Source organism: Grammomys surdaster, unplaced genomic scaffold (assembly GCF_004785775.1).
Source record: "Grammomys surdaster isolate TR1022 unplaced genomic scaffold, NIH_TR_1.0 125793, whole genome shotgun sequence".
NCBI classification, from domain to species: domain Eukaryota; kingdom Metazoa; phylum Chordata; class Mammalia; order Rodentia; family Muridae; genus Grammomys; species Grammomys surdaster.
This window is the reverse complement of record NW_021620624.1, coordinates 1598152-1669904: the sequence shown is the minus strand read 5'-3', so window position 1 is coordinate 1669904 and position 71753 is coordinate 1598152. Positions and strand designations below refer to the sequence as shown.

The 71753-nt window shown below is 44.9% G+C and overlaps 1 protein-coding gene, 1 non-coding gene and 1 pseudogene across 2 annotated transcripts; 1 reads left to right on the top strand and 2 right to left on the bottom strand.

The window, feature by feature from the left end:
- Positions 1-5404: 5404 nt before the first annotated feature.
- Positions 5405-5540, bottom strand: LOC114640264. Its single transcript, XR_003714127.1, has one exon. It is a non-coding gene; the product is annotated as a small nucleolar RNA SNORA70 (small nucleolar RNA).
- Positions 5541-24795: 19255 nt separating this feature from the next.
- Positions 24796-28390, top strand: Sowahb (sosondowah ankyrin repeat domain family member B). The gene has a single exon (XM_028789174.1). It carries the CDS (start codon positions 24796-24798, stop codon positions 27094-27096), a length of 2301 nt encoding a protein of 766 aa, XP_028645007.1. The 3' UTR covers positions 27097-28390.
- A 22785-nt stretch (positions 28391-51175) lies between these two features.
- Positions 51176-52190, bottom strand: LOC114640256 (annotated as a pseudogene).
- Positions 52191-71753: the final 19563 nt, after the last annotated feature.

Genomic DNA, 71753 nt, shown 5'->3' with positions numbered 1-71753 from the left:
GAGAGAGAGAGAGAGAGAGAGAGAGAGAGATTGGCCATGACCACCGAGAGAGGGAGAGAGGGGAAGGGAAGGGGGGAGGGGCGAGGGGACAGACAGAACCTACAGGCAAGAGAACAGAGAGCAAGAGAGAGAGAGGAGGGGGCAAGCAGCCCCTTTCATAGTGGGCAGGCCTACCTGGCTGTTGCCAGGTAACTGTGGGGCGGAGCATACCTGGCTGTTGCCAGGTAACTGTAGAGGTGGAGTTTAGACAGAATACTAACACCCTTAGCCCAGTTAAAAAAAAAAAAAATGCTGGAGCTAAAATATAATATAAAACTAGTGGGGCACATAAGACAAATAGACAAGATGCATAGATCATAAACCTACTCTTACTTCCAAAATACATGCTTCTGGACATGTTAAGAAACAACAATGTCCTATTAGAAGCAATGTAAGACAATGTGTACTCTACGCCACCATTCCTTACAAAAGGGAGGAATCTTCTATAGAACACTGTCCATAAACTACACAAGAAGCTGGGAATTTTGCTTGCTCCAGTGAAGGAGCCACAAGCAGGTATGAGGCAACATACAGACACCTCAGTGCCTCAGCCATCTCTGTTCACCCAAAGGCACTTGGAAAACAGACCATTTTCTCCAGCAATGGCTCTGATGGGCTAACTACGATTCCAGTCTCTTGGTATTTCAAGAATGGCTGTATGACCTCGCTGGAGACTCGGTGGGCACACACCTGAGACTTAAGCAACACCCTGATCCCTGCCAGAGTCCTAGCCTGGAACATGTGCCATGCTTCTCACATAAGGAGAGATGACCTGTGGTCACATAGGCCCAGAGCAGAGCTCTCCATGATAGTGAAGTATCTAGAGGTAAGCTTCTCTTCCCAGACACTCCCCCCTACAAAGGGTATGTAATCTCAAGTTCACCCCGAGAAGTGGGTACAGTTGGGTATGTATCCATTTTCCACCATGAACAGTCAATAAACAGTTTAGAACCATGGACTCTTTCTTTCATCAAGATCCACCGTGTGGAGCCATGGAGAAGGCATTCGCCTACAGAGCTGTAGCTTAATTCTCCTATGGAAGGCCTCTCTGTACTTCTAACCACAAGCTCAACCAAGCTAAGGACAATCACCACGGAGACAACCCAGAGTTCCCCTTCCTCCCCACCTCCACCTCAGCCCCGGGCTAGACACTGTCCCCAAGCCCCCTCCCTCAACACCCCCACCCACTTCGTTCTTGGCTCTTCTGCAACTTGATGCATCACCTGGGTATCCAAGAATCTAAGAACCTCAGGGCTCCTGGAGAGGTGTCTCTGTGCTTCCCTACAGCTGGCGTGGGATAAGTGCAGTCAAACTTGCCAGTTTCACCTCCTGAGTGGCCATGCCCTGAGACGGGCAGAACAGGATCCACATAGCTCTACCCAGTAAAATGAGAGATTTGCTACCCACCCTGGGGTATGCTTTCATACTGTGACAGGTTCCAGAGAAGTCTTCTGTGGAATCCAACAAAGGAGGAGTGAAGCCCAGCTGTTCCGTTTTGCAAAACAAAACAACAACAACAACAAACCAGCTTTAGACTGGAGCCATACACTGGAGAGCAGAGAAGGGTGTTGGCCTCTGTGATATCATCAGCCTCCCAATGAACATCTCCCCTACCTTTAATAACTGAGTGCTCTTCCCTGTCACTCAAGGCAGGGCTAGGCCTCTGTCAGGGGTCGAGGTCCAGGAGTGGGATCTTCACCTTTCACATTATCGAGGTCTCTGCATTTTGAAATATATTTCAGTTTAGCTGGCCCTTGAGCTTCAGGATGGGTTTCTTGTTCCCACTCTCTCTTAGGGAATTCTGGGGTTACACATGTGCCTGCTGCATCCGGCTTTCTCTGAGAGTTCTGTGGATTAAGCTCAGGTTATCAGGATTCCACTGCAGATGCTTTTATCCAGTGACTCACCTCCCCAACCCTATTTTTCTTTCTATAATCCTGTGAATGTGTGCCAGTGGCTGAGTAGCTGGGGATAGATAATAGATAGATGATAGATAGATAGATAGATAGATAGATAGATAGATAGATAGATAGATAGATAGACAGATAGACAGACAGACATAAGTGTGCACTGTGTTTTGGCCACTGGAAAACAAAGACTATTCAGGGGTAAATTGCCTTTAATCTTAAAAAAAAATCTCAAAAGATATGGTTTCTAAAGAGACTTGTTTTTATTCAGACTCGGCCACCCGTCCTGTTTGATTTATCCATACAGAGTTAACATAGGTCGACCTATAAGAAGCCGGCTTTTATGTAGGTCAAAGAGATTAAATACCAGCAAATTCATAGTACAATGAACTAAGCAGGGGCCACTGCTGGGAGTGGAGGAAGCCCTGAATGCATGAGGTCCTGAGTTAATGTGTTGTTGACATGTGACTAGAAGGAACTGGAAAAGCCTTCCTCCTTGGCTCAGGTTCAGAGGAGATAGCAAATCCTTTCTCAGGGTCCAAATGTGGTTATTGATAGTGTACAGAAAATGTCCACTTTCTCCCTCCAGATATTATTGACAGCCTGAAGACTGCTCCCCCTACAGAGATTGTCCTGCTGAGACTAACTAAACCTGTGCCCTTGATCCAGCTGTATATAATAACCCTGTTCCTCATCTATCTGTATGTAATAACCCTGCCTTCTTACTCAGCTGTATATGATAGCCCTATGTAATAACCCCTTCTCCTCGGTCAGCTGCAGAAAACAGCCTCTGGTCTCTTCACCTCTATAAGATAAGCACTCTGCAGCTGCAGGGTGCTGTCAAGTCTCCATCAGAGGGCCCAGTGTGCCTGAATCCAGCTGCATCTGTGTCTCTGTGTGTTTATCTTTGTCTTTTCTTCATTCTCTCTTGCCCTGAGTCAGGTCAAGTCCCTAGAGCTATGCCAGGACTCAGTAGTCAGCATAACCATGTCTTCCCTCCCGGTGTCTTGAATAGCCAGGCCACTGATGTGCTTTTCCCTTGGGCTTTCTCCAAATACTATTTTATCACTTCTGCCCCAGGTCACAGAGGATTGACAAACACAGGAGCCCAATGTTCACATCACTATGCCCGCCATTTATTTGTAGTGTTGTGTGTGTATGGCATCATTCCATCCAGCAGCTACTCTATGCTTCCTTCTGACAATGAGCAAAAGCCCTGTACCTTCCCACCATGGGCATCCTTGAGTTCCTACATGTACAAATTGATACCTTTCTTTATAATCTTCAGCATCCCTCCTTCTTCCCAAAAACGTGGCCCTAAAACTCTGCCTTCTCACTTATGCTGGATTAGCAGCTAAAGAAAGCAAAACGATTATATATGTTTTAATATAGAATACTAGTCAACTATCGTTGCATAAAAAATCACTCCCAAAACGTAGTAGCTTAAAACACAGCGTGGGTGGGTCAGAAGTGGCTCATCCTGTGACTTGCTACATAAAGTTGGATTCTGAGTGCCCTCCAAGGCTCGCTGTTAATGTCTTGGGTCCCATTATCCACTGCTTGGAGATAGGAGAACTTTCGAAAGATGGAGCCTGGTGGGAACTCTTCTGGGAATATGAGATTGTGGGATCCCAGTCTCTTCCTTCTGATCCTTCTTTTGCTTTCTGGCACTGTGACAAGTGGCTCTGCCCCACCACATGTCCCAGTCATGGTGGCTGCTTCACCTCAGGCCCAGAGTCAATGGAGCAAGCCAACTCCAGCCTAAGACCTCCAAAACTCTGAACCAACATAAGAATCTGTTATGAATCCATGAGGTCAGGTTTTGGTTACAGTGCCTAGCACAAACACAGACAGCACCAATTTGCAAAAGTACGGCTTTCTTGGTCAGTAGAAAGCATGGCTTCTGGAGGTTAAAATGGCATACATTTCTACAATCAATTATATTATGCACATTTAATATTATAGTTTCAGCAAAGGAAAATTGTGCAAATAATAATTAAAGGTACTAGAAGAATGACTGACTGAATCAAATGGGCCCTCAAAGAAGGAGGTGGGGAAATGAACTGAGATTTCACTCACCAATCCTTTTAAGAATTAATCTCAGTAGTGGTGCCACACGCCTTTAATCCCAGCACTTGGGAGGTAGAGACAGGTGGATTTCTGAGTTTGAGGCCAGCCTGGTCTACAAAGTGAGTTCCAGGACAGCCAGGACTACACAGAGAAACCCTGTCTCGAAAAACAAAAAACAAACAAACAAACAAATTATCTCCACACTATATTCCAGAAATCTAATCTGCTCCTACATCTCTCCCCTCCCTCTCACTTCCCTCCCTCTCTCCTTCCTCCCTTCTCCGTCTGATATTTCTTTCATTATTTTTTCCAATCAGATCGAATACCTCAATCAGAAAGGGACTGAATTTAAGCATGTAGAGAACTCTGTCTCTGTTTACACAGCAGGGTTTATATTGCTCCTGCGCTTAAATTTGGTTTTGTTTCAATAAGTCACATGTGCATAAATGTTTACACATGCACACTTATTAATTTACAAAAATCTAAGAATCTAAACTAAAAAGCAAAGCACATATAAATAGGGGTCTATTTACTTCCAAATCAGTGAATATGTTTATAGAATTTTGGTGATACTAAAACTAGCACGTACTTATATTACTTTTATATTGTTGAAAATCTTTCAGAAGACTTTTAATTTTTAAATTTTTAGGTCAAGATGGAATATTGATTCATATATAGGATAGGCTAGAGGAGGACGCAGGATTAGGCATTATGGAAGACTTCAGAAGCATAGGACCTGCCATTAGAGGGAACCATGTTTTAGGAATATATTTGATGCAGTTCCATTCAGGATGAGCAGTTTCTTGGTGTTCTACCAAGGCAACTCTTATAAAAGGAATCATTTAATTGGGGCTGGCTTACAGTTTCAGAGATTTAGTCTGTTATCATCATGACAGGGATCATGGCGGCAGGCATGCTGTGGAGAAGGAGCTGAGAGCTTCAGCCTGAGCCACAGGCTGGAAGAAAAAAACAAAACAGTGGGCCAGGTGTGGGCTTTTGAAAACCTCAAGGCCTCCAACAAGGCCATACAGCCTAATCCTTCTAATGCTATGAAAGAGTTCTTCTACTCCCTAGTGACTAAACATTTGAATAAACTAGCCTATGGGTCCATTCTTATTAAACCACCACACTTGGTTACCACGTCTTCAAAGTCATGAGCATTACACTAGGTGAAGCCCACTCCTTTGCAATGGGATTCAGTCAACCAGGAAATTTAAAATTGACCAGTGCAGGGCTCCAATCACATACTCTTTGTTATGACTAGACCTGATGACCTGGCTGATATAAACCCTGGCCACTGTGCTTTGGGGCTTCCAAAGGCATCCCACCTACCTGTCTGGAGCCTAGAATGGGGAAAGTGTGAGATCAGAGACATGAGCATCCAACAGAAATGTTCTTCAAGGTTACTTAGGGGAACTCATACAAGCAACAGGCTGCATGCATTCCCAAGGAGTCTACTGCCTGCAGCCATTGCACACCAGGTCCCCCTGAGAAAAAGAACTAGATTAGCTTAACTGGCTGCAGAGGAACACTGCTTTTTAATAGTTAATTGATTATCAGGCTCTAGATTACAATGGAACTTTCTCAACACTAAAACAAATTCCCTTGCATTATACTCACTAATCTTCCATAAACACCCTACAACCACCAACTCTACAAACCCTGGAGTTCTGACTTCTCCAGGATGCTATGGAAATGGTCATTCCTTATATAGTCTTTCAGACTAACAGTATATGTGGCATTAAAAAAAAAATCTTTCAATAACTAACATAAGATAGAAGGTCAACCAGAAGGCTAAGAGAGTAAAGACACTTATGCAGCTAAATTCAACAATCTGAATTTAATCCCTAGGACCCACAAGGAGGATGGAGAGAACAGATCCATCTAAAATGTCTTCTGATCTCCACATGCATGTCATGGTGCACACATTCACATGTGTGCACACACAAAGAAAGAAAGAAAGAAAGAAAGAAAGAAAGAAAGAAAGAAAGAAAGAAAGAAAGAAAGAAATTTTTTCAGTTTTTAAAATTATTTTTATTAGATATTTTATTTCAGATGTCATCCCCTTTCCCCATTTCCCCTCCCTAGAACCCCCTGTCCCATCCCCCTCCTCCTTTATGCTTTTATACCATTTTGATTACATGCATGTATTAAGGTCAGTTCTAGGTTGAGAAACTAGCTATACAATAGATGCAAATAGTCAAGGAACAAGCAATACAATAAACACAAATAGTCAAAGAACAAGCAAAGAAAGCAATTGTAAGAGAAAAAAAAAGTTGCTGGAGAGATGACTCAGCAGTTAAGAACACTGAATTGCCCTTGCAGAGGACCGGGTTCCATTCCTAATATCCATAAGCTCATGACAACCTGTTAACTCCAGTTCCAGGGGATCCAATGCCGGATTCTGCCTTCTGAGGGTATACACATGATACATATACACATATGCAGGTAAAACACTCCTATATATAAAATAAAAATAAATAAACTCTTTTGTAAAAAAGAAAGGAAAGAAAGAAAGAGAGAGAGAGAGAGAGAGAGAGAGAGAGAGAGAGAGAGAGAGAGACAGCGAGAGAGAGACAGAATTAGGAATCCTTGGAGCTGGAGAGATGGCTCAGTGGTTAAGAGCACCAACTGCTCTTCCAAAGGTCCTGAGTTCAATTTCCCAGCAACCACATGGTGGCTCACAACCAATTGTAATGGGATCTGATGCTTTCTTCTGGTGTGTCTGAAGAGAGCAATGGCATACTCATATACGTAAAATAAATAAATAAATCTTTAAAAAAAAGAATCCTTAATTAGGGGCTGGAGAGATGGCTCAGCAGTTAAGAGCACTGACTGCTCTTCCAGAGGTTCAATTCCCAGCAACCATATAGTGGCTCACAACAATCTGTAATGAGGTCTGATGGCCTCTTCTGGCATGTCTGAAGACAGCTATGGTGTACTCATATACATAAAATAAATGATTTTTTTTTAAAAAATAGAATTCTTAATTATCAACTGACAAGGTGGCTTAGGCTTTGTGACTGGCAGCATTGAGTTTATTTATTTATTTATTTATTTATTTATTTTTCTGCTCCAATTTTTGAAGTTTGAGGTGGGGCTGGAGAGATGGCTCAGTCATTAAAGGCTAGACTTCCCACTGTAAAAGTTATTTTTAGTATTGATGCATGTAGTAATGTAATATAGTGGCTGTATTTCTTTATCCTAGCTAGCTAGTTCCCAATAATAACACAGAGAGACCAAGCTTCACCTCAATACCTGGGCAGTCTTTTTTTTTTTTAATATTACTTATTTAATATATATGAGTACATTTTAGCTGTCTTCAGACAGACACACACACACACACCAGAAGAGGGCATCAGATCCTATTACAAATAGTTGTGAGCCACCATGTGGTTGCTGGGAATTGAACTCAGGACCTCTGGAAGAGCAGACAGTGGTCTTAACTGCTGAGCCATCTCTCCAGCTCTGGGAACTCTATCTTAATCCCCTAAATGAACATGGCTACCTCCTACCCAAGACCACAGTAATACTTTCATTTATGGCCTTCCATTCTCCAACTGAACTCTATGATCTCCTCCCTCCTACCTCCTCATGGTAGATTTGAATGCCCCTTTCTCTATCTATCTATCTATCTATCTATCTATCTATCTATCTATCTATCTATCCATCTATCTACCTACCTCTCTATCTCTATCTCTCCTGGCTACCCAGCCATTGGGTGGTCAGCGTTTATAGACAAGGCAAAGAATAAATGGTAAGAATCATTTACATAAACTTGTCACAGGAGATTGTTGACATAACCATAACAATGTTGTGTCCAGATTGAAATAAGATGTGAAGGCCAATAAATCACCAATTGAAGAACACAAGGATAACCTTTACACAGTGCATTACACATTATGCCTATACCCAACAGACAGACAAGGCTTAAGGGGTTTTTGGTTGGTTGGCTGGTTGGTTTTTCTGAGATAGGGTCTCATGTAGCCAGAAGTCAACTTTCTTATTTTTTTTTTAATATGGAGATTTTTTTTCTTTTCGGTGTTTTACTCATTAATCTCTCACTCTCTCTTTTTTTCACTCAAATTTTTTATTCTAAATCTATTCTCTAGGAATAGCAGTAGCTGATTATGTATGTGATCTCCGGCAAACCAGACTTTCTTTTTTTTTTTTTAAGATTTATCTATTTTATTTATGAGTACACTGTAGCTGTCTTCAGACACACCAGAAGAGGGCATCGAATCTCATTATGGGTGGTTGTGAGCCGCCATGTGGTTGCTGGGATCTGAACTCAGGACCTCTGGAAGAGCAGTCAGTGCTCTTAACCGATGAGCCACCTCTCCAGCCCCCCAGAAGTCAACTTTCAACTCATGATCTTTCTTTTTCTACTTCCTAGTGTTAGAGTTACAGGCACATGCCACAGTGCCCAGCTGGGTTATAGTTTTTAAAATAGAACTTTATTTGACAATTATCAATATTTAAAATGTCTTCTGGAATCCTCTCTCTCTCTCTCTCTCTCTCTCTCTCTCTCTCTCCCCCCCCACTTTCTTTTTGGTGTGTGTGTGTGTGGGTGGTGGGGGTGCATGCATATATGTATTTATAGGTGAAGACCTGAAATTGACATCGAGTTTCTTCTGTAAGGGTTCAAAATCACTGAAGGATGACCTCAGACTCAGATAGTATGTAAAAAAAAAATAGCATTTATTTTGCAGAAACAACCAGCATACTAGGGTCCCCATTGTTTCAGAACGGCAACACAGACAAAGACACTTGAACCCCTTTTATAACAGAGCTGCTTAGTTGCTTCTGAGATAATAACAGACTTCTAAAACCTAGGGCACATTCCAAGCAGTTATAAGAACCATTAACCGAAAAAAGAAGGAGCTAAAGATGTACATCACAGGTGCAAAGATAAGAGATCGAAATATTGACTGGGTTTAACTATACAAAGCTTCAAGGACAGCTTAGTTATGGTTTTTAACTTTCTATGAACCTGTAAGCTAGTAACAAATGATGAATGTTTAGAAAGATAATTACTCCTAGTAGATATGCATATAGACATTCTCTGTTATAAACCTCTTATTCAATTTGTGACCTGAATTTATCTGAAAACTCATAGTGAACTTTTTACCATGTCATCATGAACTCCGAAAATTGTTCCAGTACTAAGAACAGAGAGAAGCCTCACTTCCCTTTCCTTCCTGAGACTTTAACTTAGAGCTGTGCAACTCCTTCAGAGATAGAACAAAAGGCTTCTTTACCTAGCCTCCTGTTGTTATTATTATGAGGTGCTAAACCAGAGACTGCAGCTTCTTAGCCTCAGAGCCACTCAGACAGGCAGATCGGCTGCAGAAGCAAAGTACCTTACTTAGGATGAACAACAAATGGTTTATGGCCTAGTTTCTGAGTGGAGACAAAATGGAATAAAAAGGACTCTTCGCTTCCTTAATTACTCTGTCTGTGTTGAAGAGGATCTCTTACTAAATTCAGAGCTCACCAGTTCCAGCTAGTCTAATTAGCCAGCTTGCCCTTGAAGCTCCCTGTCTCTGACTCTCAAGTACCAGGAATTCAGTGGCCACCATACATACCTCCTTTTTTTTGTTTTGTTTTTGTTTTTTTGTTTTTTGTTTTTTGTTTTTCGAGACAGGGTTTCTCTGTTTCTCTGTGTAGCTCTGGCTGTCCTGGAACTCACTCTGTAGACCAGGCTGGCCTCGAATCCGCCTGCCTCTGCCTCCCAAGTGCTGGGATTAAAGGCGTGTGCCACCACCGCCCAGCTCTTTCTTCATTTTTTTTATCTCTCTCCCTCCTCCTTCCCTTTCACCCCTCCTGTTATTGCATATGACCTAGTAAACATTTTACAGGAGCTGTCTCCCACAGCTGAAATAGGCTGAGGGGCTACAGAGAAGAGTGTCTTCTGCTAGCACATCATTAACCCTGAACTAAAGAACTTGAAATTCAGAAAGGTTACCTGGTTGGTACTCGGTAGACTTGGGCATCACCATACATGACCCTAGTCCATGTTCATCATCACATCGGAACACTCGAATGTCCTAGACACCCTGGAATATGCAAGTCATCATGGAAATTTAGAGCTGAACTCCACTAGACACAGCTGAGTTTATTCTTGAGACAGGAACTGTACCCCCAAAATACTAAGAATGAACTCAGCTGTGTGTATTACCCTGTACCTAATAAAATCTTTTTTTTTTTTACATGCATGGGCATTTTGCTTACATTGATGTCTGTGTATCAAGTGTATTCACCTGATGCCCAAGAAATCCACAGGAGAATGAATCCTTGAGGACTGGAGTTACAAATAGTTGTCAGCCACCATTACTGGAATTTGAACCCAGGTCCACTGGAAGAGCAGCCAGTGCTCTTGACTGCTGAGCTATCTCTCCAGCTCCTACCTAATGGAATTTTAAAGATTACTATATAGTTATTTTTTTTCTTCTTGCTGCCTATTGCTTTCTCCTGTGAAATCATTTCCTAAGAAAAATTGTTACTGCTGGAATTAAATTAGCAATTAAAAATAGATGAACTATTTACTATAGTAAAGAAACATTTTAGATGAGCTAAAGTGTTACTCAGTTAGCAGGCTAAAAAATTTCATAATTTTATTAATGTTCACAATTTTCTGACAGTGTTACAAACAGCTTTGTATAGTTTTAAAGTATTAGAAAGGTAGTACATGGTATTGCCTTTTCACAAAAGGAAGTCTATGAAGACTCATGATAAGACTGACTGTAAGCTTTTAATATGAAGGAAAAATGCCATTATGTCCTTCCAACTATGATTTGATGAAACAAACCAGTGAAATCATTAATATTCTCATGTGAAATAGCCATAAAACTATTGCTTGAATCCAGTGATAAAATAAGTCTTCTATTAGATGTTTAGGTCTGGGAATGTGGCTCAGAAGTAGAGACTTGGTAATGTGTGTACTAGATCTACGAAGCAAATATAACCCAAACACCTTAACTTGTGAGGTGTCTTTAACTCATTTAGTAAAATCAAATTCTACTGTAATAAGTATATTATGCCTCAAAAGGATGACTCAGTTCTCTCCCACCCGCCTGACCTTCCTATACCATAGCTACTCCCACTCACTCCTTTCCACTCTGTATTCCTGGCTGGTCTGAAACTCAGTATATACCAGGATGATCTTAAACCCACAGAAATCTGCCCACCTCTGCCTCCTGAGTACTGAGATTAAAGACGTGTGCCATCACACCTGGTTCAACTTCCTACAAACCTATCTCTAGGATGGAGCATCCATTAAGAGCAATGGCCACTCTTTCAGACATCCAGGTTCTAATCCCAGATCCTGGGATTCCAACTGTCAACCATCTGCAACCTCAGTTCCAGAGGTTCTAAACACCCAGTTCTGGCTTTCTCGGGTACCAACCATGCATGTGATACACAGACATGTGTGTACATAGAACACTCATACACCAAAAAAAAAAAAAAAAAAAAAAAAGTACTTTTAAAGCCTAATTGAAAATGGCCACTTTATAAATATTTAGTCCGTTTTGTGCCTCGTGAATTGGTTTGATGTTTTGTCCTTCTCCAATTCTAAAAGTGTTGTCCTTCCTCTGCCTGTTTGCACCCTAAGGGTAAGAGGTAATAGATAACCATTTTCCTATTTTCTCAGAGAGATGCAATTTCCTTGCAATAAACTGTTTGTTGTCTTTGTAGAGTCTTGAGTATCTCTGCCACTGTGCTATATTCATTGTCTGACTTTCCAATGTCCTTCCTATGTGAGCGTGAACGATATCTTAAAAGGAAAAAAATTAAACAGGCTTACAAATCTTAAATGGCTTTTTAAAAAATGAATCTAAAATCTGGCAATACTTTCACTCTGTAAAATAGACCCTATGTTTCAATGTGGTGAGCTGAGCAGAGAGGTTTAGTGTGTTTTTAAAGATAGCGTCTCGTATCTGGTCATCCTGCAGCTCCACGTGTGGGATGTTCCAGCTGAGACTGGAGAGCAGTTCCTGATCCTCCTGCCTCCACCCTTGGACTGTTGGGGTTGCAGGCCTTTGCCAACAGACTGGTTTTATGTGGTGCTGGCGATTGAGGCCTGGACTGCTTGTTTTCAAGTTACTTTCCTTTTAACCAGGAACAAGGAAACAAAGTTAAAAACAAAACAAACAAACAAAAAAAAAAACAGGAAAAAAAAAACACCACTACCAAGGGATGGCTTCCTTGTCAGCTTACTTCTGCTCCTTATCAAGGGGAGGGGTGGAATTAAAGGAGGGGAAGCATAAGTCAACTAGAATTGGTCTTCTGGAAAATGGGCTATTTATGGTATCTCTCCTAGTAACTAAAAAGTTCTAAGAACAATCTAGTTTCAGTTTTGTGGCATTGCCTTCACTTTGATTTTTAGTGCAGTTGGGTGAGGTCCTGGAACCTGATCTAAAACAAAGATCATGAAACTTGTACTTAACCAGTTGAATAACAGGCAGGTATGTTAAGGGAGAATGGAAGCAAGTGTGGAAACATTCGATTCCTCCTAAAGAATCAATGTGAACAAATTTCTATTGAAGGAAATATAATTTGTTACCTTCAGAGAGGCCATGCCCTACCGCTCCTCCACGGTGGCTATTTTGTTTCTAGATCCCTGCAGGCTCCAGTTCAGATGGAGAAAACAAAATCAAATGGCTAACAAAGCCTTCAGCCTAGTTTACACCTCAAAACAATTTTGTATAAACCAGAATCAATGTCTTTGATGAGGTTAGTAGAACAATAAGAAGAAAAGGATAGTTTGTTTGCTATTGTTTATTGTATACCTTGTAGCATTTGTGTAGCTAAGAATGACTTAGTTCTAAGTAATTGTCAAGGACAGGAGAGATAGCTTGGTAGGACAAGATGCCTGTTACCAAACCCAAGGACCCGAGTTTGATCCCCAGGACCCACGTGGAGGAAGAAGAGGATGGACTCCCCTCATATCACCCCTGCACACAAAATAAATAATTTTTAATGTCAACACTGGGGCTGGAGAGATGGCTCAGAGGTTAAGAACACTTACTGCTCCTGCAGAGAATGTGGATTCAGTTCCCAGCAATCAGAGTGGTTCAATAACATCTATAAGTCCAGTTCCAGGGGATCTGACACCCTCTTCCAACTGCAGGCTTGAGGTCTGCATGTGATACTCAGACAAATGTGCAGCCAAGACGCTCATACATATAAAATAAGTAAATCTTAAAAGAGTCAGTACTTGAATCTGACCTGAAGAAGCGTCTCCAGTAACACAACAGCTTCTATTTGGCATTCAAGACCTAAGTGCTTGCTGGTAGTATTCACTAAGTTTATGAATAATGGTCTAGTGTTCCCTGCCCCGGTTTGCTTCAGCACTTACTCTGCACAAGCTGGGTGCCCAGTAATTACACTCCGTTCTCACAGTGCCTGTGGTTTGCATAGGCCACATGGGTCAGGAGCTCACCCCACAGGGTAGACACCAGCAGGGGAAATCCTAGGGGTGATCCATGGTGCTTACTCACCAGTATGGTTATCAACTCAGGGTTCCCGAGGCTCTGCTTCAGGATTGAGGACTGACTGACTCACTGGGTCCTGCGTGTGCTGAGCACCATCCTACTGGAAATGGTACAAGTTAAAACAGCCACATGTTTGTTTTGTGCTGCTGCTGCTGCGGTTTTTCTTGCTGCTGTACTTGTTATTTTGAGACTGGGAATCTGGTATCCCAGGCTGGACTTAAACATGTTATGTACAGGAAGTTGGGGGACACTTTTGCTCCCCTCCCTCTGCTGGGATAACAGGTATGTGTACCATGCCCAGCTCTGAAAGCAGTTTCATATTAAAGATGATTTGGGTGAAGTCTGAAGGAGAGGTGGGAGTTCTGCTCTCGGTGTGTGACATGTCTCCTCCCCATGTCACATGTAATCAACTAGGACAATTAATTGATATAATTACTAATCATGTGACACGACTCATTCTCTGGCCCCACTTTCTTCCCTAGAAATGAAAGGAAGTGTTATAATGTCACTGTGAAATGTCGCCACAGCCTCATGTTTTGGGACTTTTGGTCTCTGGTTGGTGGTGCTTGCTGATTTGGGAGGTTATGGAACCTTTGGGGCTAGGGACCTAGTTGTGGACTTAGGCTGCTTGGGATAGGTCTTGGGTTTGGTTCTGCTTCTGGGCCATTTCTTTACTATCCACTAAAATGTGAGGAGAAGTGAAATTGAAACTTCTGGTTTCTTTAGAAAGTCAGTAGTGTCGGATGGTGTTTTCCTGAAGCAGAGACAGGAAAAGGGATATTTTGCTAAAGCAACACATCGAAGGATGTGTGATGACGGATTCTTTGCTAATGACATGCGTGTATTGGTTCACCTTACATTGCATTGTTGAGCTCTGTTATGACTCCATAGAGAGAAACACACCAAAAAATCTTCCGGTGGTGTTCTGGTGGCTTCTTGCTGCTTCTGAACACTTGAGCCGACTGGCAGAGTGATGATAGCTAATACAAACTCATGTGGAATTTTGCTAAGACAGGCTTGCTGAGGCAGGACACGTGGTGAGGCAAGGCCCATGGAAGATACCTGATGTTTGGAGGGAATATAAATAGGACTTAGTGGACAGTGGAGAAGCTTGGAGATCTAGCTTTGCAGTGCTTCTTGGTCTTGAGTCTTCACTCTTCACTTTATTGAAGGTTAAAGCAAAGAACTGCTGGAGGCATACTCCCTCCTGCTGACTTCTGCCGATTCAGCTGAGACCTGGCTGTTTCTGCTAGGTGATGCCACCACTGCTGACTCGTGTTTGCTATCTCAACACTACTGACCTGGACTGCTGAGTATATTTGTGAAGTGTTTGTGAGTGGATGGAGCCACTGATGCTGCATCCTGTGAATCGAACTGCTGATTTCCTGACAACAGAGATGGGATTTGCTCTAAAGAACAATTTCTAAACAGGTCCACTTCCCTCGTATCCTAAAAACCTTTCTTTTCCACTACCTCTAGTGGGTGGTGGGCTAGAAGGAAGGTTAAAGCATTTAAGAATCCTTATTAAAAGTAGGTTTTGAAAAAAATCTAAGCCTATAGAGGAGATACTATCTAAGGCTCCCACAAGTACTGACAGATATATGCCATTCGCCCAGATGAACTGTATCTCCTGAAACTATCAGGTGTTTTGTCACAGTAACAAGAAAAGCAAGTAGTTAATGGGAGTTGACAGCCCCAACCCTCTAGTCATGTTCTTCATCTTCCTGACGTGTCTAGCCCCTTGTTGAACCCATCTAAAGGTCTATTCTGAGCCACTGAATTAGAACAAGTTCAGAAAGACATTAGAAATGACCAAAGCCATGCCTGTTACTTCAAAGTTTGCCAGGTTTTTAGGAGGAACCAGAGACTAAGAACAATTATAGATAGATGTTTTTGTTATATCATAACAATTAAGCTTACTGTCAGGTAGGAAGGAAATGATAACAGTAACAATGAAGACCCCCTAAACATGCAATTGACAGTGGGCACTCACATACCTGCTTTTATATTAAAAAAAGTCAATACTTGGCCTGGTGGGGGCGGGGCACACCTTTAATCACAGCACTCATCAGGCAGAAACAGGTGGATCTCTGAGTTTGAGGTCACCCTGGTCTACAGAGTGAATTTCAGGACAGGTAAGGCTACACAGAGAAACCCTATTTTGAACACACACACACACACACACACACACACACACTAACACACACACACACACCTCAATACTCATTTGCCAATTTGTAGTCCAAAACAACATAAATGATGTGTTTTACATTTTAAAAATTGAAGCTATGGACTGTCTCTCTGTGTGTGTGTGTGTGTGTGTGTGTGTGTGTGTGTGTGTGTTCATGTAGCCTATCTAGTTTTACCTAAAATGGTGGGAAATTATTAGGGTGGGTAACAGGAGAAACAGAGCCATGAGCCATTAGATCATTAACTATTCCTTCCCTTCTCACACCCTGAAATCTATTCCCTCCATGTACTCATTTGGTTTTCATGTGTCATATAACAGGACTCCTAGTGGCTCTATGAGATTTCTTCTCTCATCTAGCATGTTTCCTTCAGGTTCTCTCTATGTCATGGTGTGTATTAGAAATCACTCATTCATCTATCTGATGGGCTGTTCCTAATTTTTGGCCACATGAATAATGCTACTGTGAATCTTTGTGTGCAATTTTTTTGTGAACACAAGTTTTCACTTCTCTTGAATGTATAATGGAATGTGAGATTTTTCTCTGGAGATCACATGAGGCAAAGGCCTGGTTCCCCCACCACCCCACACCCACCCCCAGCTTGGCACTGTCACTATCAGGAGCTGGTAAAACCTTCGAGAGGTAAGGGTCAATGTGAGGTCACGGGGGCATGTCCTTGAGGAGAACAGTGGGACTGTAGCCCCATCCCAGCTCTCCCTGCTCACCTCGTGGTACGTTCCTCTACACGCGCCCACCATAGTGCACGACCTCACACAGGCCCAAAGGCAACAGGGCCAACTGGCCTTGGGCTCAGACCTCTGAACCATGAGCCACAACAAATTCTACCTAGGGCTGGGAAGATGGCTCAGCAGCCAGTGCCTGCTGCACAAGGGCCAGGACCCAAGTTTGATCCCTAGCACAGTGGAAAAAAAGACCTGTGCAGTGGCATGTCTGCAATGCCAGTACTTCAGAGGTGGAGGCTCTAGCTAGTGTGTTTGGGCCTATCAGCTTGCTCCATATCAGTGACAGACCATGACTAAAATATATATATATATATGGTGAAGACATCAAACATAAACATCAACCTCTGCCATCCATATACACACAAACTGAGTAACCTTTATTAGCTGACTAACCCTAGCTAGCTGACTAACCCTGATTAGCTAACTAACTCTTTTTTTTTTTATTTTTTTTTAAAGATTTATTTATTTATTATATATGAATACACTGTAGCTGTCTTCAGGCACACCAGAAGAGGGCATCAGATCTCATTACAGATGGTTGTGAGCCACCATGTGGTTGCTGGGATTTGAACTCAGGACCTCTGGAAGTGCAGTCAGTGCTCTTAACCACTGAGCCATCTCTCCAGCCCGCTAACTAACTCTTACTAGATGGCTAACCCTTACTGGATGACTAACCCTAACTAGCTAACCCTGACTAGCTGACTAACCCTGACTGACTAGCTGACTAACCCTGACTAGCTGACTATCCCTTACTGGATGACTAACCCTAACTAGCTAACCCTGACTAGCTGACTAACTCTTACTAGATGGCTAACTCTTACTGGATGTCTAACCCTAACTAGCTAACCCTGACTAGGTGACTAACCCTTATTTTCTGACTAGTCGTAGCTTACCATAGACTCAGGAGTGCAGCCACTGTGCCACCTGGTGACTCTGAAGAGAGGCCCCACTCTTCGTAAGCACCAGCCCAACTTCCCTTCCAGCAATACGACGATGACTCTGGGGTCTTCTATCTCACAGAGAAATCAAAATTTCTCTCCTTGGTTCCGATTTTTAAAACCTGGGAAAAGATTTTATTTGGCTTCGCCTGGGTTAGACACTGACCTAGTTTCTCATCTGTGTAACTAGAGGCGAGGGGTCACCCAAGAAGTCTAACTTAGTACATGGCTGCAGAAAACCACCCTGAAAAAGTGTCCCACTGGGAGTGTGATGAGGGATGCAGATGCCTTCCACAGAAACCGGACGTTTAAGGATAATGCCACTCCCGATGGATAATGTGAGTGTATCCGAGTCGATACTGTGACTGAGAGGGTGTGACTGCTGTTTAGGGATCTGGGACCTCGAGGGATAAAAGACCTGAAATATCCAAGAGATGATGTCATTCAATAAAGACATGACCTGCTCAAAGGCCTATAGTGCTTCCCATGATCAAGCCGGTTTTTGTAATAATAAGCTTCTTGTTTTTAATTGAGAGCATGCCTCTCTAGAACAAAGAGAGTTTTTCTTCTCAACCTTTCTTGCCACCTACAAGATTTCTTTGCCACCTCTGCGGCCCTGAGATTACATTCTGGATGCTGGAGTGTGATCATCAGTCTTGTATGTGACTATTATATTTTCATTTTTACTTATTTTTTTAAAAATACCTTTAAGGACTGGAAAGATGGCTCTGTGGCTTGTCACATAAGCCTGACAACCCAAGTTTAATCCCCTGGGACTGAGTTTGATCCCTAAAACACAAGTAAAGGTGGAAGGAGGGAAGCCAGGCAGTGGTGCATGCCTTTAATCTCAGCACTTGGGAGGCAGAGGCAGGCAGATTTCTGAGTTCAAGACCAGCCTGGTCTACAGAGTGAGTTCCAGGACAACACAGAGAAACCCTGTCTTAAAAAAGCTAAAAAAACAAAACAAACCAAAACAAACAAACAAACAAAAGGTAGAAGGAGGGAGCCATGCATGAAGTTGATCTCTGAACAGCATGCATGCATTCTGTAGCGCATGCATGGGTGTACATGTGTACCTGTACATACCCATACCTCTGTCTCTTTTATACACAGCAATAATAAAAATTAATACAAATTTTTATTTATCAAATATATTGTATATCATGTGATATATATGACATATTATATGACATATTATATAATATATTTGATATATATGTATATATAATATATTTGAGACACTGTATTCCAGGCTATGCTAGGGCTTGGTGTGTGGTCAAGGCTAGCCTAAAATCACCATCTTCCTGTCTCATCTCCTACATGTCAAGGTTATAGCTACATACCACTACGCCTGGCGATGTGCAAATTCTTCCAGACAGCAATTTTGTCCTCTTCTCTGCCTTCCTTCCCTCCTACAGCTGGAATATGGATATGATGACCCATGCTATGACAGAGAGTTAGACTCTGGCATGGAAATCCCACCTTGAGAATGTGTAGGACATAAGACTGCAGAAGTCTGGGCAAATGGCAACGGCGGTGGCTACTGCGGTAACTCTGGGCTGCCCATGGTGTGTGGGAATGAGATTTCTATTTTAATGTTACCATTAGTTTCTGTCACCCTTTGCTGAGCTAGGTCCCAGCAGATGTATGTACTGTGTGCCAGGCAGCTTCTCTATTTTCTTGCTTGTAGCCCTGTGTCTTATACATACTTTCCCCGTGACTCCCTTGTAAAGCACAATGCATGGCAATAGATGTCCTTCTTCACCACAAGGTCTGGAGAATTGAACTCAGGTCAGCAGGTGACAATAAGTGGCTTTACCTTCTTCAGTCTTTTTATTGTCTGCCCCTTATTTCTGAAAAACTGATATCTGTTTATAATTATACAACAGGAAGAACTGTACTTAATACTTCAACTACATCAATATAGTATGGGAATGTAATATAATGTGGGAAGAAATTAGCTTTTGAGGAAAATAATTAAAAAGAGGGGTGGAGGGGCAGGAAGGGGGAAGGGGTGTAAGTGTGGGAGGAATTACAGGGAGGAGAAAGGTAGGGGGAGAATATGCTCCAGATTGTATTAAAGTCTCAAAAACTTAAAAAAAAATACTAGATATATATATAAAAGAAATTAGCCTTTGAAATGTGGGAAAAATCCAATTATCTGCCTAAATGTGTTTGCCAAGGATTTTTTGGGCTGCCAGACTTATTAATAGCATGCTAAATTAGTATCCTTAGCTCTCCTCAGATACGTGCCAACCGTAGTATATAAATACCAATTTTTAATAACATGTTTAGTTGATGACTCATGAGTACCACCCAGGGTGTCATCTGAAAAGACCAGCCTGTGGCATTCGTGTCCTCGACACGTAATCAGTAAAGACGAGTTGTTAAAATTAAAGTTTTAATTTGTTGTAATCATATTTGCTCCACAGTGTGCTTCCCCCCATGACATTCAGCCCTGTCTCAGGCCCAAAGCCAGAGGCCCCAGCAGTCATGTACCACACGCTCTGAAACCACAAGCCAAAAAGGAAACTTTCCTCTCTTTAGTTATCTTCTTAGGTGTTTGTCACAGCAGTGAAAAGCTACTCAATATGTGAATTAATATTATGTGAATTACACAAACAGGAGTATACATTATAAAAGGAATTATACAAAGCCAAACAATTCTTAAGTTATTGCTAACCACAATTCTTACGCTATAATCAGCCAGTACCACAAGCTTAATATTAAAGATAGGGGATGCCAAATTCTATTTCAAATGTTCTTTTCCACAATTTTGGCTTTGGAAGTTGCTCAAGGCTCATGCTATGTACAGGTGTCTGTCCCCTTGGGCTTGTCTCTTGGATTGTAAGTTTGGTGTTACCTTTATGTTTACTTTATGAGAAGTGGCCTATTTAAAATCTGGTTGATGAAGATTAATATAATTAAAATCAGATTAAAAAGAGAATCTTCAAATTAGATTAACAAGCTCTCCTTTCCATGAACTCTGGGCTCCCAGGCCACCCCTACCTCCTCCTGTGTCCACTCGTCACTTCTGGGTCCTTGCTTAGCCTTCCTTGGTGCCACCCTCAGCACACATGCGGGATCATATCCTGCCCTAAAAGAAGAAAACTCGCTTCCATGGTTTGATGATATTTTCTGTATCTAAGTCTCCCATCTTTCCTTATATCTAGGGATGAGTGGGTGAGTCTCCTCCCTACACTCTCTCCCCCACCTGCCCCTCAGGTTTCTGTGTGACTGGCTTCAGTCCCTGCCACTGTCTGACACTGTTCCAGATCAGCCCCAGTGACCTGCCAGCTCTAGTTCTGTTTCCTTCTTATCAGCCTTGGCAGTGTCTCTAGAAAGCTGTCCCTCTGGATCCTGCTCTTCTGAGACACAGGTGTTCCTCTTGGGGTCCCTTCCAAGTCCCCACAGGGGCCTTTCCTCTATCTCTCTGGAAATTGCCATTTTGGTCTTTTGTACCTGCCCTCCTGCCTGTACATTGTTTGTTTGTTTGTTTGTTTGTTTTTAAGCGATTTCCTCTCCTGTGCTTTAAATGACCATTTGTAGACATGAATGGCATGCCATTGGTGACCTAAATTTATATTGCCAACTATCCTCTAGATATCTCTATTCAGATGTAATATGCCCCATGTTGAATTTGCCATCTTTATATATTTCCACAAACTACCTTTTCTCAATTTTCTCTCCAATGGAGGGAGAGATAATGCCAAACCTCTCTCAGCTACTCAGGAGCTTGCCAAGCTGGCTCCTCATCCCCGGCTGACTCTGGTCCCAGGTCCTATTGAATTCACCTTCTGAATATCTCTTGAATCCATCTGTTCATCTCCCTTTCTCAGCTTCTCTTGAACTCAAACCTTTTTTTAAAACAACAACAACAACAACAAAAAAAAAACAAAAAAATCTCTTTCCTGCATGGTCTCAGCAGCATTTGGACTCTTCCTTTGGTTGAAGCTTCACCTCCCCTTCCCCTCATATTCTTTTTCCTTTTGGAGATGTGGTCTCACTGTTTAACTTCGGGTGGTCTTCATTCACAGTTCTCCTGCTCCTGTCCCCTGGGTGAATGAGATGCACCACCATATACAGCCTCCTTACTTTCTTAAGTGTCTTTTTAAATGAAAGAGTAACACAGTCTCATGTAGTCCCATAGGTATAAGGCTAGTGGACGGACTCAAGTTTCATTACCCTCAGGCAGTCCTATCTGAGTCCCAATACTACAAAGACACAAGCCTTGGCACGTCTGAAGTTCTGCTATGTATTCTAGGCTGGCCTGGAATGAATTCACAGAGATTCGTCTGCCTCTTCCTTCTGAGTGCAGGGATCAAAGGGATGCACCGCCACTCCCAGCATTATTTATTTATATTTATTTATCTATTTATTTATTTATTTATTTATTCATTCATTCATTCATTCATTATTTGGCAATGTTTTCCTGTATTTTAAGAGGTACTTCTTTTTACATTTTAACATCTCTGAAATAGAAGCGCAGTCTTAAACATGATTGGATACAACACTGCTGTGTTTATGTTCTTTTCTACTCACTCTGATACATATTCTTTTTACCCATAATTCTAAATCAGCATTTACCCCCAGATGTTTTTCAAATGAAATCTGATCTGATTGAGACTCTCTGGGGAATTCTTAAAAGGCTCTGGCTTGGGATGAGGGACTCCCTAGTCCCCCCTCTCTAACCCTTCTTCCTCTGCACCCCCTCCTACACAGCTGCACCCCTCTACCTTAAAGCCAAGCTGCTGTATTTGCAGCTAGCTCCCAAAATACTTAAGTGAAGCCAGAGCCCTCTTCACAGAAGTGTCTTCTGCCCTAATGGCATAACTTTTTTTTTTTTTTAAATGCAAAGTCCTCCTCACCCTGAGCTGAAGCTGAGGTCTTCCTTCATGTATCCAACAACCCCAGCTTGTGGCCAGTGCCATTCCTAAATCAAGTAGCATGCTAACCCATGCCATTTCTCTGGTCTTTTGCTACCAACAGAGTTCCCTAACAGAGATCCTTCTTTACATAAAACCATAGCAATGCCCAGCAATGTAGAAAAAAAGCCTTTAAAAATAATGAGCTAAATATGAGGGAGGCAAGAAGGTGCCCCTTATATAAGATGTAGAACCTTCCACCTAACCATTCCCTTACCCTAGGACAAGCAAGAGGATACCAAACCACTTGGGTGTCCAGCCACCGAAACAACTGTAGACCTGGTAATTCAACCCTCAATTGAAGCTGGATGGTGTCAAAACCTTTGGCACCGTCCCCTTTCTCTCATCCTCATTCTACCTCTTGGTCACTTGTGCAAGGTACCACAGAGGGATTCTCCTGACTTGCCCACCTGAGGTTTCCATTCGGACCCCCTCCCACACTTGTGAATCTCACCAAGACTCAACACCAGTAAATAAATACAAGCATGAGCTGAAGTTTTATATAAAAACATTTATTTTAATAACTTCTTTAAGGCCTCAAAGTTATATGGAGTGGGAACAGTTTCTCCAGATTTCAATTCTAGAAACTGCCCCAAATAGACAAACAGTCCTTCTTTCTGACCTAGATAATTTAAAGCCAAGGATTCCAAATCATTCATGGAAAAGTACCAGGGTTCTGTTGCGATTTTAAATAAAGCACTGCTGATGTGGCCTGTCTGACAGACAGACTGATCAGCCTAGCACAAATGAGTACCCGGGTTCGATCCCCAGTTCTGGGGTGGGGAATAAAGGGGAATAAATTGTCAACTAAAACATGTTGACAATTGCAGGACCAACATACTCCAGAAATTCTTAGTGAAAAATCTGGAGCTGTAAAGCAAAGTAAAAAACAGAGAACAGGAGAAAGGGCGTCAAATGCCAGGAGAGGAAAAATAGAGAACGTATGCTAGAAACGTGACAGTCAAGAAAGGATGCAAAGACACAGGCATTTGCGAAGGCGGTTAGGGAAAGGTGGGGAGGGAAGGCTGTGCTGAGGACGAGGGGCTTGAGGCTACAATGGGTAGACACTGTTGAAAGCATGGAAATCGACTCAAGATAAGAAAGAGAGGCACCACACCAGACAGAAGTGTAGGGCTGTTATCGATGAAGTGTGCTGTGTGGATTAACTCTTCCCTCTTCAAAGGAGGCTAAAGAAATCCTTGAATCAGGGTGGACTCAACAGCCCTTCAACAGACTAAGAGAGTATAGCATCCCCCCTTCCTGGGGTGGAATCAAACCCTTGTCACGTGTTCAACATTTTAACTGTGTGGAGAAAAACTTCCATTCTGAAAGCGAAAACTTCACTAAGAAGTCAACGTGAAACAGATGGAGCGAATCTCTTCTGTTCACAAATCTTAGACTAAATAATAAAAAAAATAGCTCTGGGTATCAAATACCTTAGCGAGGAGATCATTCTATGGATTTTGGCTTCCTAGGAAATGAACTCTCTGACAGCAAATCCTCCCCCCAAACCCTCTGGCACTGAGCATTTTAACCTCAGACAAGGATGTAGGAAAATGAAAGGCAAAACCCGACCTTGGTCTGTAGCTTTCGGAGTGATTTCACTCAGCACAGACTTAGGCAGGTGTGTTTAAACTCCTTGAAGCGAGTACCCTGGGAGCGCCCTTCTCAGTATCTCGTTATCTCCAAACTAAGAGAGATTTGGTTTGGATCTAGGTGGGCTTTTCCGGATCCCGCCGAATTCTGCGATTGAGAACGCCCAATCCCCTCCCCAGACCGAGCTAATAAAGAGAAACTGTGGGGCGCCTGTCTATTGGACCCCTACCCGTGTGGACTCTGGCTGTAATTCGTGCCTCGGGGAGAGACGGAGGGAGCCGATGTCCCTCTGTTTTTGTTTCTAGCGTGGCGGGCACTCTGAGGGACAATCGGTAGCCTACCTGCCAGACACCTCCCAGGCCCCTGGGTGGCTGCGCGCCCCGGAGAGCCGTTCGCCTTCAGCTCAGTTCGCCCCCGGCCTCACCTCCCTACGCTGTCCTCTACAGTGACCAGCCTGACTCACCCGGGACCGGTGGCGGGGGTTGGGGGATACTTCAGAGGGCGGAGGCACAGGAGGCGGGCTGAGCCCTTCCCCCAGAGTCTAGGAGGAGGCGTAGCCGGTGCGCAGGTGAAACCGACTCCGACCTATCCCGGGAACTTTCGCTGCGGGGACTCGCTGCGACAGGCCAGCGTCGTTCAGGGGCGGCCCCGGAGCCGCCCTCTGCCACCAGGGTTGCGCGCCAGGACTCTGCCTGGGCACCCGCCCCTAGGGACCCTCGGCCCTCCGGGAGCGCCCTGGGGATGCGGGCGGCGCCGGCCTCCGCGGCTGATGGAGGCGGGTGGCGCCACCCCGGGCGCAGGTGACACTCGCCAGGCCTGGGTTTCGGTCGGAGGGGAAGCGTGCTGGGAGCTCGAGAAGCAGCCGCCCTAGGGACTAGGGAACCGGCAGCGATGGCCGGAGAGCTGAGCCAGGAGGCACTGCTGGACTTTCTGTGCCAGGCCGGGGGCCGCGTGCGTAACGCAGAGCTGCTGAGCCACTTCAAGGGCTTCCTGCGCGACCCTCACGTGCCTCCCGGCCAGCTGCAGGAGCGTCGCGAGCTCTTCAAGGGCTTCGTGAACTCGGTGGCCGCAGTGCGCCAGGACCCCGACGGCACAAAGTACGTGGTGCTCAAGAGGAGGTACAGGGACCTGCTGGGGGAGGAGGGCCTGCAGCGACCCGCCCCCGCAGACGGACAGCCGCGGAGCCACCGCTGCCGTGACCCGGAGCCACAGAAGCCGCCGGCAGGTGCGGGGACCCGGGTGGACGTAGGTGACGATGAGCTAGTGGGCAGCAGCGCGCGGAAGGAGGCCGAGCCAGACCCCAACCCAGGAGACAGCCCGAGCCAGAGGACACCGGGGCCAGAGGCTGCCCAAACCAGAGGCAGGTGTGCGGCGGTGGGGACGCGGGGACGCTGCTGCTGGGAGTGCCAGCAGAACGGCTGGGGACAGCCCACGGGACAGCCGCTTCCAGAAGATGTCGGAGACCCTGTAGCCGCCTGGGAGAAGCCGGAGCGCGTTGCGCCTGTCCGGGATGACCTCGGAGCTCCGGGGTGGCTGCGGGAAGGAGCGGCGGCGGAGCGCGCGCCTGTGTCTGTAACGCCTGTCTGGCCTCCGGCGGTCGTCGAGGCTGCTGGCAGCCCGACGTCCCCGCCCGCTCTCCCGCCCTACCAGGCTCCCTCCAGAGAGCTGCTGGAGCTGTTTACTGTCGGCTCCCCAATCCATTCAACCCAGCAGCTGCAGCAGCAGCAGCGCACTCGAGAGTGGGTAGCCAGATGCCCGCAGGTGCCTGAGCCCGGGATCCAGGGCCCCACTCGCGCCTGGTCAGTAGTGCCAGACAACTTCCTCCAGCTATCTTCAGAAGCCACCTTTGGGGTCTCGGAGACCAACTCGGCGCTGCCAGAGCCCGCTCTATCTTTTCATTCTCTCCTTCCTGTGGTTCCTGATGAGTCCTCAGAATCCTGGCCGGGGAATCCTCCACCTTCTGTCTTTCGAAGCATTCGTTGTCAGCTGTCCCTCCAGGATCTGGATGACTTTGTGGATCAAGAGAGCCATGGCAGCGAGGAGAGCAGCAGTGGACCCAAAGAATCTCCTGGGACCCCGGAAGAGGGGCTGCAACCTGTCTTGAGGACTTCCTCTTGGGGTGAACTCAGGGATCCAGTGGAGGATCTGTTTGTGTCACCAAACGAAGGCAGCCCCTGGCTGATCCGGCGGGGCCTCAGGAATAGAGGGAATGCGCCCAGTTTTCGGAAGGTCCCAACGGTGGCTAAAAGCCTTGGAGACCACCACCAGGAGCCCTTCCCTGCCCCCAAGTTCCGGAGGTCTGTCAGGAGGAGCTCTCGAACAGGGAGAACCAAATCTCCCTCTTCCTCAGATGAGGAGCCTCTTGATGAGGACTTGTTGAAAAGGAGCCGGCGCCCACCTCGGTCTAGGAAACCTTCCAAGGCAGGAGCCCTGCCGAGCCCAAGGGTGGATGTTGTTTTGGTACAGAAATTGGCAGATGCTAATGCTGTGGCCAGTCAGCCACACTCCTCATGGGTCCCCAGCAAGGATGGATCTGCAGCCTTGGTACCCCACAGACCTTCTGAGCACAGGTCTCCCCTTGTCCCTCTAGATGTCAGGGAGCATGAGTGGATTGTGAGGCTTGCCAGTGGCTCCTGGTTTCACGTGCTAACTTTATTCTGGGAGGACCCCCAGCTGGCTTTGCACAGAGACTTCCTGACGGGGTACACGGCCTTGCACTGGATAGCAAAGCACGGTGACCTGAGTGCCCTTCAGGACTTGGTCTCTGGAGCCCAGAAGGCAGGGATTGCACTCGATGTAAACGTGAGATCCAGTTGTGGCTATACCCCACTGCACCTGGCAGCTATTCATGGGCACCAGGGAGTCATCAAATTGCTGGTGCAAAGATTGGCTTCTCGGGTGAACATTCGGGACTGTAGTGGTAAGAAACCGTGGCAGTATCTGAAAAGTAATGTCTCTGGGGAAACGTGGCAGCTCCTGGGTGCACCCCGGGGCAAACCTATCTTTCCTGTCTATTCCTTAGTCCAAAGCCCTTCCCCAGCCAGGAAGGGCAAGAGCCGGGAAGTGTCTAGAAATGTCACCCGGAAGACTTCCTTGGCTGCTTTGCTCAAAACTCAGCACAACAAATGGAAATTGGCCAGCCAATATGAGAAATTCCACACCCCAAAGGAGAGAGAAGAGTATAGTGACTGAGGTGGACTTTTCTCTGCAAGAGAGGTACGCATACACACACGCACACGCATACACCCCAAGCTACTAAGTAGGTGTAGAGAACCCAAGGGAAACAGAAACTGTTAGGAGTTGGTAAAGATTGAGGACCAGGGAAATGGTTTCCTCAAGGGTCATCTCAATTTCTTGAAAGCTCATATGTTTAGAATGTGAACTGTAGACTGAAGCTGATCCAGGCATTCAAGCCTGTGAAGGATCCCTCTCGCTCCCAAGCCAGCCAGGGGTCAGGGCACAAGAAGTATTTTCTGAGGCAGTGCCAGCCAGGCCTTACTAGAAAGGGAACAGATGTGTCAAAGGGAGGCAATTCTCGGGACTGCCATGGCTCACACTGTTCTCTGGCTGGAAGTTCTTTGGCATCTATTCATCTCTAGAATCAATCTTGGCTGAGTGGAAAGCACCAGGTTGGAAGTCAGATGGCGCCCCTTCGTTTCCTTTATGTGTCTTTTGGCAATTCCAACCAATGAAATAGAATTGTTACTGGAGAGTGTAGGATTTGATTGAAGAGGTTTCCTCAGTCCTGAGCCTTGCTGTGAGCATCGTCTGCAGGGCTTGGTGTAAACTGTTGACTGTCTTCTCTGGCTGTCACTGCCATTGGCCGGAGAAGCAGATGAGTGACATTCAGGAATGATCGTGACTCCGCTCCCTAGAGAAAGGACAACCTTCAGACTCTGTTTTGTTTTCTGTTTGTTTTTGCTGTTCGTTTTTGTACTAAATCAAAGTGAGCTTCCCAGGTGTAAAAGAATTTTGATTCATTTGTGTAATGACTGAAATTCTTCGTCCTGCAGGGGAAAACTCCATGTGTGGCAAACAGGGTCATCTCTGACAGCTTTCAGCACGTCAGAAGGTCAAAGCTGGTACTCGGGGAAAGAGCTGGATTCACTCTGGGGAAGCGTTAAGGGTTAAAAGCATCAGAACTTTGTTAAGCTGCTAAGTATAACTTTATTTGCACTAAACTTTTTGCCAATTAAGATTAAATATTAGCCTTGAAGTACTGAATGTCTAACAGGAAGTGTCTCGTTCAGTTCTCAGGAAGAGGCTGATCGTTGCAGGTCCCTGGCTGAAGGTGACTCTGTACCCCCAGGAGAATGTATAAATCATGAATGTCAATCCAAAGAGGACTGAGAAGTTCAGTGTCCGCGCAGAGATTACATTTTATGGAAATGTTTTCATGTGTGATGCTGTATTTCTTAAGAGTATTTTTGTGTTATTTTCTGGTTATTTTCCTGCATTAAAAGACCAGCAGATTGTTGTGTTATCATATTGCGTCAAGCTTATCATTCCTGATGTCCTTACACAATGAGCTCTGAGACTGTCAAATCCTTTTGTTGTAAATCAAATCGTCGTAGTCTAACTTTACAACTCTGCTGAAATCAATCTCTTTCTCTGTCTATCTTTCTCCATTTCTCTGAGGACCTCATGTCTGTTATTCAAGTGCCCACACTCCTATTTAAAAAAAAAATCAAAAAGACAGAATAATTGTTTTTATGAGCTTTTACAACTACATGGCCTTTTCAGCCCATACCTAAAGGGTGAAACTGGGAAATCAAATCAGAAAACATGAGAAAAATGACTCTGTGTATGTGTGTGTAAATTTAAGTTTACAAAACAAACATTTATGTAAACAATCTAGAAACAGCTTCTTTTAAGAGCCAGTGGATTTAACATATTGTCACGACTGGATCTGATTATTCAACACATACTTTACACAGCTCTGTGGGATTTATAAAGGTGAGTGGGACAGGCTGACAGGGTGTCTCTCCACCAGGAGCTAAAACTCTAAACTGTTTGCTCTTGGCTGTTTTCTACCTTGACTTGTTCCCAGGCTGTCTTTCAAAGCCTCATTGCAACAGAGAGAAGCTAATACTAACAGGCAAGAGAGAGAAAAGGGTATGTGTCAGGAGTGAGGACCAACCAACGTCATACAACACTTCAACATGCCAGAAGTAAAAACTAAGGGTTGGGGGGGAGGGGCAGAGAGAGAGAGAGAGAGAGAGAGAGAGAGAGAGAGAGAGAGAGAGAGAGAGAGAGATTGAGATTGGGAGAATCCCTTTAGGCTGGGAAAAGGATGGGCCTGGTTCCGTCCAGGAGTGATGATACCAGCCTTCCCAAGAAACCAGCTTTGTTGGTTCCTCCACATTCTTGTCTGCTTCAGTGTGGCTCCACACAGCCTCGTGTTGGCTCAGTGGTCAGAGCACAGACCCAGGCTGGCCCTCATCAGGACTTGTTCTTCATGTCCCTCTGGTCTTTGTTCGTGTCTGTTGTTACTGATTGGGCGAACTGTCTTACACGGTCACAGTGCTGGTGGGGGAAGGGCAGGGTGAAAGAGCTCAGACTCTTGCTCAGGTTGCAAAGTCCAGGTGGAGAGGACTTGGGCCAGGAAGCTCTTCCAGCCTTCTGCTGGCTTCTCTCTGCTGGGAACCCTGCATGAGTTAGCCACACCCATGGCGGGAGGGGAGGTCAAGGCCCTACCCACTCAGTGTCTTGTCCTAGATTGCTTCCGCTTGGAAACCCGCATTTGCTACCGTCTCAGTAAGACTGCTTACAACCTGTAAAGAAGATTCAAGGGGAAGGCCTCCAGTGAAGGGCATGGCGGTTTCACTAGAATTCCCAGCATGCTCAGGGCCACACAACTGCTCCCCTATCACGAGTGCTCACTTATGTTTTGACTTTATTTTCGGCTTTTTTTGAGACAATGTCTCATGTAGCCCAGCCTGGCCTTGAAGTTCTCTGATCCTCTTCCCTTAGCCCCTCCCCCAAGTGCTGGTATTACAAGCATGCAGCACGGTCCAGACCAACCATCCCGTGAGTTTTGATTTTTCTTTGAGACTTTGAAGATTAGAAAGCATTTGTGAACTCATCTAAATATACCAGACTGACTTTGGCTGTTGTTTTTCTTTCCGTTTTAAAGAAGATGGGGGTGGGGGTCTTTGCCGTGTTGTCCAGGTTAGTCCCACACTCCTGAGCTCAAGCAGTCACTTGCCTCAGTCTAGGTAAATGCCGCTGCAGCCAGGCCCCCAGGTCTGGATACATTTACTGGGAATTTGTTGAACATCCAGTTTTCCACAAGGCTATCATTTCAGCCCGCCTGTCTGCCAGGGCTGTGTGGTTGCTGGAGATGGGAACAGTGAGAGTAGAGCCAATGGAAATAACTGTAGCACTAGACCAGTGGACAGACACACGCATCCAGACTGGAGAAGTGGGACCGGGAACCTGGCTCAGTAGGTAGAGCATGAGCCTCCAAGCCTGATGACCTGGTTAAGCACCAGATCTCTTCTCCTCACTCCTTTCACATACACACCGAGGCAGACACGCCCACCAGCCCCACTACCCACACACACAAGAAAGTAAATAAAAATGTAAGCGAGAAGTTGGGCAGTGGTGGCACAGGCCTTTAATCCCAGCACTCAGGAGGCAGAGGCAGGCGGATCTCTGTGTTCAAGACTAGCTTGGTCTACGGAGTAAGTTTCAGGACAGCTAGGCCTACACAGAGAAACTCTGTCTCAGACTATCACAACTCCCCCCTCAAAAAAAAAAAAAAACTGAGAAAGGTCTAAAATTACTGCAATAATGAATGCATTTCAGCAAGTAGAGGGAAACCCAGAGGCTGGCTGCTTTCTCCTGAAGTAACCTATTTACACAATAATCTTTTAAACTCTGACCTTAAAGGGTCTCTGTGCTAAGCAGCATCTTACAGCCATATATGATGGGCCATCTCTCTGTGTCTTTATCACAATAACAGCCTGGTTCCTCAAGAATGACTGCTAAGACCTGCCACAAGCCTTGGAAAGCCAGGTCCTGGGATGGTTTTTCTACCAGGGGCGGGTACACAGTTCTTCCAAGATCAATGTATTCAACCAGCATGATCTCTCAGCAGCATTTTCTCTTCTGGTCTTTATATTCTTATCTGCTAATTGCAGAATTAGGAATTCGAAGAGGGAAAGCTCGAAACTGAAGACAACTTGCCACTCATTGAAGGTTTTCATAGATCCGAAGTTTCAGTTGTCAGCATCACCGTACCCTTCGCATGCATATCCTATAGCGTGGCTAATGAGAGGGCGAGGTGACTGGGTCTCTGTTCTTATCCCTGAAGATTTATTGTGTTTACTTACGAAAGTCTCATGGATTTGCAGAAAGTAAGGCGCGAGGCATCTGGCTCCATAACCACAGACGTTCCTCCCCTGGGACAGCCGGAAATCCTTTGAAAGGAAAAAGGAGTGATTACCTAGGCACAGGACAAAGACATCTGTAGCCTTAGTTGCTTTGGGTGCCACCTGCCTGAGATGCTATGGCTTCCCCGTGTGTCACCTTACACCTCCAGGGCTCCTGGGTCCAGGTGCTTGTTCCTCCTGTAAGCTTCTTCAAGACCACCTGGAAGATCAGAGGCGGGTGGAGCAGCTTCACGTGACTCTCCGCATCCTGGATCCGTGCCTGGTGCCCTGCCTTCTCTGTTAACTACTGTGTGTGCTGTTGACTCAAAGTCAGTTTGTGAGGGGAGGGGGGGTGTCTTTGTGTGACATTTCTCAGACTCTAAACTTCAAATGTCTTTGTTTATGTTTCTGGGTTGAGAAAATAAAATCTAATCTCTCCAAAACTTAAAGCTACAGCATAACGGAAATGGCTTTGAAGTCATAAACAATTTGGGAATTCCCGAAAGTGGAAATTGTATAAAGGAGGCTGGAAGGGGATGGGGGGGGGCATATGACATAGGATTATTCTCTCAGACAAAGCTCCACTATCTTCCTGAGTTCAGCTGTGCCCACTTGCAAATGACTGGCATGCCTAGGTTTATTGACTGTTGACCTTTCCTGACTGAAAGGGGACTGAAAGGGGTCATAAGACCTCCACTCTTAGTACCCAGCCTCTCCTCCTAACCAGCCCTATGCAGGTCTGCCCTAACTGCACAAGGCCTTGGGGAAGTCTGCAAGTCGGGAAGGACTAGGAATGGGACGCATCTATGTAGTCTTCGATCACCCACGTGGGGTGAAGACTTTCCACTGTGGCTGCTTTCTGTAACCCGTCCCCCAGAGCTCTGTGAGTAAGCCCCATGTGTCTGGGTTTGTTGTGGGGGACCACAGGAGCAGGGATAGCCATTGTTTAAGTTTCCCCCAGGGAAGGAATTTGAGCAATGAAAGGCACTAGAGCAATGTTCTGTCACCTGCTCTGCTTGGTAAGTGGGTCTCTAGCTGTGTGATCATTGCTTGACTCTTATGTTCAAAGCAGAGTCTTGCTGGGTGGCCCAAGCTGGCCTCTTATTCACTATTTAGCCCAGGCTGTTCTCAAACTTGGGACCATCTGCCTCATCTCAATGAACTTGGATTACTTTGATTAATTAATTATTTTAGTTGACAGGGATTTCTCATGTATCCTCTACACAATGACATTTTTTAAACATTAAAAAAATCTACATTAAATCTATTTGGAAGACTGGGGAGATAACTTAGTAAAGTACCTACTGTGCAAGTGTGAGGTCCTGGGTTTAATCCCCAGAACCTACATGATAAAGATGAATGTGATTCCACATGCTCCTAAGTCGAGAGCTGGGGGCAGAGAAGGTGGCTCCCTGGGGCGCACTGGCCAGCTCGGCTACTAGAACAGGCAACTGTGAGAGAGCCTGTCTCAAAACACAGGGTGGATAATGATTTATGAAAAACAAAATCAAAGGTGTCCTTTGGCCTCCACAGGCACGCCAGATGCGCCTACACACGGATCTGCACCCACCCACGCACATACATCATATACCAAGTATTTAAACAAAACAGACAGTAATTTGCTTATTTCAAAACGGATCTTGAAACACATGTCTTTACTCACTTTCTGAGAAAAAAAATCTTTGAAATCTCATGGTTAATGAGAGGTCCTGTTTTATATATTGTAGGTTGAGTTTTGTTATTTGTTTGTTTGTTTTGTGCTGGGCATCGAGCCTAGGAGCTTGCGCACACTGGGCAAGTATCTTACCACTGAGCTACATCTCTCTCCCTGTTGTTGTTGCTGACCACAAAGGATCTCACCATATTACTCTTGAATGTGTAAGGGCCAATGATTCTCTGGCCTCTGTCTCAGTTTAGACTATAGGTATGAGCCATCAGGCTTGGCTTTATGGCTACTTTTATATTTTAAAAAAAATTTAAAATGGTCAAAATAATAATTTTTTATTACACAGAAAAACCCACAATAACAAAAAGCACACACATCTTCGAATTTCACCAGCATGAGCCAATCACTGATAACATTTTGATGTGTTCAAGTCCAGCATCAATAACAAAGGTGAGACCCACTCTACCTGCTAAACGCCAGTTTCATTTGGTCAATTCATCACTGTTATCTTCAATTTGAACTGGATGTTGCATACGGAGCCAGACGGAGAATGTTTATGTGTCCATGTCTTCAGGTGATGGATAGTGGGCAGCTGAGGGGTTTGTTGAGCACCCTGGGCTTCAGTACTACATTCCTTCTCTATGCTCCAAGAGCTATGGTCTAAAGTGCTAAGCTTTAAGTTGGGGTGTGTGTGTGCGCGAACGTGTGTGTTTCTGGCAGACAATCCCAGGCCTCACTCACATATAACAGACTTGCTCCACCACTAATCATTCTTTGAATTCCTGAATAGCTTCCTTTGGTTTTTAACCAGCTTCTTTGCCAGTGTTCTGGGTCTGGGACTTATCAGCTAGAAGGCTCCTCCTTCAGGAAACTGGTTGCCTGCTACAACCAGCAGGAAGCAAGAAAGGGAACTCTGGCCAAGAACAGTTATCTGACACCTGAGTCTTTTTGTTTGCTTTTGGGGCAGTGGAGGGAAGGAGACAGAGGGATAGGAGGGAAGGACTTTGCTTGATGAATTTTTAAAATAGGCCAGGTCTGCCAGTATTACTGGGTGGGGATTCATTTTTTTCCCCTAATAGTTAAGGAGAATATTTTATGGCCACTTTTTCATGTAACATAAGGGTGAGAAAAGAGATCTGTCTGTCTGTCTGTCTATCCATCCATCCATCCATCTATCTTGTATCTACCACCCATTTATATCTATCATCTTTTCTATCATCTCTATTTGTCTATTTATTGATCATCCATCTTTTCTATCTATCGACCTACCTACCTATCTGTACATATGATCGTATATTTCTGTTTTTATTTTGTTCTGTTCTGTTTCTGAGGCAGGGTCTTGATCTGGAAACTAGACCGGCTTAAACTTTTGGTGATTCTCCTGTCTCTTGACTCTAGGTGCTGGGATTATAAGTGTGAGCCACCACTCCCAGCTCTTAACGAATTGTCTGGGTTGGATGAGATGGCTCAGTTTAGTAAAGTCACTTGCCACCAAGCCTAGTGACCCAAGTGCAATCCCTGGAACCCACATGATAGGAGGCGAGAACTAACTCCAGAAAGTTATTCTCTGACCTCCACACATGCCCTGGAATGGACATGCTGACACACATAAGCACAGGTAAATGAATACACGTGTTTTTCTGTTTGTGTTTTAGTTGTTCCTTATTTATAGCAGAGCTGGGGATTAAACCCAGGTTGTTTCAATAATTAACAGTGAGAAGACATATACTATATTCATATGTGCTTAACAGTTTCATTACTTTTGGGTTTCTGGATCTTTCCTTGTTAGTACAAAGAATGCTGATGGGAGAATAGCCTTGTGAAGATCAGTGTGAGGCTCTTTTATTTCTGACTCTCGCCCCAGGTATAGCTTTAGAGCATCCATTGCATCTGTCAGCTTCGGAGGCATTGGATTATGTTAAGCCATGTACCACTCAGGAGCTTATCTCCCAGAAGCCTGCTAACAGTGGACTTTACAATTTTAATGTATTTATGTGCTTTAATGAATAGGAAAGCAGCTTTTACACTGGGTTGCATACTCTTCCCTTTCTAGCAAAACTATCTTGTTGATCTTTTTAAAGGTTTCATTGCTAGGTCCCATAAATGTAATATTGTAATTTATTACTTACATGTTGCCATATTAACAAGTTACCCCAAGACTTGGCAGCCGAAAAAAAAAAAAGGAGCATGTACTAGTTCATATTTCAGTGCCTCGGGGACACCCTGGCTGGGTAGTTTAAGGGTCCTGAGAGCCTAGTCAAGACACCAACTAGGACTGAAGGCTTGACCATGTCTAGGGGATGGTGGGAAAAGGGCTCATCCACATGACTTTTGGCAAAGACCTCAGGACCTGCTGGCTGTTGTCAGGGGATCTTGTTCTCTCCTCACAGAGCAGCCTGGTGATCCTCATGAGTGCCTGTATTGGCTGCTAGCTTCCTTCAGAACAAGTGATTCATGACAGACATAAAGAAAGCCATGGGGTATTCCAACGCAGTCTTGAAAGCCACACATATGGTCTTCTGTCAGGTTCTGTTTGGAAAAGGACTCATTCATCTACATAACCACAGGTGAGGGGAGGACATACTAGCTCTTAAAATAAGGACTGTCATAGACTTGTGAACACATTTCAAAACCATCACACACATTACATGTGTCTGTGTGTTTGTTTTGTGTGTGTGTGTGTGTGTGTGTGTGTGTGTGTGTGTATGCATGGTACACATGTGGAAGTCAGATGGCCATTGGTGGGAGTCAGTTTTTCCCTTTTACCACATAGGTTCTGGGGTCACCAAGTTTGGCAACAGCAAGTGCATTTCCTTTACAAAGGTATTTCATCAGCCAGAAGACTTCTGAACACCTCTTCCCATTTTGAATCTTGAATCTTCAAGCTAGTTTAAAAATTTAAATTTAAGTAAAAGAAATCTATATAGCCATAGATAGCTCTTTAGGTAGTATTTAGAAGGGGAAGCTAAGATGTAGTTTTTAAATCTTAGGTTTCAGACTAAATTCCATGGGTTAACAATTATGTTAAATCAATGGGCAGAGCAAAGAAAACCAATCAAAAGAATTATGAGTCAGAGCATAAAGTAGCTGTAAAACGGGAGCCATGAGACACAGCTTGAGTAGAATTTTAAGCTGCTCACCCTTACAGGGAAGGGAAGGCTCCCTCCTTCCGTGTGAGCTGACCATAGTGACTTCCTTGTAGAAAGCAGGGAAAGAGTAGGCTTCAGTAGGGAGACTCAGACAACACTTCCTACCAGCGGTGATGAGTCACTTTGGTGATGTGTACCCTGGATGATATAAAGAGAATGGTACGTGACCTCTGCAGTCTTCCTGCCTGGTACACATAACCCAAGTCTATGCATGATGGAAATATCTGACACATTTCAGTAGAGAGATCTATCCCATGTCTATCCAACACTCCGCAGAATGGTCAGAGTTATCAAAAGTGAGTCAAGGCAACTGGCTGATGGTGGCCCATGCCTTTAATCCCAGCACTTGAGAAGCAGAGGTAGGCAGATCTCCGAATTAAAGGCTAGTCTGGTCAACAAAGTGAGTTTGAGAATAGCCAAGGCTACACAGAGAAACCCAGTCTTGAAAAAGACAACAACAAAAATGTAAAAAGTGAGCAAAGTTGGAGAAGCTGTCACGGTAAGAAGACTCTAAAAATAAATGGTGACAACATATAATATACCTGGGGTGGGATCCTGAAAGAGAAGAGGACATTAGGAAAAAAACAAGGAGGTCTGAGTAAACTAAGGACTTTAGTTAATAAAAGTATGTTCATATCGGTTGATTGATTATAGCAAATATATTAGTGTATGATATGACATGGGCCCCTGTGTGGGTGGGTAGGGGAGTATCTGAACACTATATAATAATACTGTGGCTCGACTTTTCAGTTAACCTCAAGCATCCTTAAAATGTCTATTAATAAAGTCTTGGGTGTAGCTCAGTGGTAGAAAGCTTACCTACTGGGTCTATCATGTTCAAAGGCCCTGGGTTCCATTCTTGGCATATGCGTGTCTATATTCTATTAGTAAATGAAAGAGATAGGAAACACAGAGGAAAGATGATAAAATGCTAATATTTGAGAAGTGGAAATAAAGGCTAAACAGGAATGCTTTGTAAAGCACTTAAGACTTTGAAGTTTCTTCAACATAAGAAGGGCATTGTTTTTGGTTTGGTTTTTGTTTTAAGTAACAGGTTATCCATTTCTTGGATGACACCTAATCTAAATGTCTGCCAAGATTAGATCCTTTGCTAGACTGAGGTGACACTATTAAATACGTTCCATCTCAGCCAATGGGCACCCAAATTGCCTGTTCCTAGGCAAAGCATAGGGTTCTGGTTACTAGGAAGGGGACAGCTGATCAACGGAGGGCTTGAGCTAACCGTTTGCTAGCCTTTTTTGCAAAAGGGGCAAGTAGCATCCATGATGTCCATCCCAGCAGTCAGTGTGACCTTCTCAGGTTGTGTGCTGCTCCTGTCCTCCCCAATTTTGTTATCCTGAGGGCCCTGCTTTCCCCATAGGCTGACGATTATGACATTTTGCCCTAACCACAACCTTCTTCCACTAACTAGAGGGAGGTGCCCTCTGGGGCAAGGAAAGGTGGATGGCACAGAGGCATCCGTGGGCACTTCGGTGTAAAGGAAAAGAAGTTGTGAGGAATGGAGAGGGAGGAACAGGAATGAGGATCGGAAGAGAGAGAAGGAAGGAGTTACTACGACATGTAACAGAAGCAGCATGGCTAAGGACAAACTTCTTGAAAAGTTTTCTTCTGACTAAGCTTCCTTTTGGAGTTTGGGAATTGCTAAGGAATCCTGGCTCTGAGATAACTGCTACACATGTCGAGCTCCACACTGGGTACAACGGAATGACAGTTCCCTTTAGGAGTAGATGCAGTCTTCCAGTCTGGATTTCCTGTCCTTCCAGCCTAGACTCCACAAGCAACTACTGATGTGTTTGGCATGTGCTGGGTCTGTGATCACATGGAACATGTGGGTATCCTACTTTCTCACCCCTATACATTCATGGGCAATATGACCCCTTGCCAGACAGGGAGGCTCTGTTGAAAATCTATAAGTTTTTAATTGGTAAAATTACACTGAAGTGCCCAAGAGACTTTACTACTGCTTATTGAAAGCCTAGATCTAAACAGGGACAGAATCATAAGGCTCTTGGTATTAGGAAGCAGTTGTTTTGTTTTTTAGCTTGTGTGTGGTTTTTTTTTTTTTTGGTTTTTCGAGACAGAGTTTCTCTGTGTAGCCCTGGCTGTCCTGGAACTCACTCTGTAGACCAGGCTGGCCTCGAACTCAGAAATCCACCTGCTTCTGCCTCCCAAGTGCTGGGATTAAAGGTGTGCGCCACCACCGCCCGGCTAGCTTGTGTTTTTGACAGGAAGAACTACCAAAAGAGCCACTTTCAAAGGAACAGGTGATAGTCCTCTACCCTTGCACAGTATCCTAAGGTCACAAGACAAATATAAAGCACAAAGGCTGGAGAATTGGCTCAGTAGTTAAGATCACTGGCAGCTCTTCTGGAGGCCAGGGTTCACTTCCCAGCTCCCACATGGTGGCTCATAACCATCTATAACTCCAGTTCCAAGAAATCACATTTTCTTTTGACCTCTAAGGGCACCAGGCAGGCATGTGATACAGATATATGTGCAGGCAAAGTGCACATGTACACACACACACACACACACATCTATATAATAAAACTTTTGAAAATTTAAATATCAAGCATAGGCACTTTCTGTCTCTATTTTTATTTTTCTATTTTTTTCTTAAGGACAATTAAACTATTGTGAAGTACTTTATAAAACTCCCAACTTGGCTCGTGGGGATGTAGGATGGTGAAATTTACAGAAGTATCCTCCATAAGCATCATTCACTACAGTGAATTCAACATGATTTGACCTTGGATGACAAGGAAATCAGAGATCTGCACTTCAGCCATTAAAAACTATCTCATGTTATCAGCTTCAGTAATTCGTATGCTTTTTGAAATTAAAAAGGTAATACAATTACACTTACAATTGAGGAAATGAGCCAGACATGGTGATGTGTGCCCACAATCCCAGAGTATAAACTGAAGCAGGAGGATCTCAAGATGAGCTTCAGCTATTGTATGTCTGAATGTAGTTTCCATTTTGACAAAGTGGGTGGTCCCCAGATTCATCGATGAACACCAAAAGAAAATTGTGTGTGTGAGTGTGTGTCTCAGACAGTGTCACTGTTTGATAGCCAAGATATGGAATCAGCTCAGCTGCCTGTGTCAACAATGGAGCTTTGTTTAGCTAATGAAGAATGGAATGTCATTTGCAGAAGGTAGGTGGAACAGGAGTTATGTTTGTTATGTTGTTATGTTATGTTGTGTCGTGTTGTGTCATGTTAAGTGAAATTAACCAGACGCAGAAAGAAAGTGGAACATGTTTTGCTCATATATGGAGGGAGTGGGGGGCATGGCTTGAGAAGAAGGCAGACTTCCAGGGAAGGAAAGGGGGCTACGGGGAGTTGGAAAGAGACAGAGCAGCCGAAAGGATGGATACGGTTAAACATGGCACCTGCCTGTGTGGTGAACTAAGTCTGAAACATCCCCTAGGGGCTTAGATGTTGAACACTTGGTTCCCAGTCGGTGGGATTGTTTTGAGATGTCTGAAAACTTTAGAGGAGGGCTGACTGAAGCTGGTAGGTCATGGGGAGGGAGACATGTCTTTGAGGGTTATACTTGGACTCTAGTTTCTTTTCCCACCACAGAATCCTCTGAAACTATGAATCAACTAAATTATTCCTCCCTTGTGTGTGTGTCATATAAGTAAAGGTTAACACACCTTTTATAATTTTTACACAAACATTGAGTCAATAGAAAAATGACACTAAACTCAAAATTACACATTAGCATTCAGTCTATTTCTAATAATAAAAATGGTATCACACACACACTCACACACACACACACACACACGCACTCGAGAGAGAGAGATTGTGAGCATGACTTTATTCCCAGTATCCCAGTAGAGAGTTGGCTGAATCTCTATGAGACTGAGGCCAATCTAGTCTATCTAGAGTTCCAGGGGTAAACAATGAGACCCTGTCTCAATCAGCATATATATATATATATATATATATATATATATATATATATATATATATATATGCTTATTTATGTTAAGTATATATTTTTCACTAAAATGATCAGCATGAATAATTGTGTTGCATACATAGATATTTGTGTAATATATACTACATGTTCTTCAGTGACTCCATAAATCAATTTACAAAGACTTTGTCTGAAGCACTGGGATGTTTACTGTTCAAATGTAATGCCTGCTGGGAGCCATTCAGTGTCAGTTTCTCACCAGTGCCTTTCAGACGCTCCTGGCTCCTCGTTGAGCTATAGAACAAGGCACACACTTCCCTCTCCACAGAGCCCTCTGAGCATGGGGGTAAGCCCGGCACCTAGAAAGTGTCATGGTGGGTGTGATACGGTACCCTTCTGCCCCACAGCCTAGGTACAACCGGTCTAGAACGAGAGGTCAGGAAAGATTCCTTAATGTCTAAACAGGGGCCAAAAGAGCGAGCACTTCAGGGTTAGAGATGGTCCATTTGAACTCTCAGGGGCCAATAAGATCATCCATGAGAGAAAACTGTTGGGAACTTCCTCATAAAAAATATGGTTGCCATATGATCCAGCAAGCCTGCTAGGTATAAAACCTGTTATGGCATGGGGATAAAATGTCTGAGAGAATGAACTCCCTACCAAAAATCCAGGTGTTGAGGTATGGTCTCATGTAGCCCAGGATGCACCAAACTTGCTATGTAGCCCAGGATGACCCTGAGTTTCTGATCCTCCTGCCCCCACCTCCCCCATAGTCTGGACCACGGGCAGATGTCACTGTATCCAACTTCCTATTTTTTTAAAGTTAGAGCTGAAGTTGAATCTAGTGAGAAACTGTCAGAAGCTCTGAGTTGCAAGAAAGCCCAAGAGATGTGGATGAATAGGGGAGGGGACAGTTGAGAGCTCCCACGTGGGAAGTAGGGACCCAACCCAGGTCCCCTGTAAGATCTATTCAGCCCAATTGGGGCAGGGAGGAGGGAGGTATTTTTTAAGATAGGTTCTCATGTAGCCCACGGTAGCTTCGAACTCCTAGATACCCAAGGATGACCTTGAACTCCTAATCCTCCCCTATGGCCTATGATCTTGGGTTACAGGCATGAACCACCAGGCCTGAGCAACACACTGGAAGAGGTCATTCTTTTACCCACTGAGTTGTGTCAGCACCCTGTTGAAATCAGTAAACACAGATGTAGCAGTTCATTTCTGGACTTAGTCAGATTCCATTGACCTGTCAGTTCTTAGGTTGGGATCCACTGAACTGATTACTATAGGTGACTATATTTAAAACTGAGAAGTGTACATCAAGTGTTACTTTTGGTTTTCAAAAATGCTTTGGATATTCAGGGTCTCCTATACCTTTATCTAGATCATAGGTTGGACTTAAGAAAAAGGGATTTGGGTAGGGGTTGCCCTGGTCCTGTCAACAGCTTGGGAAACATTGTCTTAATACTAAGCCTTGCAGCCAAGAGTACAGGATGCCTTTCTACTTATTTAAGACTTGTCTGGGCACGTACAAAGGCCTATCACTTGCAACCCACAGACTTCCAGAAACATGTTAGAGTGTCGTAAAGTCTCCTCCTCCAGCATTCCCTTCCCTAGCTTTGCCTTTTCAGTTTTCTGGTCAGCTTCCGGTTGTAGTTACTCCCTCAGCCAGTTGTGCTATGGACTGTTTTTGACAACATTTCTGGGGAGAGGCTGCTGAATTATGAAGTTCCCTGGAGAACTGGATTCTAAACTCTTGTCTTTACTTGACTCAAAGCAACCTGAGAGGTGTCCTTTTTGGGGTCCCAATCTTACTTTGCCCCTTTCATAGGCTGCTTGCCTGATGGATTGCTCTCCAGGCTACAGAGCTGGGGAGACTGGACAGGAAGACGGTGAGTAAAAGTGTTTTGATACTTGGCTGTGACACTTTAGCAATGTTTCTCGTGCACTTAACTCCCATGTCATCCTGTCCACTTGCTTCATATGAGCAAATTAATGTCCCTGAGTGTCTGTCGCTCCATTTGGGGAAAAACTGCAGATTGTAAGCATTCCTCTGAGAACAGTACATAGCACGCCACATACATGCGGAGCCATTATGCTGTGCAGCTGTTGTGGCTCTGCACATCTGTGTGTAGGCTGGGCTCCTCCAGCTCTCCCAAGTCTGTCCTGGTTCTTTGGCCTATCCTAGGGCATCGCTCCATCTTGTGGTTTGTGAAAATACACAAGGTCTACACCAGAAGCCAGCCCCACTCCACACACACAGCACACGGGGTCTACACTCCAGTAACCAGCGTCAATCAACACACACAGCACACACAGTACACACTGTCTACACATCAGAAGCAGATTCCCGAGTACCCCTCCTCTCACCGAGATCAAGCTAGAAAGCGCTAGAACGGCTCCCTTTCTCCCTTTCCTGAGGAACACAAATAAATCCAGAATCTGAGCAAAGAGCAGGAAGGTCACTTGACTATGATTACACAGATGATAATTTACAGACCCGGAGCTGATTCCTTGGTTAGTGTTTGCATTCTGTTCTCTGGTGTCTGAGCGCCAGGGAGTGGGATCAGAAGAGTTGTGGTAACATGTTTTCATTATGTGTGTCATTCTTATACCATGGGGAAATGCACTTAATATATAATTAAAGCATTATTAATTCTCACTTAATAAACACAAACAAGGGACCTGTTTGATTTCAAGAAACATCCTGTTTACATTCCTGATCTTCCTTTGATTTTCTGTTGCTATGATAAGACACTGACCAAAAACAACTTGGGGAAGAGCTTAGGTGGCTTACAGGTTAGAGTCCATATTGGAGGGAAGTCAGAGGTGGAACTCCAGACAGAACTGAAGCAGAGGTCTTGGAGGAACGCTTCTTGTTGGCTTGCATGGCTTGCTCAGTTTGTTTTCTTATACAACCCGGGACTACCTTTCCAGGGATGCATACTTCCATTGGGCCAGGATCTTGAACATCAACTATTAATCCAGAAAATGTACCACAGGCCAATCTGATGGGACCAATTCCTAGATTAAGGGTCACTCTTCCCAGGGAGCTCCAATTTGTGTCAAGTTGACAGTGATTAACCAGTGTTAATACTGTGGACTGCAGACGAGACTAAAGCTCTTTTTCAGAAGGACCAGGACATTTCTGCAGAATCCTACTCCACCCTCTCCAAAGATCACTAGTATGTGTGCCCTTCAACCTATCAAGAACAGCAGCACACAGAGCAGATAATCCATGCATAGTTACTTTGGGAACCAGTGTGACTGGGAGGTTGGCTTTATTCGTTGCTTTCAGTGTTGACCTCAAAGTCTACTCATATGAAAACTTTTCCACTGTTGAGTTGATTTCTGCTGCTGAGTGTTCCTTGGAGTAAGTTACTTTATCATTCATTCACAGTTCGAGAGATCAAACCCAGGGCCATGTGCTTCCTAAGCATGCACTCTGCCATTGAACTACCCTCCCTCCCAATTGTGGCATGAGTCCTTCACGATCAGCTCCAAGGTGGCAGATTTTTCTGGGCTCTTGGACAGCTGGAATTCATTTCTGTTGCTTTCTGGCATAGAACAACTCTGGTGGGCACAGATCCAAAAAAGCTTTCCCTTTTAAGGTGTAGAACATTTCCTCATGTTCACAGAAGCTTCAGAGAACAGCTCTGCATCCACGACAAGAGGGGATTCACAGAGAGTGGCAGGCCCTGGCTTGAGAGTGTGAGATGCTCTTGAGAGTACCCACAGACCAAATCTGCTAAGAAACAGAAACTCCATACAGAGGAGCTGCAGGAAGGATCCTGTTTCTGTGGCAACATGAATAAAGCCTTTGAGTAAATCACCCTCCCTTTGCTGCAATTTTAGGTTCAAAGGTCTCCAAAGATCTGAGACCTAGTCTCCTGCCCATAATGCAAAGGCATGCAGGCTGGCGCCCCAGTCAGACCCAGGGAAAAGCTGAGTGCAAAGTTCATTAACCCTTGGGAACCCAAGGCCCACAAACACAATTCAAGTTATAGTCCATATATCCTCAAAACGGTGTAACCAATGCATGTGACCTCCTAAGTAATTGTCACACTGTAGTAACAAAAAAGGCTGGTATCTCCAAATTGTCACAAGTTCCTTAGGAAGTAGGGACTCCTGTAAGCATTCTTCTGTTGTTTTTGTTTGTTTGTTTTGCTTGCTTTTTTAAGACAACGTCCCTCTACATAGCCCTAGGTGTCCCAGAACTCACTATGTAGATCAGACTGCCTCTGCTTCCACCTCCCAAGTGCTAGGATTAAGGATGTATATCACCCCACCTGGCTTTATTTTTCTTTTTCCTTTTTTAAGACAGGGTCTCCTACTCCAGGCTGAGCTCCCGTTCACTATGTAGCCAAGCCTGACCTCCCAGGAACCCCCACCCTCTTGTCCCCACTTTCCAAATGCAGGTGTGTGTTGCCATACTGGCTCCCTAAGGCAAAGAAAGGACAACTCATGGACTAAGATTCACCTCACGGGTAGAAGGCAGGAATGAGAGGGGTCTGAGGTTCAATCGTTACCACTGCAAAGGAGGAAAGATTCAAAGAACAAATGAACCAAGGGATCAAAGGAGAAAAAATCAAAGAAAGAAGCGAACAAACTAAAAAAAAAAAAAACAAAAAAACAAAACAAAACCCAAAGAACAAACAAAAAGGCAGATCCCTAGTTTCCACTCTAAGCAGGGGCTGGGTCTGTAAGAAAACCCACTGAGGCTGACACTGAAGAGTATGCGTCTTCCCACCACAGTGCAGTTCTAACATGGAAAAGGGAAGATTTCACTACAGCCTGAAAGGAAGAGACGGGCTGGTAGTGCTGCTTAACGATAGTGCTTGCCTTAAAAGTACGAGGCTCTAAAAGACATGCCCAGTAACACATACACACTCACACACACACACTGACACATACATACACACTCTCACACATGTACACACTCTCATACACATACATACATACACACACTGACACATACATATACACTCTCTGTCTCACACACAACACACTATCACACACATACATACACACATCCACACACTCACACACACTCACACACACACTCACACACACACTCACATGTTGTGGTAATTATTTAAAACGGCCTCTGGCTCAGACCGACTATCTAAGCTGCAGTACCTCTGCCTAGCCCAGCCGCCATGTTTCTCGGCCTGAGGCCACGAGCGTGCTGCAGCTAGAACCAGCCCGCCAGAAACACCAGCCCTGCCACCCACTAGATGCCAGCGTGAGAGATGGCTCTGCCAATCTTCCATGCTGTCTCCACAAGGCAGGGCATTGCCCAGACCATTCCACCATCCATGCGGGCCCAGTAAGAGAATGAGACTCTAATTCATATAGATTAATCAAAGGCTTATATATTTGGTAAAGATCAGTAACAAGATACCCATACAATCAGAAGTGTAACCCAATACCCAACCTAGATATTCCAACTACCTTTGACTGCTACTGACACGTGAACATCTGCCTCCATCTCCTCTGTGTCTCTCCTTCTCCTCTCCTGACTCCTAGCTCCTCCTCTTCCTTTTTCCTCCTCTCCTCCTTACTCCTCCTCTTCCTCTCCTAACTCCTCCCACCTTAGCTCCTCCTACACTCATAGTCACATACATACACACACTCTCACACACACATACACACACATGCACACACTCTCACACATACATTCACTCACACTCACACTCATACTCACATACATACACACACACTCAAACACATACACACACACATGCACGCGCACACACATTGATACACCCTCATAGTCACATACATGCACACTCTCACTCTCACACATACATACACACACTCATATGCACAGACTCACACACACATTCACACACTCTCACATACATACACACACTCTATCACACACAATACACACTCTCACACACATTCACACTCACATGCACACACTCACAATATGTTCACACACACTCATACTTACATACATATGTACACACTCCTCTCATCACACTCACATACTCTCTCTCACGGACACACAGTTTGATGACTGACTGCTGAAGGTACTGTAGGAAGCACTCTTTCCTGGGCACACTGATGGATGCCCATTTGGACTGTTTGGGAGCTAACTAGAGCATATTTGCCTGCTTTCCCCCAGGCCAGTCTTTTCCTTTTCATAGCTTCTTCTGTTATGTGTGAACACAGTTCCTTAAATTGCATGTGTGTGAGGGAGGTCGGATGAGATCATCTCTCAGAGCTCTTGCAGTTCTACAATTGTATGATCCTGTGAGAACTGTTAAAGAGAGGTGCTATGTCTATTAAAAACCTCCCAAATAAATGACAAAAATATAATGCATTGCTAAGGAGAAAAGGAAGACTCGTGGTTTTCTTGTTTTGTTTTTTGTTTTTGTTTTGTCTGCGTGGGCACACCTGTACACAGCATTTCTGTGCTTAGAGGGTTAGGCCAGAAAAGTTTCTAGCCAGTTAACAGGAACCCCAACTTCCAGCGGCTTAGATGAATAGAGGTTTGTGTTTCCTATCTTCCAAGAGGTTGGGAAGTCTGGAGCTGCTGGATAGACCTTTGCTGCTTTTCTTTTAATCCATGTGTGCCATTTACATGCAGAGCCTTAGGAGACCAGATGAGGGCATTGGATTCTTTAGTGCTGGAGTTACAGCCAGTTGTGAGCTCCCCCGTGAGTTGTGGGTCCTCTATAAGAAGGGCATGTGCTCTTAACCACTGAACATCTCTCTCTGGTCCTCAGCAAACGTATGACAACCATAAAAATGCATCAGTTACATCTCTTGCTACATGATTGACAGCCACAGCTGTGTGACCCACCACAGCAGTCACACCATGCTCTCCCAGCCAATGGCTGCACATCTGGGGTTTGGAGCCCTGACCTGCCTGTCCCAGAATGTTCCAGGGGACCTTAGTGGAACAAGGGCCAAAATCTGAGGGAGAGCTGTAGGTTAACATGTGCCAGTCTGTTCATGCTTGATCCTTGATTTGGATGACTCTTCCCTGGTTTATGAGAGTTAAGTCCTGGCTTCTGTGCACCATGCATGGCATGCGTAGGGTGATCACACTCTGTGGTATGTGTAGGGTGATCACACCCTATATCTATAAGGTACACTCAGGCAGTCCAGGGAGAGCACAGTGGGAGACAGACAGTCTTTAGCTAGAGTGCAAGCATCTAGGAAAGCTAATGTAGAGAGAAATCTGCCACTTCTCTGTAAGCCCGGGTATTTCCAAGCAGAAATGAAACATGTAAAAAAAAAGTCCCATGAGATTCAAAGGAGGCTCTACAGTGGCTGTGAGTCTGTCCAGTCCTGTGTATAAAAATCAAGGTGCACAGAGTCCCCTGTTAGCAGTTTGCTCTGTCTTGAGTTTTATCTCCTTAGGATCACCTAGAAGTTTCCATGAGAAGTTATCCAATGTCAACAATTACTTCCTGCTCCTTGATATCCATTCAATAAGAAGAACATTTATTATATGTTTTTCCTTTTTCTTTTCTTTTTGAGGTAGGGTCTCTTTCTGTAGCCCAGGATGACCTGGAATTCATTCTGTACTGTAGCCCAGGCTGGACTTGTGCTCCAGATAATCTTTCCTGCCTCAGCATCCTGAGATGCTGAGGTTAGAGGCATGAACCACCACACCCCGATTCCATAGCAAGCCTTAAATTTACTAGGGGAAAACAACAAGAAGCAGAACTTGGCACCCTTCCCCCTCAACCTCTGACCTTTAACCCGGCTCTAGACTCTGGTCTACCCTTGTTCTTGCCCCTTGGTCTCTGTACTGTTGTATGTCTTCCTTAGGGCCAGGGACCTAAAGCTCTTTTGCATTAAACTTCCATTAAGATTGTCCCTTTGTGGGGCTAGAGACATGGCACTGGCTGCTCTTCCAAAGGTCCTGAGTTCAAGTCCCAGCAACCACATGGTGGCTCACAACCATCTGTAATAGGATCTGATCCCCTCTTCTGGTGTGTGTGAAGACAACTACAGTGTACTCATATAATAATAATAATAATAATAATAATAATAATAATAATAATAATAGTAAATTGCCCCTTTGCCTTTGGTACCTTGGTTTCACTCAGTAAGATTCTTCTAACCCTGGACCTGGCCATCTGCTGCTTCCCTGCCCAAGCCACACTACCCTATTGCACCTGGCCAGACACAAACGAACTTACTAACAGCCACCAATGGTTATTCGTTTCTTAAAACAAGCAGGTCTAGACCAAAAGGTGGCGACTGGATTAAGAGAAGCCTCTTTGAGATAGGGTACGTAGCCCAGGTTGGCTTCCAACTTCTGATCCTCCTGCCTCTGGCTCCGATGTGCTGATGTCTTGTTCCTAGTGAATTCTGAGAATGACTAAACACACTCTCCCACAGGAGAAAGGAATCCCTCTTCTCTTGAGGAAGCTGGCACAGATGACCAGGGTTTTGTCAGAAAGGAGAGTGGCAAACTGCACCGAGGCATTCTGGGAAAACAGGTGGCAGAACAAAGTGGGAATCCTGATCTCAAGCTGGTGTGAGGCTAAGAAGGAGATCCTGGGGACTTGGCACCTGTAAACTGCAGTTACTTATCTTTGCCAAGATGGAGGGCGCGTTATAGGTTACAGGCACTCACAGTGTCCTGTGGTCATGACAGCTGTTGTATCCAGTCCTTCAGTAACACAGTAGCAGTCAGTCTGGCAGAGATCCCTTGAAGGAGTTCAGATCAACCTTGAGAGTTGGCTCTCATGTCCCAGACTTGTCCCCTAAGTGTCCTACTGCACTGTATCTCCTGTCTGGAGTGACTCCTACTTTCTAGAAATGCTCTCACACACTGCTCACTTCTCATAAAAAGCAACCCCATTCTTTGAGGGGAGAACATCAAAACACGCATGAAACCGTCTCAGCTGGCTCTTCTCCAAGCTGAGCAAACCTGTCAATGTCTAGACGGATGAAACAGAGGTACTGGGCCACAGGCCTGATCTGTGGTCCACTGTGGTCCGCAGTGATCCCCGAGACTGAGATCTGAGATCACTACTTCTTTCAGACCTGGGGTCTCCCATAGCCTTTACCAAAGAGGCAGTTGCTTGCCTGGCTTCCTGGCACACATAATGCCAAGATACAGTTTGTGATGGATAATATTGTCAACCTGACAGGCTCTAGAATCACCTAGAGGAGACAAGCCTCTCGGCATGCCTGGGAGAGATCTAGATTAGACTAACAGAGGTGGGAAGAGTCACCCTAACTGTGGTGGCTACGTTCCCTGGGCTGGAGTCTTGGATGGAATAAGAAGTAGAAAATGAGCTGTGTGATGGTTTTTATACGCTCTGCCCAGGAGCAGCACTGTTAGAGGGTGTGGCCTTGGTAGAGTAGGTGTGGCCTTGCTGGAGTGGGTGTGGCCTTACTGGAGTAGGTGTGTTACTGTGGGTATGGGTTTAAGACCCTCACCCTAGCTTCCTGGAAGTCAGTCTTTAACTAGCAGCCTTCAGATGAAGATGTAGAACTCTCAGCTCTACCTGAACCATGCCTGCCTGGATGCTGCCATATTCCCACCTTGATGATAATGGGCTGAACCTCTGAACCTGTAAGCCAGCCCCAATTAAATGTTGTTTGTATAAGAGTTGCATGGTCATGGTGTCTGTTCACAGCAGTAAAACCCTAACTAAGACAAGCTGGGTACCTGCATTCATCACCTCTGCTTCCTGACTGATGAATCATGTGACCAGTCTCTTCAAGCTCCTGATTCCACGTCCTTCCTGCCATGTGAGACCTGTGCTTTTCCTTAAAGTTGCTTTTGTCATTGTATTTTAGCACAAGAAGAGTAAGCAAGGTATACCTGATTCACAAAAACAATGGGTGTACAGGTCTACCCAACTCCTGAATCAATATTCTGTGTGATGAGTCAAGGCCCCTGACCAGAAGCCAAGGGATCGATTCTTTAATCAGCCTTTATGTGTCTTTTATCATCTGAAAATTCTGAGCCTACAGCTCTGGAAGCATACTTATCAGAGAGGCTTTTAAAACTAGGTCAGGAGAGCCATTTTTCAAGCCAACAAAAAATACATGTCATAGGTCAATTGCGGACTGGCCAGCCTTGGGTTAAGTGCCGCGTTCTAGTTAGATCTGCTGTAGCCAGTTAGGACGGACCAGGAAGCAAAACTCTGATGAGGTGAGGTATGAGTGGTTTCCAGTTTACTTATGGCAAAAGGAATTGGAACTCAGACATGAGTGAAACCAGAACGGGAGAACAAAGGCATCAAAACAAACAGATGTTGCCGCCTGAGCTTTTGTGGAAATCTTCGTGCTTACTCTACCTTGTTCTGTCTGCAGCAGCTCCTTGAGTTTTGCCACCAGTAGACTTTTGCCCTTTCGAAGGTGCTGGAAAACAGTGTCTAAGTCCACTTGGGCTGCTGTACCAGGGGCTATAAATGAGGTGTCTTGACTCATAAACAACAGAAAGTTATTTTCCACAGTTCCAGAGGCATCAGCAATCAGGAAGCAGAGAGTGACCAACGCTGGTGCCCAGCTCCTTTGAATCCTTTTTATTCAGTCTAAGACCTGAATCCACAGAATGGTGCTGCCCACGGTTAGGTGGGCGGTTCTTTCCACATCAACTTAATCTAGAAAAGCTCCCACAGGCCTCCCCAGAGGCTGTGGTGTCTCCTAGGTGATTCGAATGCCTGTCCATGTGACAATCATTATTATCCAACATAAGCTGAATCTTGGCTTTGGGTGTGTTGGGAAGCTCAGTAAGCGGCTGTCTCTTTTATAAGATCTGTCACTTGATGAGGACCTGCTGCCTAATTTGCAGATCTGTGTCATCTGTGTCCTCATATGGTTGAAGGGTGAGAGAGTTCAGTTCCCTTGGGCATACCCCATGGTTTAATCACATCCGCGAAGATCCTGTCTCTTCACACTGGGGATTACAATTTTTTTTTTTGCCTTTAAAATTCTGTTTACTTAGCATATGTACACATAAAAGAGAAATCACCCTCAGATCCCACCCAGCAGAAAACATGCACAAACCCAAGGTATATGTGAAAGGAAGGGCCCCAGCCCCAAGTTAGCAGTTGGGATGATGCAATCCTGTGAGTCTCAAGCCCATCGCGAGAGGGCTGGACTGAAGTTTCAACACGGCCAAAACCCTTGCTGCTGGCCCTAAAACAAGCGTGCACCATAGCCAAAGGTCTGTTTGATGCCCTCAAAGTAGTACCGCTGCCAGCCTTGCCGCGTCCGCTCTTCCTCGGGGGCAGGGATGCCGTGGCCTTCCATGCACAGCTCTGTCTCTCCATTCTTGTCAATGAAGGTCAAGGTGATGGTAGCGAAATGCCCTCTAGCCACGACTTAAACCTCCACTTCATAGCAATGTGTTTCTCAGGGACCAGGTCAGTAAATTCCCCAGTGACGTTACCATCGACCATGTGAAACTTCCCACCTCTGCCTGCTCCCAAGGCCGCAGGAGCATGGGTAAAAGCCTGCACCAGCTCCTGCGTGGTAAACACTCTATAGAGCTCCTCTGGGAAGGTCAGGAAGGTTTTTTTAAGGGTGATCTTACAAGTGGGGATTTTTGACACCAGCAGGTTTGGTCTGACTTTTTGAAGGAGCAGACTTAGCCTTGCACACTTCAGGTTTTAGTGCTGGCTGGCCCACTGGGTCTACTGACTCTCCATTCACTGTGGGCAAGATCATGCCCTGAGTAAACTCTGTCTTGAGGGTGCTGATGTAAATTCCCACTGCTTCTTAGAAGTTTCACCCCGTCTTCCTTCATTAAGGCTACGAGATTTGTGTCAGGCTCATCTTTGGCAAGGCTCACACTAATCTCCACTTCATCCACGCTATTTTCATCAGACAAATTGGGAATTTCCACATGTCCTTTGTATTGCACTCCTGACTTAGAGGTACCTGTCCAGTTCAGTTTGATGGTCCACTCGTAGAAGAAGATCAGCTTTCCTTTCCGGTTGTTGATGGACGCCTCTCCATCAAGCTTGTTGACTTCGGTCACCTCGCACTTGCCCTCCTCATTTTCCACTCGAATGGCCAGGAACAGAGTTTTCAGTTTCTCTGTGGACCAGTTTGAAGCATCTCTCTCTGTCCAGTGCCAGTTGTTGACGTTGGTGGCGTCCGACCGCTCCTCCACGATCCAGCGTGGGTCTCCCTCACCCGACTTGGCCATCAGCTCATTTATCGCACTGCTACCAGCTCCCAAGCAGCCGCAGCCACGACCTGAGGACCGCTCGGTCCCAGCCGCCTGGCAGCGCCTGGAAACTGGGGATTACAATTTCAACACAAAATTTTTGGAGGGGCATAAACATTCAGATCATTGTGAAGAAATGGAGAGACTATGAAAACTTGATTCTATTTTGCTTTTCTTTCATAAAATTCTTTTAAATGTGGGTGGTGAGGAGATTGCTTAGTGGTTAAGGGTGATTCCTGGTTTTGCAGAGGACACTTCCCTTGTCAGCATACACATCATATAGCTCCCAACTGCCTGGAATTTAGTTCCAAAGGATCTGACAGCCTCTTCTGGACTCTAAGAATAACATATAACAATATTTATCTCTGGCTATAAGCCTACAATCTTCTGTTTAATGAGTCCACATAACGAATATTTACTAAGCACATAGTGTATAATATGTCATGTTTTTTTTCTTACTTTGGGATACATACACCAAAGGACCAAAATTCAAACTATTTTTCTTTTATGTGTATGAATATTTTGCCTTCATTTATTTATGTGTGCCACCTGTGTGCCTGATGCCCAAAGAGGCTGGCCGAGGGCATCAGATCCTTCGGAACTGGTGTTCCAGATACTTTGCAAGTGCCGTGTTGATGCAGGGAAACAAAACCTATGCCTTTTTCAAGAGCAGCAAGTGTTCTTAACCACTGACCCACCTCCCCAGCCCTGCAAAGGATGAAAAGTCTGTCCTTGTGACGCTTACCTTCCAGGATGGTATAAGCTTAGGTGCCAGTACCAGAATGTCCATGCTGTAGACCATGTCCCTGAAGCCACTCCTTGCCCTTCATTCTCTGGATGCCACTGTCCAGTGTTGGACTGACTTGCCATCCTTACACATCTTCTTGACTCTAGCTGGGAGAACAGGAAGTGAAATTTTAAGGGAGTTTTAGTTCGGCCAGACTCCTTCCTGTGTCCTGAGGCTCTTTACTCAGTTAACGTGGATACTGTGTTGCCAGCTGTTTTTGGAAGTCTGGGCACTAAAGAAGAACGTAGAAAGGCGCCTCTGAACCCTAGCTCAGCACTCGCTAGGATCCAGTTCTTTGCTCATTCCAGACAGGGACTGATGCCACTTTTTCCAGGTCTGTAGTTCACTAGCTGCCTCTGTTGCTGTCAGATAAAATATTCTTGCTTTTTAAGGTGGGAACAAATGTTAGGTACCCTATCATAGGAGTGGGGATAGGTAGGGTGTGTTTTTGTAAGATAGGAGAAGTGTATGAAATAAAGGATGTGTTCTCTGGTTTCATTTTGATTTTCAGCTCCAGGAAAAGCTCACTGGCATGGTGGGAGGTCTCTCTTCTTGCATGGAACTTGAGTGACAATGGATGGTGGCAGAGCAATCATGTTGGTTTGTCACCTGACCCATCTAACAGGCAAATGTGTGTTTAAGGAATAACTGCAGTTGGACAGGGTAGTATGGTGGTCAGATATGGTACCCGGATGCAAGCTTTCCAGCAAACTTTGGCAACAAATAGTAAAAGCTCACCCTTTTTAGTCAAGTAACTGTATTTGTAAGAATGTAGCCTGATGCAATCTTATAGTTACCCAAAGAACTATGCAGACAGATCTTATCTTCCTGCCATTTATGATAAAGAAAAGTAATGCAAATTTTCCTTACCACAAAATCGGTTAATGCACAAAGTGAGACATGTGCATTAGCCATTACAATTATATTTAAAGGGCTGGAGAGATGGCTCAGTGGTTAAGAGCATTGACTGCTCTTCCAGAGGTCTTGAGTTCAATTCCCAGCAACCACGTGGTGGCTCACAACATTCTGTAATGGGATCTGACGTCCTCTTCTGTGTCTGATGACATCTACAGGGTATTCATATAAATAAAGTAAATCTTAAAAAATTATATTTAAAGATTAATAATTTTAACACAAGTGATGAATTCATGGGTTTTGCTATGGTATTATTTATATTTGGGGATACAGTTGACATTTTCCACAATGAAAAAATAAAAGGATGTTGACCTTAACAATGTTTACATTGAAAGCTGGGCAGTGGTGGCGCATGCCTTTAATCTCACCACTCGGGAGGCAGAGGTAGGAGAATCTCTGTGAGTTCGAGACCAGCCTGGTCTACAGAATTAGTTCCAGGACAGTTGTGGCTATGCAGAGAAACCTTGTCTCTAAATAAAAATGTTCATAAAACATCAATAAGGAAAAACAGGTTACCTGACTGTAGAAGTCAGTTGGTTCCATAGAATTGTAATGTGTATTTGTAAATGTGTAAGTCAGACAAACATGTCTGATATAGACACAACCACACATGTACATACATACATATGTACATGCATACATATGTACATGCATACATACATTCCCTTAAAATGTGATTCATATAAGTGACAACTTAAAGGAGAATGGCCTCTGTAGGCTTGTGTGTGAATGCTTAGCCCTCTGGTTTTGGAACTGTGTGGGAAGGACTAGGAGGTGTGGCCTCACTGGCGAGGTGTGTAACCTGGGGGTGGGCTTTGAGATTTAAAAAGTCTATGCCTTTCCCAATCAGTTCATGGTTACCTGCTTCCCTGTCTTGAGCAAATCAGTCAAACATAAGTTTTCAGCTGCTATTCCAGCACTGTGCCTGCATATTACTGTGTTGCCTGCCACAATGGTCATGAACTCTACTACCCTCTGGTAACATAAGCCCCAAATTAAATGGTTTCTTATATGTTGCCCTGGTCATGGTATCTTATCACAGAAGTAGAAAAGGAACTAAGACACACATATAAAGCATATTCATTTTAAGTACATATATTTCCTGTCTGTTGATTTTATGTACAAGTTGTCTTTACAGAGAATTCTTACAGTGATTTCTCTTTTTTTCCTCATTAATTAATTGATTTATTCCCGGTCACAACCCCCTCTCTGTCTTCCCATCCCAAACACACCTTTGCAAGTCCCTCCCCCTATTTCCTTGTCCCCTTCTTCTCAGAGAAAGGGAAGATCTCTTGGGTACCACCCTGTCCTGAGATGCCCAGTTAGTTGCAACAGGACCAAGTATATCCTCTCCCACTGAAACTCAAGCAGGCAGTCCAGCAATGGGAAGGGTATCCATGGCAGGCAAAAGAATCAGCAACAGCCCCCCCACACACACACTTTTTGTTAGGGGACCCACATGAAGACTGCCTTAGTTTTTACTGCTGTGAACAGACACCATGACCAAGGCAACTCTTATAAGAATAACATTCAATTGGGGCTGGCTTACAGGTTCAGAAGTTCAGTCCATTATCATCAAGGTGGGAGCATGGCAGCATCCAGACAGGCATGGTGCAGGCAGAGCTGAGAGTTCTATATCTTCATTTGAAGGCTTCTATGAGAAGACTGACTTCTAGGCTACAATGAGTGTCTTAAAACCCATGTCCACAGTGACACACCTACTCTAACAAGGCCACACCTCCTAATAGTGCCACTCCCTGGCCAAGCATATACAAACCTTCACAAAGACCAAGCTGGGATCCTAGCTCCAGTCCATGCATGTTCTTTGGTTGGTGGTTCAGTCTCTGTGAGGCCCCATAAGTGCGGGTTAGGCAACACTATAGGTCTTCTTGTGTATAAAATCAGAGAAGAAAATTATTCGTTTACAATGAGGATGAACTTTCATGCCACTTTAAGATTAATGGGTAAAGGTGTTTCCCCTTAGACACAACTTTAAGGGGAAATTATCATTTGGACTTGTTGAACATTGATTTAGGGAAAAGAACAGCAACGTCTGGTGGAACAACAGCAGATAGAGACCTGCTAGAAATAGGTGACTCAGAACCAGGGAGCTTATTCCTACCTGGGCTCAAGTGGACGGCACCGAACTCTTAACATTTTGATCTTCGTGCTTTGGTGACCTTTCTGTCCACATTATCAGGGCCATCATTCAGGGACACCGTATTATTTGTGACATTTTTATTAAAATTCTGTGATATTCTACTCCTGACTTAAAAATAGCCCCTTGTCCACCATGCAAGTTTGTAGCTCTGTCTAATTCTTTTGTGGCACATTAAAATGAAATGATCCATCCCACTGACTTCCATCACAGTTAAATGTCAGGGGACTCACAGGCAGTGTTCTTTTGACTATATGGGACACGGGCAACATGACTCAGAATGGGTGACATTTCTGGATCTAAAGGCTCCATGTTGCTGGTCCCGTGGGCTTGCTGCTCTTCATTTTCAAGTATCTCCTGCTGTGTGGTGGCTGCTGGTGTGTCTGTGTGCCCAGTCTCCCAGTTCCAAGTCCAGTTAAGAGTTTTTTTGTTTTTTTTTTTAATCAGAACTACAGAAAAATCTTCCATAGTGGAAGATCATTGGCACAGCTTGGCTTATGCCCTTCCTGGATGATTCATGATGCCAAGGGAGACGGAATGCCTCCTTTGTTTAGACCTTGAAGATACTGCTGTTTCTGAGATCTGGCTTTTGTGTATGGATTGAGAGTGAGCAGAAGGCAAAGACCGTTGTCAGAAGAAGCTGTGCAAAGTCCATGTAGATAAAACCTCTGGAAATTACCGGAGAGGCGAGTTTAGTTCCCTCCTCTCCATGTCTTTGGAGGAATGTAGTGGGCAAGGTCCAGTTATAACACACATGACCAAAGCTGGTGATCTGGATGGACGCTGTGATGTGCAACCACTCCCTCCAGGAGCTCATTCGAAGAGAACACACATGTATCCAGATAACCTCAGCGTGGAGTGTGTTAAGTATAATGGAATAATGTAGAGATGAGACTTGAGGTCAGAGGTCAGAGGTCAGAGGACTGTGTTATCTGAAAACACAGAGAAGGCTTCGGGTCGCACACAGCCTTGAAGGGCAGGTAGGGTTTTGATGGATAGGGATGTAGGACTGGGGCAGCAGTTCCAGCAAATACCCTGTGACTTTTAAAAAGAGAAGGGAGCTGGTGGTAGTGGCACTTAATCTATAACCCTGGGCACTCAGGAGGCCAAGTCAGGGGGATTAAAAGCTTGAGACCAGGCTGGGATACATAGTGACATGAGAGAAAGATTGTCTTGGTTTGTGTGGGAAAGAGGGAACAGTATTTCCATGTGGTAGCTTTGGGCAGCATACACAGTAGAGGGGCGTGTGTGTGTGTCTGTGTCTGTGTGTTTATGTATGTGTGTGTATACATGTATGTGTGTGTATGTGTGTATGTATGTCTGTGTATATGCATGTGCACTCACGTGTGTTTATGTGTTTATATGTGTGTTTATGTGTGTGTATGTGTTTGTATGTGTGTACATGTATGTATGTGTGTGTTAATGTGTGTGTGTGTGTGTGTATGTGTGTGTGAGGGCCCTCTGTGGTAGGGAGGCTGGCTGAGGTTTTAGAACTCTGACGGTCCCTCCAAGCTTTTATTCAGTCTTTTAAAGAGTGGCCCAGGATGTTTTCCAACATCCAGGCTTGTGTTCTTCATCCATCCAGAACTGGTTCTGCAGAATTGGGATCTTTGAAAAATAAATCACTGGGCTTTCTATCTCAGGTTAAGCCAGGCCCAAGGTCAGGTCCATTTGCATTTTCAGATTACTTAAAAACCCTAGATCTCTCCCAGACTAAGACTCTTTGCACTATCGTGCCTTACCTTATAGCCTGGGATGGAATCAGAGCCCAGAGGTCCCTCCCTGCCCCTAGGTTGAGAAGAGCAGAGCTGAGTGTGCAGAAGAAAGCAGGAGTCTCTGATCCCCACCATCATTCCTGGACAGCTCTGTATGAGGAGACAGGTAGAAACCAGGAGAGGATTTCTAGCTGTGTTTGGAGGAAGCCAGACTGTATGACATTTGGCAGCAAGTCATCTCCAACTAACAGGCAGAGTGAGAGAGAGACTGGGGGCCCGCCAAGTCTTCCAAGCACTGAGTGGATGCACGTTTCAGGAGAAAAAACACTTCAGTTTGATGTTTCCCCCCCAAGACTTGGTGTCTAAGTGTAGCAGCGTCAGCTGTCCTGGAACTTATTCTGTAGACCAGGTTGGCTTCAAACTCATAGAGATCTGCCTGCCTCTGCCTCCCACAGACTGGAATTAAAGGTGTGCACTACCACCATCAGGTGACTTTACCTACAATGCTCAGGGCTTATTTACTTGTTTATGCCTTGGCAACGGGGTCTGTGTTGTGCAGCACAGCCACTATTACTGAAAATGAGTGTCCGGGCCTGGGCACGGGTGTTTACGGTTCTCTGTGCATTTAGGGAGCGAGTCAGAACTTTTAGAAATGATGACAGTGGATGTTGCCACTCCTTTTACTGAAATATGTAAGTGATAAACTCATTTAAAACTTCTGCAGCTCTATGGGAAATTGAGAAGGCAGAGCAGCCTGAGGTTGGAGGGAGGCGGGGACACGAGGTGGGTGGGGGCATCTGAATCATTTTCCTCTCAGTTTATCAGTGTGGATGACCCTTGCCTGAAGCATCTGGTTGGGGTGCACTCTACAGTTCTCCCATAGCTCCCTGCCTGCCTTCTCCTCAGCTAAGGTACCTGGAATCCTCTTCCTTGAGTAGAAATCCACAACGGGTCTGCACTAACCTAGAGCCCAGGTCCCCAGGGCTGGACTGCTTGAGCATTGCCTGGGAGATAGGTTTGTGACATCTGAGCTGGCCTACTTTGTGTCCCCGCCATTTTTTATGGTCCAACCTCGGGCTGCTTGCTTCAGGGCAGGCAGACTCAATCTTTAGCTAACAAGCTGTAGGATTTTATTTAATTGATCACGAAGTCTAGACAAATTTTAACCAGATCTCTCAGCAGCCCAGGCCAGCTTTGAACTCCCAACCCTCCTGCCTCAGCCTCCACGTGTGGGGATCACAGGAGTGCAAGCTATGAATTCACAGGAGTCTGTGCTGCTGTTTGGTTTGGCAGGCTCCTCACCTGGGACATTAACCTTCCTTGGCACATTTCCACTCCTTCCTGGGCAAGCCGTTTTTCTTCCTTGTGACGTTTTATCCGCTATCGGTTTTCAATCCCCAGGCAGTCAGCAGGCTGACTGACTCTTCCAGTGTGGCTTGGTGTGAGCTATTTCTGCTTCCTGGCTCTACAGATGTGGCTTCTGGAATTTCTTGGCTTCCTGTCAGAAATGCCAGCTCTTCCCCGCCTCTGGTTAAATACACTGTTTCCGGGGGCAGTGCCCTTTGCTTTTGTAAACTTTTGGTCATCTGGCTTCAAGTATCACAGGGGATTTTACTGGCAGTCAGGTCCACAGCAGAGCCCTGGAGCTAGAAGGTTCCTTAGTCATGTTTCCATTATGGACTGCAGTGGGCAAAGTTTTTTTAAAATGGGCATTTGGAGAAACTCGGCAAGCTTTCTCGTTACGTGTTTAAAGAACCACATTCCAGTAGCCCGCCTTCGTGTGCCAGCCCGCCTTTTAACGCTTTTCTCCTACCTAGCTGCTTTCTTTAGCTTCCTCTGTGCTTCACTACGCCCCGCCAGCTCCTGGCCGCTGCCTCCACAGACAGCCTCCCCTCCTCCACCCCTGTCTGTGTAGGGCTGACACCATTTCAGCCTATATCCACAGCATTCATGTGTACTCTAAAAGCATTCTAGATCCTTCTCTAACAGTTCTAGTCTCTCTTTAAAAAGCGCCTGCACTGACGCTGTTCTATTCTTATATTTTCTGCCTTTTAAAAGCCATCATGTTTTTTGTTACAATTATATCGAGACACTTCCCTTCCCCCATTTTAAGTGAACCACTCAATGGCATTTAATATTACCGCAGAATTGTAAAATCATCCCACAATCAATTCTAGAATATTTGTATTGCCCTATAAGGCAGCCTTGTATTGGTTATCTCCCTTTCACTATCTCCGAGCTTCCTAGCCGAGTAACCGTTAATCTACTCTCTGTAGATGTACGCATTTCTTCATAGGAACCATGCGGGGCTGGAGAGATGGTTCAGAGGTTAAGAGCACTGGCTGCTCTTCCAAGAGGTCCTGAGTTCAATACCCAGCAACCACATGATAGCTCACAACCATCTGTAATGGAATCTGGTTTCCTCCTCTGGTGTGCATGAAAACGGAGCACTTGTATAATAAAATAAATAAGTAAATTTTTTTAAAAAATCATCATAGAGTAAATGGAATCATGTATGTATGACCAGTAGAGGCTAAGTTCTGTCACTTAGCACAATTGCTTCCAAGGTGTTGTACACCTATGTCGTCGCATGTATTAGCAGGAGTCCATTCAAGAGCACAATTCAAAACATAACGGATGCAAAGATGTATCTTCAAGTCGGTGGTATGTATAGTTTAATTAACAGAATTTTTTTCTCTTTGTCATATTTAGAATAATGCTTTACCTTCCCGTTGTTGATGTCAGAAGCTGAAACATACAGATTAAGCAGTAACTTCCCGTTCTTTCCTTCCGGTGGCCCTTCACAGCCTGTGAGATTGAGCACGGGTAGGACTTGGAAGACTGGAGCCCTGCATCTGACCTTTCCTTTATCAGGACCTTAATCACAGCTTTGTAAGCTTATCAAAAAGCCAAACCTCATGAGGATCTGGAGCCCCTTTATTCTCCCTAGCCCTTAGCTCAGATCTTATAGGAGCTTTTCCACTGAGCCAATGAGTTACTCAACAAATATTTATGTCAAGGTTCACTCTTTGTCTCTTAAGAGCTCACAGTGGGGGAGATGGCTCCGTGGTTAAGGGCATTGTCTGCTTTTCCAGAAGTCCTGAGTTCAATTCCCAGCAACCACTTGGTGGCTCATAACCATCTGTAATGGGATCCGATGCCCTCTTCTGGTGTGTCATTGAGAGTTCACAGTGTGACTGTAAAGACAAGGCATTGAAGGATAATTATTCCAGATGACCCAGCAGGATCACTTCTGAGGATATTACCTCCAAAGAACTGAAGGATGGACACTCATATTTGTAAACTGATATTCATTACAAAATTGTTCATAGTAGCAGAAAGTGGAAACAACCCAAATGCTTGAAGACAGATGATTGGACAAGTTGTATTACACACATGCAATAGAATATTATTCAGCCTTCAGAAGGAGTGACATTCTGACTCTAGAATACAGAAGAAGCTTCGTTGTGCAGAATATCCTCTGGGTCACAAGGCTGCCATCTTCAGGAGTTTGCTCTGTTCCCTAAAGATCGCCCCAGCTGGGCTTGTTGCCTGGGAAGAATCGTGGGACTGTCACCTGAGTATCCAATCATTTCTCCCAATCACTCGTATGTTATTCTGCCCTCATAGCACATGGCCTTGGTGTCTTAGGGAGTGGGTAGAGTATATAGGTGAGGAAGGAGTAGGGGAAGGTGCTCAAGCCACAGCCTTGGGGATGTCATCATCCATGTTGGGTGGCTACTTTAAGGCCACTCACACCTCCATCCAGAACCCCTCACCCATGCTGTGTAAATAACCCTAGTAAGCTAATTGCTTCCTCAGGGTGATGTTGGGTGGAATTGAACTTTGGTTGTCCTTGAGATCCTATGAGGAAGGGGGTAGATGGATAGATATTGCCTAGTCTCCCCCCACCCCAAAGGGTGAAAATTCTCACATCTGACTTGAAGACCATTTATAAGGTGGTTCAAGTGGTCAAACACACAGAGGCCGGGAATGGAATGCTGCCTTTTCGAGACCAACTGAATAGAACTAGATGGAGTTAGTGTTTAAGAGGTACGAAGTTTCAGCCTGCAAAGTGAGAAGGTTCGGGAGATAAGTAATGCTGATACCGATGAGTAACAAAGCGAATGTATCTGATGCCACCCAACTACACAGTCATCTCTGTGTGTGAAGTCTCGGGGCTGGGAAACATATCTCAGTCGGTAGAGTGCCTGCTTAGCATGCACAAAGCTCTAGATTTGATCCCCAACACCAAATAAAACTGGGCAGGGGGTGCACATCTCTAATCCTGGTACTCGGTAGGCGCAGACAGAAGGGTCAGAAGTTCAAGTCATTACTAGACACATAGTAAACTCAAGGCCAGCCTGAGCTACATGAGACCCTGACTTTAAAGAAAAATAGTGGATATTTTCCTGTACTACTTAGACCAACCCTTACACTCCTAGACTCATGCTATCCTCCTGCCTCAGCCTCCTGAGCAACTGGGACTGGACCACAGGAACACTCAACTTGCTAAGATATATAGTACAATTAAAAATGGTTAACATGACAAATTAGAGATACAGAATTCTTTCTCTCTCTCTCTCTCTCTCTCTCTCTCTCTCTCTCTCTCACACACACACACACACACACACACACACACACACACACAGTGTAGTGACAAAGGTAGCCAAGAGCCTATTAGAGTAGAGGTACATTCTTGGGAAAATTCTGTCTGCTCCTGTTCAGTGGCTGATATAACCTTTTCATCCCTCCTGGTCCTTATCAGCTCTCCCTTTTGGATCCTTGGCACTGGGCTGTGTAAGATGCTGGAGGCAGCAGGAATGTGGCATGGCTTGTTGCTGAGGGCTGTAAACTATGCAGGCTGCCAGTCTCTGGGCAGGACAAAGTGCAGGCCAAGGTGCAGGCAGTCTAGGGCTCTGGAATGGGGTCCTGGAGAATCCACAGCCATCCAGGTGACAGAGATGAAGAGAGATGATAAGACTCGGGGAAACTTTAGGCTGCATACAATCAAACCCACTGACCCATGGGAAGAACGACATGAATTTGCTGTACCCACGGAGGCCCCAGGTTTCTGGATTGGGGGACTAGCTGTGTGGGAGGAGATGTGGGCTGGAGGAGGATGACTGTGCTTACAGGGAGATGATGAATTCCACTTCCTATTTTCAGATCTGCTGAGTCGAAGGGGCTCACCATATAGCTAAGCAGCCAGCTCCGAGAAGGAAAATATCAGCTCCAATTTTATTCAATGCCTCCGATGGAGTCACTAGGAAAGCAGGCTGAGATTTCTTTTCTCTTTTTTTCTCAAAAGACTTGGTTTTCAGCCTTCCAAAGAGTGTATAGGACCAGATGTGCCACTTGCGTAATCCTGGCGGCTCCCTGTGTGCGGCCCACTTCCTGTTTATTTTCATCAAGGGACCCACGCTCCAACTCCTTCCTCTCGGTTCTTATTTGGGAGTTCACTGATTGGGACCCAGAACCAGTTACTTGATCTCCCTGGTAGGAAGCCAAGCTGTCGTCTCAGAGGCTTGAAGGAAAGAATAAGATACCTCAGCTGTAGAGCAGAGGCTCTTAACCTGTGGGTTACCTTGGAAGTGGAACGACCCTTTCACAGTGGTCACATATTCTGAATGTTGGATATTTACAATATGATCCATAATAGTAGCAAAATTACAGTTATGAAGTAACAACTAAAATAATTTTATGGTTGAGGTCACCACAACATTAGGAACTGTGTTAAGGGTCCCAGCATTAAAAGGAATGAGAACCACTGCTGTAGAGATTTAAAGCACACCCCAGCCTTCCTGTGGTTGAAATAGCCTCTTGGTTTTGAAGCTTTGACTTGCCATCAAAAGGATTGTCACAGAAGAGACATATCATTGATTTGCTCTGGTTTTAGATGGTTTGTTTCTCTCCCATTCTAAATCTATTATCTCTGCTGCTGCGTTTTTAAGACGTTACTTGGCAGGGTCTGGTTTAGCTTTATCAGTTGGTCTGCCTATCTCTCCCAGCTCCCTGAGGCTGGAGGATATACCCCATAAATCACCAGGCTCACACCCAAGGCCTTCCTCCTACTGCCTGAATTGAAACAGTCTCTCTCCACAGGCCACGGTTGTTTTCCTACCTCTTGGAAAGTGCAGTGGACAGGACACTGAAGGGTTAGAATCTGGAGGTTTGGTGGCAACTCATTGCTTCTCAGGTCTGTGACAACAAAACCCCAGAGGTCGTTTGCTTGTTGTACACTGTTACAATACATCAAGTTCTTCTACATTTGATCTCATCTCCTCCTGGGACTTAGTTTCTTCATCTGTGAAATGGAGACAGTGTCGTCCATGTGTCTTTCCCACTTCACACACTCCTAAAGATCCTGACTGACACACAGATAGCTCCTGGAAAGCCTGTACATCTGACTTACTAAAATGGGTGGTATTTAACCGATACTCCTGTTTCTGAACCTGTTCCGTAACCATGGCTTTCCTTGGAAAGTACTTACCAATCCCTATTTTGACAATCTGGGAGAATTATAGCACTCTCATTTATCAAGACTTACTAGGCTACAAAAGGAGTGTATTAGCAGTCTCATTTGGACAAGGCATGGTGCCGCATGCCTGTAGCACCAGCCAGCACTCTGAAGGTTAAAGAGGGGTGGGGGGATCTGAAGTGAGGGCCAACTTGAGTTCTATAACCTACTCTGAGACTTCATTATAATTACCGACAGAAGCCAGGCGGTGGTGGCACATGCCTTTAATCCCAGCACTTGGGAGGCAGAGGCAGGCAGATATCTGAGTTTGAGGCCAGCCTGGTCTACAGAGTGAGTTCCAGGACAGTCAGGGCTACACAGAGAAACCCTGCCTCGAAAAACCAAAAACCAAAAAACAAAAAAAATTACCGACAGAGTGCTTGCTAATCATGCACAAAGCCCCAGGTTGGCTCCCAACCACTACCTCAAAAGGGGGGGGAAAGTCCCCACTTGAGAAGTGGAAATAAATATACCATTTTTCAGATGTGTTACTGGCCCATGGGGGCGTGGGGGGTGGAAATGGACAACTTTAATCCACACCATGCAGAAGGGAAGAGGTTTGAAGTATGGCTCACCATCTCAGATCATTTCTTTCTTTCCTGATCCTCCTGCCTCTGCGTCCCAAGTGCTCGGATTAAAGGCATAGACCTCCTGCCAACTCTGCCTGGCAACCCCTAGCAATTCACATCAACGAATCTTTTCATTCCCTGCCCTTCTCCACCCCTCTGCAAAAGCTTCTTTTTTGTAGGCTTTAAACAAGTCTGAAAACTACCAAGTAAATAAAGGAAAAGCCTCAGGGCAGTCAGTCCTGCAGGAAGAGGAAGTGAGGGACAGAAAGGGGCAGCAGGATTAACTGGTTAGAGGAATTCTGGAGTGTATATTTTACCCCAGGCACCCCAGATGAGGTGACACATCCTGTAGTCTGCTTCCTGTAGAGGAGTGACTATCCTCGGTGACAGTGACATCTTCCACCTTAAGTCTTGCTTGGCTTGAGGGTTGGAGAGGGAGCTGCAGGGAGAGGGGGCTCAACAGGAAACTGGGAGGGGAGGAGGACTGGGGGTTGGGGGAAGCATCTGGAATTCATCTCTTGGGGATAAGCCTAGGAGGCCCAGGCTCTGGGAACTCAGCTGGCCTCTGCTGTACAGCCTTCTAGTCTTGTTTCTCTCTGTGTAACCACATGAGCCAGCCTGCACAGCAGGCATTGAAAATATCCCAGCAGAGATGGAGAGCCTCTCCCTGGGAGAGGAGGGCTGCTTCCAAGGCTTAAGGAACTATGGGTAAGCAAGTTAGAGAAACAAAACCACTCCCTAGGTGTGTGGGACTGACTGGAGGGCAGCCTGGCCTGCCCTTGTGTGGGCTCGAGGAATGGTGTGAACAGAGGAGCTGACCGAAGGAGGCACTGGGCTCTGCTCTCCTTAGGGCCCAGCGGAGGAACGTGAGGTAGAGCGAGGGCATCATCTTAAGGTCTTCAAAGTACTCCAGGCTTGTTTTAGATTTGGAGAAAAAAAAATAGCTCTGAAATCATCTTGGGTTGTCCATGAAGTCGGGAGAAGCTGCTTTGGAAATGTGATTGGGTAGTGTCATTTCCCTGCTTGGAAAACACCAGAAACTCCTGCCGAGAAGAGTTGTTCTCACCAGTCTTCCTGACAGGTTCCTGCCTGGGCTTCCTATTCATCTCCCATCTGAAGGCTCCAGCCGTGTTAGCCATCTGGTCCTTCAAGCTTCAGGTTCGGGCTCTTCAAACCTGCTATAGATTTTGCATAGGAAAGTGGTGTTTCCGGTGCCCAGATGAAGCGTGTGAGCCATCCATGTACAATGACGTAAGACCTGCCACTTGGCCAGAAAAATGATAGGATCTTGTCATTTTCATCATTTCATGGGTTGAACTCGAAGGAATTTATGACAAGTGAAATCAGCCAGGTACAGACAGGCAAGGGTTGAGTGAGGACACTCATTTGTAGAATATAAAAAATCTGACCTTATTACAGTACAGAACAGTATAGTGGTCCCTAGAAGCTAGCATCAAATCGAGGAGGGTATAGCAGGTACCAATGGGTATAGACTTAAAGCAGATGAAAGAATCAGTTCTGCAAACTGTAAGCAGGTGTCAAGATATCACATCTGTGCCCTTCAAATAGGCACACATCAATTAGGAACAAAATTAAGGGTTGGACGTGTTCTGAGCATGCTTAGCATATACAGTCTGTGGGATCAACATCCAGTACCTCATTAACAAACCAACTAACGTCAGCAAACGGAACTTTCTGGCCTCAGAGGGTGGTTGTACTCTTAAACTCTAGACTGTGGCTTGTTTTTGAGTGCTGAAGTAATTCAGTGGGACTTGGCTGTAGTTGGGATCTTGAATGGGCCCTCAGATGCCCGTATGTTAAAGGCCTTGTCCCTGGGACAGGGCTATCATGCAGTGATAGACTCTTTAGGAGTGGAGGTCTCATTGGAAGGTATGGATGTGTGTCCCACTACCTCATGTCTCTTTCTTTGCTTTCTGGCTTCTGCGACATGAACTGTGTCCCCCACAGGCCTACACCAAAATGGTCTGTCTTACAACAGGCAATGGACCAACTGACTGTGTACCAGAATTTCAAAACTGTAAACCTGAATGAGTTCTTCTTTTCTGCTGTTTTTCTTGTGTTTTTAGGGATTGAGGCTGATTTTTTTTTTTTAAACCTGATTGGTATTTTGTCACAGTAAAGGGAAACTGCCAAACATAACTCGTCTTAAGAATTATATCTCAGGGGACTAAAGAGATGGCTCCGTGGTTAAGAGCATTATCTGTTCTTCCAGAGGTCCTGAGTTCAATTCCCAGCAACCACATGGTGACTTACAACATCTGTAATGGAATCCGATACCCTCTTCTGATGTGTCTAGAGACAGCTACAGTGTACTCATATAAATAAAATAAATAAATCTAAAAAAAAAAAAAAACAAAAACCCCCAAACAGTGATTTATGTAGTGAGGATAGGTATTGCTTTATGTATTCTGAGTAGAGTAAAATTAATTTCTTCAGTTTTGATAGCCCTTGGAGTTGAGGTCAGATAATCAGTCCATTCCTGCCTCTCCACTTCCTCCTAATGAGAAGCTACTTTTGACTGAAGCACAGAGGTGCAATTAAGGGTGTTTGATAAAAGTGGATTGCACCTGGCCTCAGGGATCAAGTTAACCAGCTCAGTGAATGTTAAGGGTACCAGAGTGCACAAGAGTAGGAGGTTGGGAATTTGTGAAATGACCACAAACCCTTAGTTTCCCATTCTCTTCCTGCGCTCCTAGCATGACTTGGCGCCTTTTCCTGTGGTAGGATGGAATCTATCTTTCCATCTCAGGGATCTGAACCAGTTTTGTGACTTGCTTTGGTTTTTGTTTTAGAGCCTTTTTTTTTTTTTTTTAAAGTGTGTGTGTTATTTGGTCCAGGTTGGTTTTGAACCTACTATGTAGCAAGGCTGTCCTCAGATTTCCAGTCCTCGTACCTTAGCCTCGAGGCTGAGACTACAGGGGTGTGACCATATCCAGACCTTGTGACTTGCTGTGACTGATGAAGTGGGCAGCAAATGTGACAGAGACCTGGAAAGCGCCACATCCGGGCTTGCCTGCTCTTGCTCTTGGGAAGCCTTGACCTTATTCACGAGCTTGAGCAACCCCTCAGACAAGGAGGGAAGCCTGGCCCTGCGGTCCACTGCTTGACTGACAGCCAGCAGAACCAGCAAGAATGTGGATGAGGCCCTCAGCAGATCTGCCAGCTGTGAGCAAGCCTCCCTGAGATCAAGGTCAAGCTCAGAAGAGCTAAGCCGTTTGACCTGCAAACATCTGAGCAGCAAGCATGACTGGCGTTCTAACATGGGAATAGGACTTAAGCTAAGGAGGACCTAGGCAGAAGTGGGTGTGAAGTGAGGTGGGAGGGGGTAGGGTTGCTCAGTGTTTCCCCTCCTTGGGTCTATGGCAGGCTATGTCCCTGGTCCTCTATTCTTGCATTTCAGGATACCAGAGTCCTGCTGACTGTATGTAATTTGTTGGGTAAGACGACCCATTAGACTACAAGATAAGGCTCAGCAGTTGGTTATTAGCTCACAGCCTACGTATCACCTGCTTTCAGGGTACTGCTAGGACAGGGTCCACGGTTAAGAGTTCTATAGCAAGAGGCTGGAGAGATGTCTCTGTAGATAAGAGCACTTGCTGTTCTTGCAGAGGACTTGGCTTTGATTCACTGTACCAATATAGTGGTTCAAGCCACCTCTTACCTTCAGTTCCAGTGGACCTAATGCCCTCTTCTGGACTCCACAGACACCAGGTGCATATGTGGTACACATATGTACAAGCAGGCAAGCACTCTGACACATAAAATAAAAAGTAAAATAAATCTTTTTTAAAAAGAGTTTTCTGACAAATGCTATTATTTAGCCCCCGCAAAATATTTATACATTTTACCTCAGAGATTACAAAAGCTAAGGTTTCCATTTCCCAGACTCCTTTGCAGCTAACAATGGCCATTTGGCTCACCACAATGTGATATCCATGGCAGGCTGCTGGAATGTTGCTGGAGGAAAATGTTTTTCTTTTTTCTTTTTTTAAAAACTATTTATTTATTTATATAAGTACACTGTAGCTGTCTTCAGACACCCCACAAGAGGGCATCAGATATCATTGCAGATGGTTGTGAGCCACCATGTGGTTGCTGGGATTTGAACTCATGACCTCTGGAAGAGCAGTCAGTACTCTTAACCACTGAGCCATCTCACCAGCCCCCGGAAAATGTTTTTCTAATGAGAGCAACTGTTTGCTACTGTCAGCTCTCCTCCTCCTTCCCTTTCTACTTTGAATTCAGTCAACAGCAGCCGTTGTTTGGTAATGAGGCAAAGTCAAAAAAAGAACAAAAAACAAAAAAAACCCACAGAGACCCTGGCTTTGATAACTGGGAGGGGACGGGTATGTGTGTCACAACCTCACAACTGTTCATATGGAAATGGCTGAGGCCAACTTCAGAGTCAGTGGGACTGAGGACAGCACAGGGTGAGCACACCAGAAAGTGTGATTCATTAGGGACATTAATGTGACAGTCTACATTTCTTCTCCAAGATACTTCATCTCCATCAGCTGAAACCTGTTGCAGTCTCAAGAATAAGCCGTTTGTCATCTGATGAAAGAACTCTGTTGAGTATGCAAGCCTATGATGTCTAACACATGTTGGATATGACACTGTACTTCAGTGTTGCATGTAGTTTTTGCTCTACCTGCCTTTGCTCTGGGAAGTGGCTGTGATACCAGCCCCCTCCCAGCTTCCCTTGAATCTGTGGATTAAACACACACACACACATACACACACACACACAGTTGTTCAATCTCAACTTTGCACAATTGTCGGGTGCTACTATCTCCTGCCTGACAAAGCATGCCCTTATCAGTTTTCTTTTTTTCTTTTCTTTCTTTTTTTTTTTTTGGTTTTTCGAGACAGGGTTTCTCTTCATAGCCCGGGCTGTCCTGGAACTCACTCTGTAGACCAGGCTGGCCTTGAACTCAGAAATCCTCCTGCCTCTGGCTCCCAAGTGCTGGGACTAAAGGTGTGCGCCACCACCGCCCGGCTCCTTATCAGTTTCTTATCTCAGTCTCTCCCACCTGACCTAAACTTCAGTTGCTAAACTCCCCTGCTTACCTGCCTATAGGAGCAGCCTATGTGGCCATTCCATTTTGAGATCTCACATGGTTGCCTGGTTCTCCTCTCTCCAAAGCATGGCCAACACTGTTCTCCTCCCTTGTGTCTTCCTCTCTCCTCCCAGGACCCAGAAGTCCTGCCTGCACCTTTCATACAGTAACTGGACCATGGCTTTCTTTACTGACAGATCAAGAGCCAATTGGGGGACAGGACCTTAGCGTCAGAACTGCCTCCTAGAGTTCAGTGCATGGTCTGCATAACTGTATAAGGGCAAGTCTTTGTAGCCCACATCTGTTGCCTGTTGAGGTAGGTTCATGTTTTCTGTGTGTCGATGGAACTTCACATCTCATACTATATCTGGCAGTCTATAAAAACATGACTTTTGGCCCTTTATCTAAATCTCATGTAAGGGAACTAAGACCATTTATGTGACCTGCCCAAAGTTACTTGCTTAATACAAAGCAGAGTTGAGACGAGAACTTGGGTCTGTTTTCCTCTAAAATACACACTGAGCACAATGACAGAAAGATTTCTGAACCATCTGCATAGCAATCATATAAAGAACCCACTGAACACAGACTCCTGGCAGCAGCTCAGACTCGCTGGCCCAAAGATGAAGATTTAGCCCTTAGCAGGCTGTCTCTGTCTGTTCATGCTCCTATACAAGGTACCCTGGACTGGGGCACTTTATAAAAACAGACACTGACTGCTTATAGTTCTGGGGAGACTGAGAAGTCTGTGGTCAAAATGCCAGCTGATTTGGTGTCTGGTGGGGTTCACACGGCCTCAGAGATGACATTTTGTGTGTCCTGGGTTGGTAGGTGTACCATGCTCCCTTTAGTCTCAGATACAGCAGCATAATCCCATTCAGGAGGGTGGAGCCTCACTCACCAAAAGGCCTCACCCCTTGACACCATCATATCCAGACCACAGCATACAGCTTACAAGTTCCCTCCTTATAGTTTTGCCTCGAGTGATTCCTTCAGCTCTTCCCAGTGTCCCTGCTCCTGCCCCCAGAAGTGTACATACCACATACATACCTGGACACACAGCTTTACATACAGGGATCTGAGCTTATGGACTCCTTCTTGACGTATCTCTGCCTCCTCCCACTCCCCAGTCTAGTGAAATTCCTCTTATTCTCCTGGGATTCACTGGAGTTGCATCCTCTGAGAGCCGGCCTCACTGTCCCACCCCTGGGCTGGATGCTGCTTTTCTGAGCCTTTCTTAGTTGTGTCAGTGTTAGCGTTAACTCTAAACTTAGTGGGAAGTCCATAGCTCATTCTCACTCCTTGCTTTCTACAGGTCAGTAAGGCATTGATAGTCTCAATTGCAAAGGTCTCTTTTCCCTGGTGATGTCAATGAATTCAAAGCAATATTTTTAATGCAAAACAATAATTTAGTGGCTATATGAGTCTCATTTGACTAAAAAAAAAGAAAGAAAAACAACAGTCAAACATGCACATAAAGTGAGACTTTTGTTTTTAGAAGACAGGAAATAGAAGGGGATAAAGGATTGTTTTCTCAATTTATAAAGAAAAATTTAGAACATTTTATTTTCAATCCTACTATTGAAAGTAAATATAGATTCAAGAACAATTTATTTGTGTTTCATTTTTTTAAATAACAGAAGTACAAACAAACCCAGCAGTAGAAAGGTTGGCAGAGTGATTCTGGGGTACCCATCGCCCTCCTGTGTAGTCACCAATGTTCTACTCAATGTTTTCGAAGGCTACAAACACTACAGCACTTTTATTAACTTAAAAATTTGTCAAACATTGTTGTGG

Coding starts and splice junctions, on each gene's coding strand:
- Sowahb (XM_028789174.1), top strand. CDS start 24,796: ATGGCCGGAGAGCTGAGCCAGGAGGCACTGCTGGACTTTCTGTGCCAG.